The 72089-nt window shown below is 43.6% G+C and overlaps 2 protein-coding genes across 2 annotated transcripts in view; one reads left to right on the top strand and one right to left on the bottom strand.

Annotated features, from left to right (window-relative positions):
• Window positions 1-8401, top strand: part of LOC139760142 (uncharacterized) — a 12224-nt gene extending 3823 nt beyond the window's left edge. Inside the window, exons 3-6 of the mRNA XM_071683035.1 lie at window positions 1199-1308; window positions 3467-3604; window positions 4331-4422; window positions 6376-8401. Coding sequence (XP_071539136.1) covers window positions 1199-1308; window positions 3467-3604; window positions 4331-4422; window positions 6376-7594 — 1559 coding nt within the window. The 3' untranslated portion in view covers window positions 7595-8401. The remainder of the gene's footprint in view (window positions 1-1198; window positions 1309-3466; window positions 3605-4330; window positions 4423-6375) is intronic.
• A 23485-nt stretch (window positions 8402-31886) lies between these two features.
• On the bottom strand, window positions 31887-58937 carry LOC139760145 (uncharacterized). Its single transcript, XM_071683037.1, has 6 exons — window positions 58757-58937; window positions 45398-45617; window positions 43913-44086; window positions 43580-43726; window positions 41476-41673; window positions 31887-40250 (listed from the first exon to the last, which is right to left on the bottom strand). The coding sequence occupies exons 2-6, from the start codon at window positions 45611-45613 to the stop codon at window positions 40071-40073; spliced, it is 915 nt and encodes a 304-aa protein (XP_071539138.1). The 5' UTR covers window positions 45614-45617; window positions 58757-58937; the 3' UTR covers window positions 31887-40070.
• Window positions 58938-72089: the final 13152 nt, after the last annotated feature.

Here is a 72089-nt window from a genome sequence, read left to right on the forward strand (position 1 = left end):
AGCTTAAAAAGACGTGGAGAAAAATGTAAGGTTAAGAAACTAGCCAAGTTTAAGTTCTGGTATCTTTTTTGATAACGCTGAAGGTTATGGAAACCTAACCTAAATAAGAATAGGTGTTAAGGATATCTAATTGTGATTAACCATCACTTAAAAATAATGACGGATTAACTGTACTTTAAAACTTCGTCATAACATCCACCTTTCTGTGTGTATTTCAGACAATACAAACGTAATATTCCACATGCGTTTGATGCTGTCTCGCCCATCGTACCGTCACACACTGCTCGGCTTCGTTAAAATGTTATTTTCTTAGATTACCTTTGTTCGCAGTCACTCTCACAGACTCCGTTAAACTGTTATTTCCTTAACCTAGCTTAGATTACCTTTGTTCGCAGTCACTTTCACAGACTCCGTTAAACTGTTATTTCCTTAACCTAGCTTAGATTACCTTTGTTCGCAGTCACTTTCACTGACTCCGTTAAACTGTTATTTCCTTAACCTAGTTTAAATTACCTTTGTTCGCAGTCACTTTCACTTACTCCGTTAAACTGTTATTTCTTTAACCTAGCTAAGATTACCTTTGTTCGTAATCATTCTCACAGACTTCGTTAAACTGTTATTTCCTTAACCTAGCTTAGATTACCTTTGTTCGCAGTCACTTTCACTTACTCCGTTAAACTGTTATTTCCTTAACCTAGCTAAGATTAACTTTGTTCGTAATCATTCTCACAGACTTCGTTAAACTGATATTTCCTTAACCTAACTTAAATTACCTTTGTTCGCAGTCACTCTCAAGGCTATTAACCAGATAAACTCAAATCTGTCGTTGGTTATTCTATCATTATGCTCTCGTCAACCTTACGTTCTCAAAAGTCTTAAAAAAAATCTTTTGTCTTCCTCTTCTTAACTTATTTTTGGCAGCTTATGAAAAATAAAACCATACATGAACCCTCAAATATAACCGCAACACACCCTACCTTTCTCAGATTTTTTTCCTGTAGACATTAAGACGTCGTCGTCCCTGCTATGAAAACTGAAATAATTCTATATTTGATACTTAACTGCATTAGAGTCTTTACTAGAGTCAAGAGACCGACGAAGCAAAAACCGAAGGTTTAGACAAAGAATGCAACACATACAGATATAATAACATCGCTATGTGTGGGACCTGAGCGTTAGCGTTGTCCTTGTGTCACAGACCACAAGATGGCTCCGGAAGCCCGTACACTGCTGGCGCTGCAAAGGGCGTTGGGTCAACTGGACCCCAGACTCCTGCCGATGGACCCACTTGATCTACCAACCCAACAAGTGAGCAAACTTTAACTTCCTGGATTTCTTTTCGAATGAAGGTTTCGGGAAACTATATTTTCCATTCGCACATGCACTACACATCTCTACCATCTCTCTGTAATGGAGCATTTGGCCCTATCCTGCTACATTCCCCCACAAAAACACACGGCACAACCCTCCACAACAGTGACAAAAAGTGAGTGGCTAATTTCAAAGCAGCTGCTATGCCAGAGTAACAAAGGCCTCATTTCTCAAAATCCTTACATTCGACGATGGAGCTCCTAATGAACAGTTTTTTTTTCTCCAACTTTCTTCCAGCACGACCTCCCAGTACCTTCATCCTCAACATGAAGGTCCTTTCATACCCAGACGACCTCACAATCGCATCACAACATCCTGACACCAGAGAACACAACAACCATGCAGCACAACATAACACAATGGAACAATGACTCATCCATATCAGAATGTCAGCATCTCCACAGAAGTCTTCAATTACTCTTTTTAACCCAAGGCACGAATCCAACACACACCCTCCAGTCACCTTGAATGGTCAATCGCTCCTACTGAACAAAAAACAGCCATTCTCAGCGTCACATAACGATACACTCATAACATTCACTCCCTCACACCAGAAACACCAACACAAAAACAACACGACGCCCTCAGAACACTGTAACTGACAACCAGCTTTGGAGAAGACAGAGAATCAATTAATCCGTTTCATTCTAATCTAACCCCTCAACTGTCGGGTCTCCCAACATCTCAAAAGCAACTAAAATAAACTTACAGACCACACAAAATAGAGCACTCTAAACGATCACTTGCTACCTAGCAACCACAACACAGCGCATACACAGTGAAGCAAAGACCCGGCACACAGCTCTATACAACAGCACTAAGACCCCCTCTCCCTTCTGAGACTTTTAGTGTATTCATCACTACTTGGCTTTATATTTATCAGTAACTGGCCTTGTATTCATCAGTACTCGGCTTTGTATTCGCCAGTAATTGTATTTCTATTGTATTCACCATACTAGCCTTTGTATTCATGTGTTCACTGTTACTCCTTTGTATTCTTCAATACTTGGCCGAGTATTCACATGTACTTGGATTTGCATTTACTAACATTTGGCCTTGTATTCATGAGCACCTGACCTTGTATTCACGAGCGTTTGGTTGTGTATCCACCAGCACTTGGCTTTGTATTCACTAGCATTTGACTTTGTATACACCAGCACTTGGCCTTGTACTCATCCGCACTTGACCTTGTCTACACCAGCACTTGGCCTTGTATTCACCTGTACTTGTCCTTCACCAGCACTTTGATCTCGTATTCGGAAGCACTTTCCTCCTACGATACTCTTCCACGTCTCTGCTGTTAGTCTTATGGTTAACTTCATGTTTTACTTCAGTTGACACAGACGGGATGGTGCTCAAACCATTATGTCTTATATAACCGCTGGACAGTGGTAAATCTCCTCATTATACCTTCGAAACACATACTTCGCTCACAATGCACACCCGCAATCTTGTCTTGAGCAAACTTTCTTCACTGAATTTCCCAAGCCACCACCATCGTCTACCTGTGTTTGTGGTCTCACTCACTTCCCCCTTACATCACCCAAAACTGAGGTCCTTCCACCTCTTGATAATCACCTGAATTGATTTCACGTTACACTCACTTGTTCTCAACCCTTCTACTTTCATTTCAAAACGTCAGCATTTTTCGATCCTGTATAAAAGATTCTTGTTTCGAAACTGATTTTCAAAGAGTTTGACTTTCATTCTTCTACTTTCACTCAGTTATTTAAGAGCCACAGATCGTCTCAACCCGTCGTGCGAACTCAATGACGTAGATGGAATTTGGCGAAGACCTGTACATTGAACGATATTCAAACATGCTCGCAATCTTGTATGTTACACCTTGAACGATGTTTAGGTTACGTTGGTGGTGGAAAAGTGGTGTGTGTGTGTGTGTGTGTGTGTGTGTGTGTGTGTGTATGGGGAGAGAGAGAGAGAGAGAGAGAGAGAGAGAGAGAGAGAGAGAGAGAGAGAGAGAGAGAGAGAGAGAGAGAGAGAGAGAGTATGTGAACTACCAGCAGGTAGCATACCTACTCGACCAGCCGGTAGCCTGTGTCCTCACAGTAACACTCTTCCTACTCTGTACCAACAGCAACTTCTCGAAGCCGACAACCAGACGGCAATGCCAGGCCACCCGACGCTGCTGGAGGTGTGTACAGAAATGTACATGGGAGCAGAATACGACCTGCCCTACCACACGAAAGCCTTCCTCGCTGAGTGTCAGAACAAGGTACTGGCCTGTACGCATTTGTGAGTCATGTTTCAACATCAGTGTGTTCATTTACGACCTGTTCTCACCTAACTTCTGACGTTGCTTCTTGCACACAAACGCACGACGTCCTGGAGAGGATCAGTCTGGAAGAATCATTGTCACTGAAGCACATCACTGATGGCCGGTTACTCTTTCTCTCCTCGTCGTGTTTCTCTAATGCTAACTCTGGCAGGGGAGAGCACACACACACACACACACACGCCAATCGAGTCTGGGGCACTGTGGCATAGAGCATGGCACATATGTAAGCAAGACATGAAGAGTTACATAGAAAGAGGAATTTCCACTAAGCATATTACATGTTCGGACATATAGTGCCATACAGACTTGGGGGAAATGCGAAAGAAATGATAAAACTTTTTTTTTTTTTAGGTTGATAACCATATGTTATGATGTGGCTAAGACCCCTCATTTCTGTGGCAACAAGAGCAAGTGATAGTTTAACTTGGGGGAGAGAGAGAGAGAGAGAGAGAGAGAGAGAGAGAGAGAGAGAGAGAGAGAGAGAGAGAGAGAGAGAATGAATGGAATACGTCACTGCAGATCTGAATACTTCTTGGCTAGTGTCCTTTTACTGGTGTGTGTGTGTGTGTGTGTGTGTGTGTGTGTGTGATTTACTATTTGGTTTACGTGATATCTTGATCTGTGTTGTAACCTGATTCTTTACGTGTTTACCCCCGGGCGCAGGTGCCGCTGAGGGAGCTTGTGACCATTACCATTGACGCCACCCATGACAGCACCACCGACTTGGACGACCTCCTGGAAGCCATCGTCTTGAGGTGAGGTCCTCTGTGTGCGTACGGTACGCGGGCTCATGCCACTGGAAGGCTGACGTGGGGTGAGGTGAGTAGAGAGAGAGAGAGAGAGAGAGAGTCCTCACCAGTGAACACCGTCGACGTGGTTTAGCCACATCGTCTCCCCACACACGTCTTGTTTGATGAATAAGACTCTCTGTTCTTAGCTGCCACTCGCATTACGTAATTCCCTCCGTTCGTGGTTCATCTGGGACGGACGAATACGACCCACATGTGAGGCTATTCCTTTTAAACGTTCCCATCGTTGTTCCATTTTATGTGTCTTCCTTCTCCTGGCACTACTAGGTTGAATAGCCTTTGTATTTCCCTGATTGGAAAGAGAGGAAGGGGACGTTTTAGGGAACCGTCTACGAATCCCATTTTTCATCTGCCTAAAGCTGTCGTGCTCTTCTCGTGAAATCCACCCACGGTTATATTCCCACAGACACTGCCTGCTCTTGGTTTCATCTTGGTTCGAGGAAGAAAGTTCTAATCTCATCATCATAACACAGTGTCCAGATGCGTTGTCGAATAAATGAATATTATCAAATCACCAATGGCGACAATTTTTCAGGTTGAATCTTTAGACTGGTTCTGATCCTCTATATCTCTCCTTAAGGTGGCGTACGTGGCTCACTCTTCCATCTTTTCCAGCAGAAGATTATTATTCGCCTACATGACCTCACACACAAGCTGCAGTGGAATGTTGTTGATTTCCTTTGTTTCATTAGACTTATCCAGACCCACTGGCCAATCGTGGGCCTTGTCAGCTCCCAATCCTACGAGAGCTCTACACTTCACTGCCTCTGATACACCAACCTCTCGCTTTCATGCGTTTGTGATACGATGGTATAAGGTTTTTCGAATCGTATTGGATCGTATAAGGTTTTTCGAATCGTATTGGATCGTATAAGGTTTTTCGAATCGTATTGGATCGTATAAGTCTTCCTTCGTTTGCCCTTAAAGTTGCCATAGATTACAGAGAGATGTCTCGCTTGTGTTTACATCTTCTTAACAGACCTTCAAACTAACCACTTTTTCGCGGGTAGTTTCCCCGAAGTGATCAGATTTATGCTTTACCCAGAGACTCCCGTCCTACAAAGGCTGTAGAGGGACAACCGAACATGAGTAAGATTATTCATTATGATTCACTATTGATGCTGGGACCTTAGGCACACACTCCTGTATGGATATCGGTGGCAGCGAAGACTGAATAAGTCCATACGATTCTTCTATCCATTAGCGACGCCAGACACAGGCTAAAGTCCCCATCTCTCTATCGAAACCATGTTTTCCTACAGGCATACAATCCTGAATCAGAGATTTCTGTACATTTTGGGTGTTTACCAAACATCTATATGTCCGCCCCATACGATTCTTCACCATCCAGTTTCATAATTAGTTTTACTTTTACCATCAGCTGTTTTCACATACAACTTAAGGAGCTTATCGGCAAATGATCCTGTATCGTCCTTGGTAAATCATTTATAAACATTCAGATTACTGATTTAACACATTTTCTGCCTTGTTTAACTCCTTCCAGATAACACCTTTTTTCCCCCTCCTCTTTCACTCACCCAAGATCTGTCCTAATCGGGATCCTTCATACATCTTGTAATACATTTGGTGACGTATTGAGGCTTAGATCATCGATCCTTATATGTGTAGGGACAATAAACGTCGTTTTCTTCAATTCTAATGGTTGGTTATCTTGAGGTAAAGCCTTTGAAATGATACAGTGATCTGGTTGATCAAACTGGCCTCACTTGTTTGGTTCTAGTTTCAAACTGTATTATACACTTATGTCTCAGATTTCTTGTATATCATCAATCGTAGACGTGTGTTGATGATGAACTATTGAGTACGTCTGCAAGAGTTGTTCTTTCCACGTAAGATATGAGGTATGAAGGGGAGTGTGACGATCCGTTCCCTTTACAGATACGAGAGTGTGCCGGTAACAGTAGCAGTGGCATCCCAGAGTATAGGTTACATGACCAAGAGATACAGCAACGTGAAGATTGTCTGGGTCACAACCAGCACTCCGGCCGCAGTTCGGTGGACACGTCTTCTGAAGGGGGTCACCACCAAGTATGTGTTGGTAGGTCGTCGTCTGGCCACGTTCTCTCCCTTCTCGGACATAGAGAGGCTAGTGAGGGCCTTGCGTCAAGTGCCCTTCGCCTCTTACGTCACAGGAGCCGTCAGGAACGAGACGGGACAATGGAGAATGGAGTGTTACCAGACTCGCCTGGAGCTGTACGGCCTGACGCTGCGGGAGGGATACACGAACTCCGCTCTCGAGTGTATGTACTGCGACGCTGTCGGTGGGCCCTTCCTGACCACCACAAAGTTAATCACATCGACCCCTCTGGATGAGAGTCTTCCCGACGATGTCGTCTTCAATGACTGGTTCTTACGTGTGCAGGTTAACGATGGGCTGGGTCTTGCCTGCCCTGATGTCCTCTTCTTTGTCTCTGATAATCAACACCAGCCGTGGGAGAGCCGCAAGCCCTGGGAAGCTCTGGCGTCTAAGTGGGGAGTGACAGACGTTCATCTTCCAGGACATGTGAACCACCACTTCACCTGTGCGGACGTTGACCTGAGGTGTGGCCAAATAGGCGAGCACTTCGCCGTGCCCCCTTGCTGCTTGGCCCAGTTGGGTCGCGCCTTACGTGACGTAGTGCGCATTCTGGAGAGCAAGGGCGTCAAAGTGCACGTGACAGGTCACACAGTTGTGAGTGCGGTGAAGGGCGGGTTGCAGCCATGGGAAGTGGACGCTCATATTGCAGCGCGCAACTCCGTCTTCCTGCAACATGCCTTGACAGTGCTCCGCAAGCGGGGCTTCGTGGTGCACAACACTGGCTATAAAGGCACCTACCTCGTACACGTCTTCACCTACACCATCGTCCTCCACGTCGTTCCCATCGACCTGGAGGCACAGCTGCCTCTCCTGCAGAGGGATACGCCAACCAGCTTGTACATTGGGAATGCCTGGCTTCTCAGCCCTCCCAACCCTGGCTTATACGCACGAGGCCTTCACGGGTACGGCAGCCTGCAGCACAGCCAGCGAGGGAGGTCATGGCCTCTGTGCCCCAACCCCAACCACCATGCCTGCCTGGACCACCTCCCCCTGGACGGCTCCCTGGTGAGGCTGCGTTGATGACTGACGTCCTCACGAGTGTGGGAGGGACGAGACGTGCCACAGCCTAGCACGGGGTGACGGGTTATGCAGGTTAAGGTTAAGATTGGACACCTGGCGATACACATGCGTCGTATGTCGTCACACGTATAGCTACCGTACCATCCATCCACAGAGTCAAAATGCCGGGTAATGCTTTCCCAACGCCTAGTTGACGTGAAGTACAGTCGTCAGAAAACGACTGTAGCAGCAGCATTAATGATAACGACAGACTTAAGATGAAGCAACGAAAATAAGAGGTGTTACTAGACTCCAACTGGAGTGAAAAGTCACCTTTGGCAACCAAGAACTTTTCATTCCAAAGGAGTCTACGTTTTCCTGATACTGGAGGGAGCTGAGCCTCGGGCTGCAGAAGCCTTTAGAAACAATTAGACTCTCCCACAGACAATGGTCTTGTGGTAATTGTATATAAACAGAAATAGGAAACTCAAGTTCGCCTTCAGGATGAGAGGTAATTAGAGACACAATCACTGAACGGTGGAGAATTCCATGGCAAGTGATGGACAGGAGAAGTTGCGTCCATCTCTTTTGGCGCAATTCTCCATAACTCCATCTTCAACTTCACGTCAAATACTGACCACACAGTAATTTACATTAATTAAAAGATAGATTGAATATGCAAATTATCTTTAATTGACAGTCTCCTGACGACGAAGTCTGAGACTTCGTAAGATTGACTTAAATAAAGATGTTTACCAAACATCCTTTCATTCTACACTCATTTTGATTCTTCTACTTATACATGATGTGATTATTACACAAAAGTGCACTTGGGAATTTATCGTGTTTCATTTTCCCCGTGGACTCGTAGAAATATATATATATATATATATATATATATATATATATATATATATATATATATATATATATATATATATATATATATATATATATATATATATATATATATATATATACTGATAGGATATGAACAGAAAACTATAGTGAAGCACGACAAATATGTAAACAGATGGCACCATATGCGAATAAATGAACAGATTAGATAATCATAGATAACGAGTCTGAAAGGTATTAGATTACGGCTACTGTGGGATCAGGATCACATGATGCTACTGACAGGTAAGTTGAGCATCGGAGTCAGACGTGTGTCTTACTACTGATTCATTCGTTTCTCAAACCCCCATCCAATGTATCCTGTTACCTCCACCCACTGTATCACTTTGTCTCCACCTACTGTATCACGATGTCTCCACCCACTGTATCACGATGTCTCCACCCACTGTATCACGATGTCTCCACCCACTGTATCACGATGTCTCCACCCACTGTATCACGATGTCTCCACCCACTGTGTCCTGTAACCTCCACCCACTGCTGTTGTACCCACCTACTGTGTCCTGTTGCCTCCATACATTGTGTCCTGTTACCTCCACCCACTACTGTTGTACCCGCCTACTGTTTCCTGTTGCCTCCACCCACTGTGTCCTGTTGTATCCACTTAGTGTGTCCCGTTGCCTCCACCCACTGTGTCCAGCATTACCCACCTACTGCCTTCTGTTGCCGCCAGCCAATGTATCCTCTTGCACCCACTTATTGAACCATGTTGCCCCCTACTTACTGTGCGTGATGCCCACCTATCCTATTCCCCCCCACGCACCACTGCGTGCCACTACCTCCGCCCACTGTGGCCCCGTTACCCACCCACATCCAGCTGTATCCCAGTGAGGCACCATATTTAGATGGTCTCCTGGTCGGTGTCCTCCAGCCGTCGTCGTCAGCAGCACCACGATTAGATAACTGAGGACGGAACTGTTATCTGTATTGTCTTCCTCAACGCCTTTGGCCTTGCCCAGGGCGCGCCCCCCCGCCCCGCCAGACCCCGCCGATGGTCTAGACGGAGCAAGGAGGCAATAGTACCCTGCTACATACCTCAGTGTCAGGTCTTTACTATCTAAATCGAATCCTAGTTGAGTGTGATGAATAACTTTATTTTCTTTCGTGAACTTGGATGGAGTCATGTTAGAGTAAGTGTGTACTTAAGCTATATATATATATATATATATATATATATATATATATATATATATATATATATATATATATATATATATACCTTATTAGTTAAGGATAACTCGATGACTTGAGAAATTGTGGTGCGCGTAAAACGTGTTTTGAATAACCGTGTTTAAAAATGTGCCAAACAACAGACGGTAATCACTGTTGGTGATTATTGAGACGGTAATCACGGCTGGTAATTACAGACGGTAATCACGGTTGGTGATTATTGAGACGGTAATTACTGTTGGTGATTACTGAGATGGTGTCTCCCACGGTTGGTAATTACTGAGACGGTAATCACGATTGGTGATTACTGAGACGGTAACCACGGCTGGTGATTCCTGAGACGGTAATCACGGCTGGTAATTACAGAGACGGTAATCACTTGGTAATTACTGAGACGGTAATCACTGTTAATGATTACTGAGACAGTTTCTCCCACGTTTGGTCATTACTGAGACGGTGTCGCCCACAGTGGTGATTACTGAGACGGTGCTCCCACTGTGGTGATTACAAACACAGTGTTCCCACAGTGGCAACACTCCTTCAAGTGAACAACTTAACTACACGAGAGTCTTTTTGGTCATTTTTCCTACATATGTGAAGACGATTCATCAGGTTTATGAAACGTGTTCTCAACCAGTTAAGGTCAGTGATCCATAAGGGCGTACACAACTGGAGGGCGTGGAAGAGATAAGGACAACCACTTGACGAATGATTACATGATGACCTCACAAGGCCTCTATTGTTATGTCTTTCTCGGACTCCTTTGTTAAGTTTTTCTCATCCAAACAGATGTGTCTCTCTCATCCAAATGTGAGTCTTTCTCATCCAAACAGATGTGTCTTTCTCATCTAAATAGACGTGTCTTTCTCATCCAAACAGATGTGTCTTTCTCATCCAACAGATGTGTCTATCTCATCCAAATGTGAGTCTTTCTCATCCAAACAGATGTGTCTTTCTCATCCAAACAGATGTGTCTTTCTCATCCAAACAGATGTGTCTTTCGCATCCAAACTGATGTGTCTTTTCCATCCAAATATGTGTCTTTTCCATCCAAATATGTGTCTTTCTCATCCAAACAGATGTCTTTCTCATCCAACAGATGTGTCTCACGTATCCACACAACGTATGCAAACAGAGGTGTGTCTCCCATCCACACACATGCGTGTTTCCTATCCAAACAGATGTGTCTCTCTCATCTCATCCATTCAGATGTCTCTTTCTTATCCATTCGGATGTCTCTCATAACCATTCAGATGTCTCTCTCTCATCCATTCAGACGTCTCTCTCTCATCCATTCGGATGTGTGTCTCTCTCTCATCCATTCATACATGTCTCTCATAACCATTCAGATGTCTCTCTCTCATCCATTCAGATGCGTCTCTCTCTCATCCATTCGGATGTGTGTCTCTCTCTCATCCATTCATACATGTCTCTCATAACCATTCAGATGTCTCTCTCTCATCCATTCAGATGCGTCTCTCTCTCATCCATTTGGATGTGTCTCTTTCATCCATTCATACATGTCTCTCATAACCATTCAGATGTGTTTCTCTCATCCATTCAGATGTGTCTCATCCAAACGGATGCTCTCCTCTCATCCCAAGAGGTGTTGGTCAGTAAAGTGCACCACGTCACCCAGTGACCAGCAGAAGACGTGTGTTGTGAGTACACCGGACTCATGACGCCCTTGGCTTGATCTCTCCTGGAGGAGAACAGCTTATGTCATTGGAGTTCGCGTACACCAAGACATCAGCTGCCACTCGTTACTGTATTGTAGTCAGGAGGTTATAACAATACGGGATACGAAACGGACGTTCGTGCTGCTCTCAATGGCCAAGTGTATCGTAATTTCTCGTTAATTAATACATCGTGGGCAAGTGTATCGTATGTTCTCGTTAATCAATACGTTGTAGCTAAATACATCGTGGGCAAGTGTATTGTATGTTCTCGTTAATCATTACGTTGAAGCTAAGTGTGTCGTATGTTCTCGTTAATCAATACGTTGTGGCTAAGTGTATCGTAATTTCTCGTTAATCAATACATCGTGGGCAAGTGTATCGTATGCTCTCGCTAATCAATACGTTGTAGCTAAGTGTATCGTATGTTCTCGTTAATCAATACGTTGTAGCTAAGTGTATCGTATGTTCTCGTTAATCAATACGTTGTAGCTAAGTGTATCGTATGTTCTCGTTAACCAATACGTTGTGGCTGTGTATCGTATGTTCCCGTTAATCAATACGTTGTGGCCAAGTGTATTGCATGTTGTCGTTAATCAGTCCGTTGTGGCCAAGTGTATCGTATGTTCTCGCTAATCAAAACGTTGTGGGCAAGTGTATCGTATGTCCTCGTTGTAGACAAATGCAACGTATGTTGTCATAAGCCAGTCCACTGGGCACTGTGGACAACGTCTGACACAATGTCAACTGTTAAAAACTGATGAGTTGGTTTACCGTAATGTCATACGGAAACTGGGGTGATGTTTGGTGTGGTAATATGCCACGTTAACACACGCCTGGTCACGGACCAGCTCAGCCCTGACTGTTGTTACAGACGTACAGATGCTGCGAGGCCAGGCGGGAGGCACATGGTGGTGACCTTGGCCATAACAAGGTGTGCAGCGCTTGGTTCCCAGCGCGACCAACCATCCTCACCTTGAGGGGGCGGCCTTCTCCCTAGCCACGTCTCCCACGGACTGCAGGAGTCTGGGAGGGAGGGAGGCTACTGAGTGGGGGCTGACCTCACCATCCCACCCACCACATCTCTCATGTATTACAGTGGGATGAGGTGGGAGGAGAGGGAGGAAGACAGCTTACTGTGGGGGAGATGGCCGTCTCCCACATCACATCTCTCACGTCCACACTCAAGTATCCCGATATGTACTACGAAAAAACCCAGCCTTCCCAACTCAGACGTAATCTCCAACTCACCCGACATACACACATCCGACACCACACTCCCCAGACACACTAGAGACACAGTATCCCGTCTACGCTGTGGACGTAACCCTTCACCACAACACTACGAACACACTCTCGACACATCCCAAGATGTTTTATGCCTCCGAGGCAACTTCCAATAGAAAGACTCCAATCACTTATTACGATGTTGCCCTACACTCCGCACACAGACGAACACATCACAACACTTTATGATCTAGGGTGCGATCGGTGGACGAGGCCAGCTTCCTGGGCGCTGTAGGAGCCCCAGAGAGATAGAGGGTACTCCTGGGACAGGATAGTCAAATATAGATTGAGAAAAGGATATGAAATCAAAGAGGCGATAGAGGACAGAGGCTGGTTAAACCCAAACACCGTCCTATTCAGTGACGCCACAGCATACAAGAGTTGACGAGAGGTGAGGGAAGCACCACCGGGTTTGGTGCAGTGAGTGTCGACATGACCCAGCACGAGGTACCAGGAAGGCGTAAGCCACTGCCAAGTTCCGGAGTACTTAACGTACACTTCACTCTCAGCACTGCTCACGTGACCGGTATGTAAAATACACTTAACCACAAGATCTACCGTTGTACTGTCTGATCGTACTGCAAATGTACCCACCATTCTTGCAATTACCACGTCAGGATCAGGTACATAGTAATCATCACTCCCTCTGTGTCATGTCAAGATTACTTGATCGTAATCAAACGTTGGTAAACATAAAGAGATGGAACCGCTGTTGTGTTGTTTGCGTCCGTAAGGCGGACATAGGAGTAGGGGGATAGGAAGGCGTGCGGTCACATACTGTACTGTTGGCACGGAGCCTAGCACCCACTGGCTTACCTGGCAGAGGAGACCTTCAGATTTCAAGGTTGGCATTCATACTCACAGCCTGGCCAACGTCGCCTCCGTCCATCTCAAACACTTGGTCGTCCACCCTTGGTCAGTCGATCTGATCAACCCGCAGAATAGCTCGTCTTCGTCAGTAGTCCTCCTTCACCGCCACCGTGCGTCGTCCCCAGGACCACACCAACCATCGTCCCCAAGACCACTACACCAATCGTCCTCCAGCACCAGCTGCCGTTCCTCATCATTCCCGTCGTCCTCCAGCACCCGCTGCCGTTCCTCATCATTCCCTTCGTCCTCCAGCACCAGCTGCCGTTCCTCATCATTCCCTTCGTCCTCCAGCATCCGCTGCCGTTCCTCATCATTCCCCGTGTCCTCCAGCACCAGCTGCCGATCCTCATCATTCCCTTCGTCCTCCAGCACCCGCTGCCGTTCCTCATCATTCTCTTCGTCCTCCAGCATCAGCTGCCGTTCCTCATCATTCCCTTCGTCCTCCAGCACCAGCTGCCGTTCCCCATCATTCCCCGTGTCCTCCAGCACCCGCTGCCGTTCCTCATCATTCCCTTCGTCCTCCAGCACCAGCTGCCGTTCCTCATCATTCCCCTCGTCCTCCAGCACCCGCTGCCGTTCCTCATCATTCCCTTCGTCCTCCAGCACCAGCTGCCGTTCCCCATCATTCCCCGTGTCCTCCAGCACCAGCTGCCGTTCCTCATCATTCCCTTCGTCCTCCAGCACCCGCTGCCGTTCCTCATCATTCCCTTCGTCCTCCAGCACCCGCTGCCGTTCCTCATCATTCCCTTCGTCCTCCAGCACCCGCTGCCGTTCCTCATCATTCCCTTCGTCCTCCAGCACCCGTGCCGTTCTTCATCATTCCCTTCGTCCTCCAGCACCCGTGCCGTTCTTCATCATTCCCTTCGTCCTCCAGCACCAGCTGCCGTTCCTCATCATTCCCTTCGTCCTCCAGCACCCGCTGCCGTTCCTCATCATTCCCTTCGTCCTCCAGCACCAGCTGCCGTTCCCCATCATTCCCCGTGTCCTCCAGCACCAGCTGCCGTTCCTCATCATTCCCTTCGTCCTCCAGCACCAGCTGCCGTTACTCATCATTCCCTTCGTCCTCCAGCACCCGCTGCCGTTCCCCATCATTCCCCTCGTCCTCCAGCACCCGCTGCCGTTCCTCATCATTCCCTTCGTCCTCCAGCACCCGCTGCCGTTCCTCATCATTCCCTTCGTCCTCCAGCACCAGCTGCCGTTACTCATCATTCCCTTCGTCCTCCAGCACCCGCTGCCGTTCCTCATCATTCCCTTCGTCCTCCAGCACCAGCTGCCGTTACTCATCATTCCCTTCGTCCTCCAGCACCCGCTCGCTGCCGTTCCCCATCATTCCCCTCGTCCTCCAGCACCAGCTGCTGTTCCTCATCATTCCCCTCGTCCTCCAGCACCCGCTGCCGTTCCTCATCATTCCCCGCGTTCATCCCGGGCATCATGATCTTCACCACGAAGCATCATTCCTCGCCTACCATGACCCTTCCTCACTGGTCCTCGTCTTCCCTTCCACTCGTCTACGTCGAGGCGTCGCCTCCCGTCCATCAGCCCCACTCGCCATCCTCCCCACCTAACTGTCCTTCTCTCCATTACCTGTCAGGCTCTGTATGCGTCTGCCTGACAGCCAAATATTGTGGTTAACAGTCCGCTTAAATGTCAAGTTATAGTGTCTCCCGGGAAACGCGGGAGAACGGATACGCAACATTTCCTACTTTGGGTTCAGTCCAACACATTTTCTTCGTTTGTGATATGTCTCAACTTTGCTCATATTTTCGTAGGAAAATTAAAAGAAAAAAGAAACACGAAAATTAAGATCAAATCACATTGGCTTTCACTATAAAGGATATCAAGAGGATATGTTAAAAACAAAAATACCATGTATATGTTAAAATATTTAGCAGTAAACTTGGAAATACGAAGTAATAAATATTCGAATTATGGATACACCATGAACATGCCCTCGGCCTAATATTCGGCTCTAATGCCACGATATTCATGTTGTCTGTTGAACTGCCTGCCACCACAAGAGGCAACATACGTTTCCTATTGGCCTAGTGAGGTCAGAATGCACTAGCATGAGGCGAGATTCTGAAATGTTAACGGGTGAATTACGCTCAGGGAACTCTCTCTCTCTCTCTCTCTCTCTCTCTCTCTCTCTCTCTCTCTCTCTCTCTCTCTCTCTCTCTACCGCATCAAAGCCAACAGGGTGGAATACCGTAATCACATCCCATGTCACCTCTCTCTCTCTCTCTCTCTCTCTCTCTCTCTCTCTCTCTCTCTCTCTCTCTCTCTCTCTCTCTCTCTCTCTGGGGACTTCTCCACCAAAAGCTTTCGGATTCTAAATCTAAAGTTGTCCACTCCTCAAGTGTCGATCACCTCCCACTTCATCGAGTGCTAATCCCATCAACTCGTGTATCAGTTCCCTCGACCCTGGGGTAGAACCATCTAACATTCAAACATTCCATTGCGTAAGTCGTCACACTTCCCCGCCCCTCTCCTGTGGGTCGAAGGCCAAGAGTCGCGCCAACACGTCTGAAGTTTGAATGCAGACAAGTGTAAACATATCCACTTTGGAGACAAGAATATACGTTACGACTACAAACTATTCGGGAACTCTCTAACTAGAGTAAATGAAGAAAAGGACCTTGGAGTTGTCATTAGCAACAATCTGGTGTACGCTAAACAGAAGCAAGCAATAAGTAAAAAAAGAGAAAAAAAAAGGCAGCCAAATGTTAGGTTTCATATCCAGGTACATAGATTCCAAGACACCAGAAACAATTCTCACACTTTATGATTCTCTAGTAAGACCACATCTTGAATATGCAGTTCAGTTTTGGTCCCCAAACTGAAAAAGACGACAAAAAATGATCCCATCCCTTTGAAATCTGGCAAACAGAGAGCTAAAACGATTGGATCTCTTCTCCCGTAAAAAAAAAAAAAAAGAAAAAAAAAACGTAGACTTCGCAAAGACTTAATTCAAGTGTTCAAAGTTCTGAATCAGTTCGATAAAGTAAATCACGAACATCTTTTCAAAACACGAGAAAATACGGTTACCAGGACAAATGGAATAAAACTCAAAGCTAAAAGATGTAGTACGGACGTGAGCACTGGAATAAGTTACCGTCAGACGTTGTGAATACTAAGACTATAAACACCTTCCAAAGTCGTTTAGGCAATCTTTTTTTTTATAAATTCAGGCATACGCTGAGAAAAACGCCTGAAATAAACTTATAAACGACAGCTGTAACGGGGACACTGAAAAACTAATGTGCAGCAACGGGGAGTTGGTAATAGATTATAAAACTGCTGAGCGGAATTACATTTTCCTTTCGTTTTTTTTTTTTTTTTTTTTACCTGTCTACAACCCAGTCGTGAGCCAATCAGGTCTCCTGTTGTCTGTCTTTCTCATGTAAACCTCGATACATCTTCAGCCTCGTCTGAACGACACATGTCGTGTCCGACACCTCGGCCTTGATGCCTCCAACCAGGTTGATCTTCGTAGCCAAGATTCTACTAAAGTTTCCTGTGAGACAGATGGGATTCGAACCTATTCTAAAAGCCTTTTAATCCAGGTACTGAAGTCGTGGAATGCATACCAGTTACCCTGCGTTACCTGGCGTTGTAGTTCCCTTGCAGAGAGAGTTACCTTGTGTGTGGCAGTACACACGTAGTGATAGCACAGTAGGCTGTGTGCAGCCTTCTCATTCTGTGGAGATAATGTACCACAAGTTTATCTCAACTCCAGCACCTGTGTGGTGCCCCCCACGCGCGAGCACGTTAAGGTGTGACATGAACGCAACATCTACATTTCTAAACGAGTCTGATGATGTCAGCGGTGGTCAGTTCCCCCCGAGAAAGCCAGAGATAACCAGATATAGAATGACGTACGTCAAGAAACTTGTTGGGAAAGATATAAAGAACTGGTTTTTATAACGTAAGAAGAGTCGATGAAGTAATAAACTGAATAATGAATTTGTGAATAATAGACAGAATAAAGATACTCAAAAAGGTTGAATACATTGGAGAAAGTTTAAAAGCTGGGGCCCTGCTGGGGCCCACGAGTGTAGAACTCCCTGTACGGTAAGAATACGTAATGAAAACGGACATCTTCGTTAACACAATGCATTTGGTTAAGAACGAAATATAGAATGCATTACGAAGCTTACAACTGATCTCGCTTGGAGCAACCATGCCCTAAACCAGTTCTACCAGGCGTCCGAGAACGTCAAGTGAGATTATGCAAACCACCTTAGGGTGATCTTTCAAAGAGTTCCTTAGAGCAGACAGACGTGGAAGGAATGACAGAGCCAAAGGCAACCACAGTACGTAGATCTGACTGTAAGTTCGCACGAACACCACACCCATGAAACGAAGTGGATCATCTTTCTTGTTACTCTCATCCAAACATTTTAACAAAGGTAAGAGATATTGTTTACCCCGTGAGGTCTCCAGTATTGATTGGCGATTTCTTTTACGCTTGTGACTAGATATTGTGTCTTTGTTGAGTGTATAGCTTATCTAAGAACACCAATGACACATCCCATTTTCCACAAACACCTACCCAACTGAGCTGATAGGTCTTATCTTCGTTTAATCAGACACTCAAAGGCTACGCCTATCACCTGTTACAACCTTCAGTAACACCTCAGCTGTCACGTCCCAGTCGAGATAACTATGGACACCCATCCACGCACGACACCTGGGGAAGCACAGACTCCTGACGAAGGCACACAAAAAAGGATTTCAAACAGCAACAGACCACTAGCTCCTTACGAAAGGTGTGTGTGATAATGAGAGAGACGAGAAGCTCATTGATGGTTAGTGTGGTAAGATCAGAAAGACATACATATGTTTCAAGGAGACAAACCTGTAAACTTTTCATGTAGATTTGAATAATGTCGTCGGGTATCTGAAGCGAGAATGATTTAAGTCATGGATCTGAAACACAATAGCGATCAAGTTTCTTCTTAAAACGTATCTATGGTGCCGCTTCGCCTTATCCTAGGTAAAACATTTGCCCACTACGAGTGAAAACAGACGAATCTACTCTTATGTAGCTTGATGGATCGAGATTATCGAAGCCCTTGATAATTATGAATTCTGTACCAGCATGAGATCACCTCTTAACCTTCTCTTTTCTACGTAAAGTCAAGTATTTTTGTCGCCTCTCAAAAGCTTTGTTTATCAGTTCGGACATCATCTTGGTGGTTCATCTCTGTATTCTCTTCACTTTGTCCATCTTCTTCCTCAAGCAGGATGACCAAAACTGAACACATTATTCAAGGTGGAGACTCACCACTGAACTATACATGGGAAGGACAGATAACAGGAGACTGGTGTTGTACCATGAGGTTATCTGTTCGAGGACAGGAAATAAACATATCGAGTTCCAATTCCTATATGAGATGATGGAGAATTTAAGACAGAGAGACGACTGAAAAACAGAAGGCAACTCCCAGCTCAAAAATTGGTGGGAAAAGCGAAGACTCGCCATGTAGTAGAGAGAGAAAACATACTGATTCAAGAACAGAAAAAATGTGAAAGGGACGAGACTCAAATACGAAACTATCTTACTCTAATAGAAAGAAATATCAATGAGCGTTTATCCCTCTCCTCCAGGCTTAGTCATCAATCATTATCATCAACGCAGTATTTGTTTAACCTTGGAAACACCTGGTGTTTATTCCAGCATACCACAACTCAGCGGCCGGAAGGAAAACATTTGCTTCCACTGGCTCATACATCTTCTCACGTTTATTTCACGAGTTATTTCTACAAGTCGAATCTTTATCTTATGTAATGAAGCAAGCATTTATGTCACCTCAATTATGTAGAATTTTGAAAATTTCGAACACTCTCAATCATGTAGAATTTTGAAAATTTCGAACACAACTCCTTGGGAGAATGTTTTATTTACTTATCTACTTTTAGAAAGAATAATTTGAGGCCTATGAGGATTATTTTTTTTCAATGGCAGAATTAATTTTGTTGCTATTTTCTGCATTTGCTCTAAGTCTTCAGTCCTTCGATCGAATTTCGTGATCGGAACTGATCCGCGTCTTCCAAATGATCACTAGCCAGTGCGCTGCAATATCTATCACCTTTCGTTTTATTGTTTATATTTCCATCTATGAACCTTGACACTGTTTACCTAATTGTACACAGTTAAGCTTTTACTTTGCGTGCTTCACGTCATTACCAATAGCTTCCTCAAGATCTTTTTCTTCTCTAACTATCCTAGTCATTTCTCTATCCTAGTCATGACTCGCTGAGTATTTCTTGCTTGTATACAAGTATATGGTTTTCTCATCACTAGATTAGATATCGTGTCTCATACCACCTTATCATTTTGTCTGAATGACTTCGAACACTTTAGGCAAAACTTCCTTTAATTGTACCATAATTCCCCACTTCGTTTCATCAACAAATTTTGAAGGACACCTGGTGAGTCCCCTGATATGGACGAAAAGTATGGGTCCCAGGACAGAGCCTTGTGGTATACCACACACGCCACACTGAGCCAGCCGGACTCTTGCTCATGTAATACCAATTGTTTCTTGGCTCCGGGTCAGTCCGCTGCTATCCACACACAGTGTCTATATGCCGTGGGTACTAGCTCTTAACGAACAATATCTTATGTGGTGCTTTTGACGAAAGATGATTGGAATTATACGTCCTTAATATCGGAGAGTATTTTTTGAATGTTTATGTGACTAAGGAATTTTGTCATATTCTCCAAAAGCGATTTTTGATTGCAAAAAACACGTTGATAATCGCTTTTATCACCTAAAAAAAATCTGACGATTTTAACCCTATATATTCATTCCAACAATTTACCCGAAACTGAAGTTTTGTGTGATCATTTCATCTTTCCATTTTAGTAAAACCGTTGCTGCATTCGCAAGCTGCCACGCATCGCCATCCTGTATCTATCCGTTTATCTTAGTGATCAGTACTGGTATACTGTCAGTTTATTTCTGGTGATGTCATTGCCACCACCTGACTCACCCGGATTTAGGGTCTAAATATTTAGGCCCTCTGTGGGCTGGGATATCATGAATGTTTACGTTATCGTTTTCTTGTCCCCGGATGTACGTTTTTTGTTTCTGAAATACTTGGGGAATTCACAAGTTATCACTGAAGTAAAAGATAATTTTCTTTTTCTCAGATATGCATTTTTTTCTTTCTGATATACTTGAAGAATCTATAAGTCAACACTATATCAAAATATAATTTTCTTGTCCTCGGATTATTTTTTTCCTCTGGAATACTTGAGGAATTTACAACAATCAACACTGAATCAAAATATAAGTTTATTAAGGAAGCCAATTCTATTCTATCACGCTGGATAAAGAACTTGTCATACTCTAACTTTTATTTACTTGATCCTTACAGTCTCAAATCATTCTTATATTTTTATTTCCTGTGAGTATAATTTATTTGCAATTTCTTCTTTACTTGAGCCTGAATTTCTTTCCAAAATCTCTGTAATGGTGTATACTTATAATGGTCTTGTGCAGTGACACTAATTTAGAATTTCCCTGTGCAATTCCTCTGTGTATAAATAATCCAGTTCTGCAGTCATCCAGCTTGGCTTGAAGCTTATCTTTCTCTCCACATATTTTCTTCCTCTCTGGGAAGCCTGTGGGAGTGGAGAAGTTCCCCATGGAACACAAGTGGGTGTGGTAAGGTTTCTCGTGGGACATAAGTGGGCGTGGAGACGTTCCCCGTGGGAGTGGCTCCCGCGGGACACAGGTAGGCGTGGTTTCCCGTGGGGCAAAAGTGGGCGTGGAGAGGTTCATTTCGGGAAAGGAGTGTGTGAGAATGTACAACACCTGAGGGCAGATGAGTGTGTGACAGAATATAACACCTGAGGGTAGAGGAGTGTGTGAGTGTACAACACCGAGGGTAGAGGAGTGTGTGAGTGTACATCACGTGAGGACAGAGGACTGTGTGAGAGTGTACAACACCTGAGGGTAGAGGAGTATGTGAGAGTGCACAACACCTGAGGGCAGAGAAGAGTGTAAGTGTGCAACACCTGGGGCCACAGCCACACATCCCTGTGAGGTATCAACTGTGAAAAGCAAGTTACATTTAACCTCGACTTCGCTTTGGCTCAGCTTCCTCGAGCGGTGCCAGGAGAGGGACCTGTTTACAGCTTGAGCAGGAAATCGCCCATGAAATATATTACTGATGGTTCAACAACATTCTATTTTCGTCTGGTACACACACGAGACCCCAGCTAAGCATTAGGTCAGTGTGAGGATGGTGTGGGCCCGCCTCAACACCCACACGACCGGCATCTTGATGTAATATGTTTATTTGCAATGAAATACCTTCCCTCATCGCCTCAATTAGCAAATATAGTGATGGAGAGGAGCCTCGAGATGATCTTTTAATGCATGTGACATTGGCTTACTTCTACATGTTACACTTGACACACTGGTTCTGCTTTATATATATATATATATATATATATATATATATATATATATATATATATATATATATATATATACGAATAGAGTGCAAACGAACGCGCACCTTCAAAGAACATACAAACCTCCAACAGCCAGGATCGAACCCGGGACCCCTGTGCCTCAGGCAGGAATGCTACCGATAGGATATGGGCCTGGCTAATAGGAAGTAACTATTAACTAGTACCTAGTATTCGAATAGTTATTTCCTATTAGCCAGGCCCATAGCCTAGCGGTAGCATTCCCGCCTGTGGCACAGGGGTCCCGGGTTCGATCCTGGCTGTTGGAGGTTTGTATGTGATATATATATATATATATATATATATATATATATATATATATATATATATATATATATATATATCAGTGACCATGCGCTGGGAAACTTGCAGACACGCAGGAAGCAGACGAGGCCTAGCGACCCAACGTTACCAGAGATCATGATTGTGTGAGTACATAAACACTCCATCATGGAGACACAATTCCACCTCCCTTAAGATCACGCCAGTCATTATCTTCCCCCTCGATATGACTCCCCGACCTCAACTCCCTCCCAGCCGTCATCTCACGGCAGCGTCACGAAGCAGCGCAGTAAGGCATGGCTGCTCGCGTCACCGGGCACCCAAACATGTCAGGGATACGTCACATCGGCCATCTTGGATACATCTGTGCGAGAGGATTGATGGGCAGCAGTGACGTCATCCACGGACAGCTGAGACACGTGCCCTGCACCGAGCGTACTGACTCGCGAAGGGGAAACAATAGATCCCACGACCTCACGACAGTTTCTACAACCACAGAAGAGTCTACAATATCGCATCGCACGATTGTTGTGATCCCTGCTTTACTACCTAAGCTCTCTGTCTCGTAGGGAATCCAATTCTAATTCAGACTCTATGACTCAGCTAGTCCCCAGTAAGCTGGTTCAGGAGGTTATATCACAGACAAATACTCCTAGTTGGACTATAAACACCTTCCCTCTTATGGAGGTGATCTCACTGAGATGGGATAAGATCAGGGAGCAAGAGCATAACAGATTATGCAAACGGTGTAGCTAGATCTGCTATAATTCATGAGGATCGATTTCATAGAGGGAAATAGAATCTGAGGTGGGGAAGATGTGATTCTCATACGTCGAAGTTAGATGTCAATGTCATGAGGTTTAAACTGGATTGGGATGATTTTCGGAACGTTCGAGGGTAAAAAGGCTATTTGCCTGATATGATTTGGAATGTCGATTAGTATGTCTGTGTCGTAAAGGCAACCTTGGCAAATATAAAGAGGAGGGTTCAAGATAGATGAAGGTACAGAAGAAATTCAACTCAATCTTAATGGTCAAAGTTGGGAAGTAAGGAACTCCTAATTTTGTATTCAAAACTCTTGACCCAAAGATTAAGTGTACGAACGCTCGACCTAAACTCACAGGGCCATGTAGTCCTTCCACAATACTTAGACTCAAATGACTCCAGTTTTATGTCGGGGACGATCATGCAACCAGCCAGTTCCTGCCTGGAGCCTTGGGCCTAAAGTAAATACCCCGGACATGTAGTCTCCCAGAAACTATACACACCCACACTGCGCCACCACCGCAAACGCACTGAACACATCAGGGTTTGATGCCTCGATCTATCCATCCCTCCCAACCCCCACTTCCGACCCCTGACACGAATCACACCCGACCCTGCAACTCCACAGGCCCAATACACACACACACACACACACACACACACTGCAAGCATCGCAGATGAAATATCCCTTGCCTACAAAATGGACTGCAAACCTCTCCCAGCTCGCATGCAACAATCAGGGGCGTCAAGTACATCAAGACTCGTTTGCACAAGCCCAGCAGGTGACAGCTGTCCAGGCCACACCCACTCCACGGCACTGTCAGATCCTTCCACTACAGGGGGAAGCCATGAACTAACTTCATCATCAGCTGACATAAAACTTGATCCCTCACGACTCCGGGCCAACCATCCAACCAACCAAACCTGATCCCTCACGACTCCGGGCCAACCATCCAACCAACCAAACCTGATCCCTCACGACTCCGGGCCAACCAACCAACCAACCAAACCTGATCCCTCACGACTCCGGGCCAACCATCCAACCAACCAAACCTGATCCCTCACGACTCCGGGCCAACCATCCAACCAACCAAACACCCCAGGTCTTCGCAAGGATCACTAGTATTATGTGGTCTCTGCCATGATGACGATGTGTTGACTTGATCGGCCCATGGTCTAGCAGCTTCATTTTCCCTGGGAATGGTCGAGGAAACCCCACTTAAACTTTCAGTTCTGCTGCAGCCCAGATGAATTAGATTAAGGCAGAGTCATCGCCACCCAATGATGTACAAACAATGATGTACAAAAATGTACACAAAGGCTAACTTGTATTAGAAGGGAAGGCACGGATCACCCTAGAAACATTCTTTTTTTTTTCCCCTGAGCAGCCATCATTCTCAAGGTGGCGTCCGAAATCCTGGCCATGTCTGAGAGGGCATTAGGTATCTTGGTCATTTACTGTAAGGGTTTCTTTCATGCGTAGATATACAGTAGAATGTTGGTGAGGCTCCATGAATGGGCTGGGTGGTCAGCCGGGGAGGGGGACACAGTGCACATGTCCCGGGACTTAATCAGTAGAGATATCACTCAGTAGTTGACCCCCACCGACAGGAGGCAAACACCGACTGCGTCATACATGGTCATCCAATCCCCGGTAATATTAACCCAGGCGCGACCCACAAAGTCCCTGATGAGTCGGGTACTTAACCAGGGCGTCGTGTCTCGTCGAGATGCACTCATACACGCACCGACCTGACCCACACAGACGAGATCCCTCCGCCCACACACTTTATTTCATCGTTCTGAAATTGATTGTTAGTCTTCCTATCTCTTCTCCAAGCTAATAATTTCACGTCATTTCGACATGAATCTCTACCTGTCATTTCCTTACCCACTCCTACAATGCATCTGGATTTTCCTGCAGTATGCTGAACCTTAATACGAGTTTAATGGCCATCTAATTTATCATCGTCAGCTAAATTACAAATAGAACGAGTGATTTCACGAAGTTATTTATGTATCAGAGGCCTGACGATTGAGCTCCGTGGAACACCACATATAAAAGACAGATACATACACGAACGGCAATGTTACATTACAAGCAGACGCAACCAGTTCAAATAGAACGAGTGATTTCGCGAAGTTATTTATGTATCAGAGGCCTGACGATTAAGTTCTGTGGAACACCACACATAAAAGACAGATACACGAACGGCAATGTTACATTATAAGCAGACGCAACCAGTTCACGCAAGTCACACGCTGACACAAACATAGGAAGCACGGCACATCCACAGACTGAAATCTGAACACCTGATCTAGTTCCTCGAGACGCTGGGAACATATTACTAGGAAATGCATCAGTTTCATCTCCAATGTGACTGAACGAGACAGTTTGGTTCGTGAGGTGAAAGATACTCTTAAAGAGATTTATTCGTTCTCAAAACCTAAAGTGAAATGGTTGGGAAACACTGATTGGAGTATCATGAGGTGTTCCGATTTTCAGCGACTTACAATGTTCTCTTTTGGTTACGAACTTTGCCTCGTCCGCGATTAAGTTTTGTCCACGTACACAGACGCCTCCAGTTGCATTATCGTCTATGGAAAACGAGATTCGTGTATAGCATAGCGATCCTGAATAGAACTGTCAACTGCTCGTTGACCCTTGTACGCTGAACATCATCGTTCAAAGGGCTGGTTTACAGCAGCATCGCTTCAAAAGAAATGGGATTCTCTGTTACCAGGAGAGACCCACAGAACATCCTTGAACCTCTTTGTCAAGGTTGTATACCGCTGGCCAAGAGGGCTGTATTGGTAGTGGGTTTACGAGGTTGTGAGGCGAGGGTAACACTGGAACACTGAGATGTCCTATGGCCCAGCAGATGGCAATGCTGGGCTGATTTTACGATACAGATGGGTGAAGTAAGATTCCTCATACGAGACAAGCGGGTGCGGTGAGGCTCCCGTAATAATAAGCTTCCTACAGGTGGGTGTGGCAAGGTTCACCTCTACATACAAACATGGGTGTAGCCAGGCTTCCCCGGGATACGGGTGGTGCAAAAAAAGGTTTCCTCTTGTGACATATATGGAAGTCGGCGAGATTCCTTGTTGAACACGTCAGTTCTATTTCTACACTACCCCAGTACAGCAAAGGTAAAAAAAAAGTGCCACTAACATGAAACGTTTACAAGTATTTTTCTATTCGAAATATCTGTAGGCTTTTCTACTCTTACTACACTGATGTACGAGTTCCTGACATCTTCCCTAGCTTCGTTGAGGTCTGTCCTTAGAGCAACTGAGAGAAACACAAGTCAAGGGCCGCGTGTTCAGGTCTGAGGAGCTGTGGCACAATCAACCAACCCAGGAGGGCTGTGGCCGAGATGATACCTGAAGAACAGAGAGACGAGAAGGTAACGTCAGGGTGAACGGGGGTAGTCGATGAGAGGCGATAACGAGGAGAGATGTTCACAGATTCCCACGGACTTTGGCCCCAAGGTGAGTTCACTGAAGTCCCCCCACAGACATTCCCACGGAACTCCAGTCTCTCGGTAAAAGTACTGGCGATAGTCGCGATAGTGACTCATGAGACTGAAGCGATAGCCAGAGAGATTACTGGACAGACGGAGGCCAAGGAGACGAAGGTAATCGCAACAGCTGATATACTGATAATTGGACAAATATTGACTTGAGACTGTGGCGAGATACTGTGTAAATGGTAGCCTAGTCTCATGACTCTCTAGACCAACTAATAACCTTTTAGAACACCTTCAGGAGTCCACAGAACACCTTCAGTTCACAGAACACCTTCAGGAGTAAACAGAACATCTTCAGTTCACAGAACACCTTCAAGAGTCCACAGAACACCTTCAGGAGTAAACAGAACATCTTCAGTTCACAGAACACCTTCAAGAGTCCACAGAACACCTTCAGGAGTAAACAGAACACCTTCAATTCACAGAACACCTTCAGGAGTAAACAGAACATCTTCAGTTCACAGAACACCTTCAGGAGTAAACAGAACACCTTCAGTTCACAGAACACCTTCAGGAGTAAACAGAACATCTTCAGTTCACAGAACACCTTCAGGAGTAAACTGAACACCTTCAGGGGTCCACAGAACACCTTCGGGAGTCCACAGAACACCTTCAGGAGTTCACAGAACACCTTCAGAAGTCCACACTGTCGACCACAGGCTCGCCTATCGACCACAGATGACTCCGTTCTTCATTAGTGGAAACATCATGTAAATTGTGGACCCCATTTACGGTCCTGGACACGACCTCTCACAACACACAACCCCAAAGAGGAGGGTATAAACACGTGACGGAGGAGAGGATATGCAAGAAGGAGGACACGCGATATCATGAGTAAGCCCCAGTTATCAGGGTGCCTGATAACCTTGTCCTTGTGGCCAGCAGCACGACCTTGGCCACTGACATGGGTGTTGTTCGCAAGTCCAAGGACACTTGGCCAGCGAGGCCAGCCTCATGATAATGCTAGCGGTATGATACGAGGTGTAGAGTGTACTGCATACAGACCTAGCTAGCAAAGTTACTCTTGGGGGTCCAACGGTTCATTTTGTTTAGTATGTTTGAGGTAACAATAGCGGAAAAAAAAGATGTGATGAAGTTCTCTTTTTTAACAAACTATTGGCTTTACTATTTCCCTTACAGAGTTGACAGACATTGTAATTGTCCCTTAGTATGACATGTTTACCAAATGGCGTCCTAGCTTCGTCTCTTCGATGTATATCAACTAACTTATATTTCTCTCTTGTGTCTCCCCTGATGATGTGATTATTACACGAAAGTGCACTTGGGAACTTTTCGCGTTTAATTTTCCCCGTGGACTCATAGGAATATAATCGTGTGTATGTGTGTGTGTGTGTGTGGGGGGGGGGGGGGGGGGCGAGTTGGCTTTGAAAAGTACGTCTTCTTACTGTCATATGTGAGGGAATGCGCAAGGACTTTGGACTCAGAAGGGATGGCATCTTTCACACAGTAATGTTATAGCCAACTTCACTTTGGATGGACTATGTGGTATATATATGTATAGGGACTGTAACTGCTGTTTTTGTAAGAAGTTATACCATATAACCACAAAGGTTTCATCTGCCTCAGTGTGGGAGTACTGCACGCATACCCAGGTTGGCTTTTCGTCCACTTCTCGCTCGCAAACGAACGGAAATCAAAAGCAGTTTCCCTTCTCCGCTCCTGCTTGAATCTCTTTCCAATCATTCCTCTCCATAGGACGTGATTTTGTTCCCCCGTTTCTGCTACACATTTATCATATCGGCCAGTGCTCTCCTGAGCCATCTGTCTGTGTGTCCCTCCCCTTCCTCTGCCACTAAGGCCTGGAGCCGCAGCACGAACCCGGATGCTGCTTCCCATAGTTTGTGTGTAGCGACCAGACATACGAGGATTGACCGTTATGATAACAAACCTTCCTTCAGCAGTTAGGTCATGATATTTCCCCTCTTCCACTGTCTATCCTTCTGTCTTTGACCTTTCTACCTTTAAGAATCTCTCTTGTACGTCTTTTCTCACATTGATGATCACACATTCCATCCAAGATAGCCAAGCCTGGAGTCGCCTTTTACCCATTCTTTATCAGTTACCAGGAGGGGAAACACAGACAATTAAAAGAAACTAAAGAAATCTATGCATTTTATTCCAAAATACATCCCGTTACCTGCATCTTACTGCAGTATACAGGATGTGTTACACTAAATGGGTGGTATACAGGATGTGTTACAATAGATGACAGTATACAGGATGTGTTACAATAGATGACAGTATACAGGATGTGTTACACTGGATGATAGTATACAGGATGTGTTACAATAGATGACAGTATACAGGATGTGTTACACTGGATGATAGTATACAGGATGTGTTACACTAGATGACAGTATACAGGATGTGTTACACTAGATGACAGTATACAGGATGTGCTACACTAGATGACAGTATACAGGATGTGTTACACTAGATGATAGTATACAGGATGTGTTACACTAGATGACAGTATACAGGATGTGTTACACTAGATGACAGTATACAGGATGTGTTACAATAGATGACAGTATACAGGATGTGTTACAATAGATGACAGTATACAGGATGTGTTACACTAAATGGGAGTATACAGGATCTTATACTAGGTGACAGTATACAGGATATGCTATACTAGATGACAGTATACAAAATGTGTTACACTAGACGACAGTATACACTGTGTTATACTAGATGACAGTATACAGGATGTGTTATACTAGACGACAGTGTACACTGTGTTATACTAGATGACAGCATACAGGATGTGTTATACCAAATGACAGTATACACTATGTGCTATATCAGATGACAGTATACATGATGTGTTATACAAGATGACAGTATACACTGTGTTATACTAGATGACATTATACAGGATGTGTTATACCAAATGACAGTATACACTATGTGTTATATCAGATGACAGTATACATGGTGTGTTATACAAGATGACAGTATACACTGTGTTATACTAGATGACAGTATACAGGATGTGTTATACTAGACGACAGTATACACTGTGTTATACTAGATGACAGTATACACTGTGTTATACTAGATGACAGTATACAGGATGTGTTATACCAGATGACAGTATACAGGATGTGTTATACCAGATGACAGTATACATGATATGTTATACCAGATGACAGTATACACTGTGTTTTATTAGATGACAGTACATAGGATGTGTTATACCAGATTACAGTATACATGATGTGTTATACTAGATGACAGTATACAGGATGTGTTAGATGACAGTATACAGGATGTGTTAGATGGCAGTATACAGGATGTGTTATACCAGATGACAGTATACAGGGAGTGTTACTAGACACTAGATGAGTTTACACAATGTGTTACACTACACGTCAGTATACAGGTAGTCATACAATAGTTGAAACTATACAAGAAGTATTACAACAGAAAATACAACTTTGCGAGATATGAAAAACTCCTGAGACTTTTTAAGTTTATTTGCTGCTATGTGGGAATACAGGTACAATGAGCAAGAACATCTTGGTGTACAAGACATATATAGAAACACTGTACTGATTTTGAATATTTTGTACTTTAATAATACCCTACTTGCCTTTCCTTATGTTACATATGGGCTAAATGCTATTAGCTGTGAGCTTTTTTCAAGTGGACTGAACATATAAGTTTAGTGCATATGTGAACGAGTCACTGTGGGGGGTGCAAACATGAATGCAGTCTGGATGTTGTCAATATAAACAAAAGACGTGACTGTGTTTGAAACTCGAATGGTATGATACATATTCAGGTCATACAAGAAATGGAATAAAAAGACTAGAGATGACTTGACTGGGATATTTTTTTCTGATCTTTGGCTCGACAAGGAGTAAAGAATTCGGTCATATATATATATATATATATATATATATATATATATATATATATAATATATATTTATTATATACATATATATATATATATATCTTTCTTTCATACTATTCGCCATTTCCCACCTCAGCGAGGTAGCGTTAAGAACAGAGGACTGGGCTCTGAGGAAACATCCTCACCCGGCCCCCTTCTCTGTTCCTTCCTTTGGAAAATTAAAAAAAAATGAGAGAATACATAAATATATTAATATATATATATACTATTTAATAGTATATAAATATATATATATATATATATATAATAATAAAAAAATATATATATTTATATATATATATATATATATATATATATATATATATATATATATAAAATAGTATATATAATATATATATATATATATATATATATATATATATAATTATATATATATACCCGATTATTTCTCCCGCCCTTAATAGGTAGCGCCAAGAACTGACGAACAACAGTGTGATTTCCAACACCCAATGCACTGAAACTAAGCCTTCCATGTACACTTTAGCCTCTCCGGAGACTATTCGGTGGTTTACTTTATCTTCATGTGCCCTAGCTCTGTACGGCGCCCCCCTGTATATCACATGGATCCAATCTTTATCCTGTCCCATGCAAGCCTCTCACCCTCTTGAATATTCAGCCCCATTCCACATACCCCAAAGCCTCTTTCAATCCAAGTTAATGATGATTGTGTCTCGTGCCAACAAAGTGACAAATCTGTACGGGATCTAGCTTCTGGTGTGTCTGGGTTCCTTACCCCTCTCGCTTCGGTACCTGAGACGCAATCAAGGTGGTCACACAAAGAGTTTCAGAAGATGGTCATCCTGTACATCTGACAGACAGACCAACGTGAGATGAGGTACGAGTTCACCGGAGCCACGCCTCACCAAGTCCAGTCCTTCCTACTCTACGGCGTAAATTCAATACGCAGCCATCCAGACAACCCATTCTCACAGCTCCTAGACTGGATGGAAAACGTATCAACAGGCCTCGTATTATTGAGACGTCTATGGGTTAACTGGTGACCCTGCTTCGGCCTGGAGGGATTTCTGCTCTGCAAAACGTTCGCCAAGTCCCACTTCGACCCTCCCGGAATGCCCCTCCGTGGGGCAGTGAAGTTTGCTTCAGAGTTCTGAGTTCGTCAGGAGAGGACGCGCTACACTCACACACACACACACACCTTATCTTCACCAGCAGGTAAAGGTTGTCCCCGCCATACTATGCTCCTGCTGAGGCTGTACGAGTTCGTGTACGACACCAAGTCACGCAGTGTGGCTGAGTTCCAGAACTGCTGCGGGTGCCACCCGACCTCCTCACCCACGCCTCTCACGTCTTCTCCGCCAACACTTGTTGAATGTTCGAGTCAATCAGACTTATTGATGACCGTTCGTGCGCGTATTTGTGTGTGTGTGTGTGTGTGTGTATATATATATATATATATATATATATATATATATATATATATATATATATTGGAAAGGATCACAATTTTGCGCGTGATCAAGTATATTCATACGAGTCCACGGGGAAAATGAAACACGATAAGTTCCCAAAGTGCACTTTCGTGTAATAATCACATCATCAGGGGAGACACAAGAGAGATATATAAATCTTTTGATATACATCGAAGAGACGAAGCTGGGAAGCCACTTGGTAAATGGCGTCCTAGCTACGTCTCTTCGATGTATATCAACTGACTTATATTTCACTCTTGTGTCTCCCCTGATGATGTGATTATATTACACGAAAGTGCACTTGAGAACTTGTCGTGTTTCACTTTCCCCGTGGACTCATAGGAATATACTTGATCACGCGCAAAATTGTGATCCTTTCCAATATATATATATATATATATATATATATATATATATATATATATATATATATATATATATATATATATATATCGGTGTCCCAGAAGCTCTTCCTATATTATTCCGGCAGCGCTCAGGAAATTGGCCACGTCCAGGGAGGGACAACACATCAAAAAGCTGGGTGCTGGTGCCGGCTTGACACTGTCTGAGTGAGCATAAGACGACTGTGTCGCAAGTATGTGGAGGTCGTCAGTGTGGACGCTAAATCCTTGAGGTGGGTATGCCCAAGCGGGGGTGTGTAAGTCTGGAGAGATACGTGGTGTCCGGGACACAGGCGAGAGAGAGAGATTATCATCATTATCATTCATCGAGAGTAGAGACGAGGGGGATGTCAGCAACAACACAGCACTCTGAAGCTCTCACTATCTTCGGGTGTTTTTGGCGCGTCTCAGCCCACCACGGAGGCCAGCACAGGAGGTGAGGGAGTGAGATGATCCTACCGCAGCTTGATACTGTTACGAGTCTGCGGCACTTCTGGCCATATATCTTGAGGTGAAAATAAGAGATTTACCGACTCGTTACTACTACTAATCAGACAACAGGTACGCCCGCAGGTCAACTTACGATTCCCTAGTTGGCCAAAGTCATTTTGGGTCCGCGGCGTGACTACTGTAAGGCTCGTTCTTGGATGAGCCTATCTCATACACAAGAGCAGGGAGAGGGTGCTTGCTAGTGCTACCATTGCCAAGGGGTGTTTGTGGCTGGGCTGCCACGACTCGGGACGCCAGTGATACCAGCAATACCACGAGTGCCAGTGGTACCACGGGCCACGGATGCTGGTACAGAGGGTACCAGTAGGTCTCTCAAACGCGACCGTGAATCTAGATCCAACAATGGACATGAATGATCCAAGTGACGAACGAGGTACATGAGGCAGAGGTGTCTACAGAAGACGTAAAACGACCTCAGAAAAGGGCAACATAAGGGCTGTCCAGGCGGGCCCGAAAGCCCAAGGGCTGTCTAGGTGATCAGCCGGCCCCCCCAAAGGAGCCCAAGGGCTGTCCATATGGTCAGGCTGGCCCGGGAACCGAAGGACATGGGTCTCAGGCGGTCCTCCAGGCTAACAGAAGACTCCCTGTGGCTGGCTGTCCCTTCCCTCCAGATACGATACCCACCTCCTCATCAACATGGCCACTTCCTGTCGAACAGCAACGACCCAGAGATACGCCATCAGCTACTGCCCTTCCCTCAAAACCTACACTCGTATACGTCCTGTCCCTCGCTCCTTGAGAGGAAGAAGTGAACGAGCATTCCCAGGCAATAAGTCGATTGAAACCTCAATACGCTGGCTCAGCGATGCCTGTGAGGCGCATCATCACAACCCAGCTGCTCTGCGAGAAGTCTAGGTGTCGTCCGCGTCGACCAGGTTTGACCACATCTAAACCGTCGACATATTATCATGTGTCATCAACGGGGAGTTCCTATCCCTGTTTATGGAATATATCGGTACCGCTCAGCGATCGATATATATATATATATATATATATATATATATATATATATATATATATATATATATATATATATATATATATATATTCCTATGAGTCCACGGGGAAAATGAAACACGAAAAGTTCCCAAGTGCACTTTCGTGTAATAATTACATCATCCGGGGAGACACAAGAGAGAAATATAAGTCAGTTGATATACATCGAAGAGACGAAGCTAGGACGCCATTTGGTAAACATGTCAATATATATATATATATATATATATATATATATATATATATATATATATATATATATATAGTTAGTATGAAAACAAACGCAATGGAGCTAAGCCTCACTTCTTTATCATTACCACAACACAAAAGTCTTCTTCAGAAAGTACACGACAAAGGGAGATGCAGGACTACATGTACAAACAAGGAATCAACACAGCCACTTGGTCGGGTAAGAACACTAGTGAGGCTGTAAGGTGTACAGCAAGTGGCCAGGGTAGCAACAGAGAGAACGTGTGGTGTATACGATTCTGGTCAAGCCGTCTCTATTATAGGCAGCCTGGACAATGGATGACCAAGATGTGATCGTAGACCATAAAGCTGACTAAAGAAAAGATAAAATAACCAGAGCCCACGTAATACATGCGGATAACTGAAGTGGGACGAAGCCAAAATAGAACACGAAGGTGAATAAACACACGAGGATTGCGCATGAAGCCACTCACACCAATATGGGAATTTCCAGTAATAAAAGAGCTGGTTCTATCAACTGGTCAGGAGAGGCAGCAGGACTGCAGTTGAAAAAGTAGACATAAGAGGCGGGGAGATTTATAAACAAGCCAGGCGGGCCAATTACAGAATACGGAGATGCTCCCAACCGGGTGACCGATGCTTGTCTGTCTGTACCGTCGTGCGTCTTCCCTTGTCTGGGACTTTAGAAAGGCTTTTATGTAGAGGAAACGTTAAAGAAGGTAATCTCAGCTTTAACCCGTTTCTTTCAATACCTCCCTGTTTTCACAATCCTCAATATGGATAATATATACATGTCCATATACTAAATTTTATGATACGCATGTTGCCAGACTTGAACACACCCAGCCTCCATTCGGGTAGACACTTAGTTTACCAAATGGCGTCCTAGCAATGTCTCTTCGTTGTATATCAAGTGACTGTTATATATTTTCCGTGTATCTTCCTTGATGATGAGATCATTTCACGAAATTGCACTAGGGAACTGATAGGGTTTCTTTTCCCCATGGGCAATTGTGATCTTTTCCATATATATATATATATATATATATATATATATATATATATATATATATATATATATATATATATATATTTTTTTTTTTTTCATACTATTCGCTATTTCCCGCGATAGCGAGGTAGCGTTAAGAACAGAGGACTGGGCCTTTGAGGGAATATCCTCACCTGGCCCTCTTCTCTGTTCCTTCTTTTGGAAAATTAAAAAAAAAAATACATATATAACCAACCACTAACCCCCACGGGGAAAGAAGACACTGGCCTTTACCTTCCGCTTCAACAACCAATACTCATAAATACTTCCTCTCTCAATAAACACGATAATGACAAGATATATCACACTGAAATAACTCTGACAAGCAGTTAACACAAGCCCTCTAAACCGAGTCTTAATACCCTAACAAATGTAAGCGTATCTTAAGACTACGCTCCCCAGGCATGTAAGGGTTACACTTTCTCGTCGGCCTTTGAACAACATTCATCTCTTCAACATTACACACACCATTTCAACATATCACGAGACCTCTTGCCCAATATGCAACTTCCACAATGGTAGGCACTGAACGCTGCTGACCCCTTCCTTAGTCGCCCTGTGTGTTCAACCAACAGTGACTTACACATCAGCACACTGTAGGAACTGTGGTTCCGGCCTGAGCGCAGCACGAACCCCACAAAGGAGGTATCCTGGGGCAGGGGAATAACCTACTGTTGGAAATATGGAAGACTTAAGACATAATACCAACGTTTTCCCTGCGTGTCGGAGACGTCAACAAAGGAAGCGGTAACTGCGGCTAATTCTCCTCCTCAATTCTATCAGATATTTAATAATTCTCTTCCCCAATTCTATCAGATATTTAATAATTCTCTTCCCCAATTCTATCAGATATTTAACAAGTCTCTTCCCCAATTCTATCAGACATTTAATAATTCTCCTCCCCAATTCTATTGGATATTTAATAATTCTCCTCCCCAATTCTATCAGATATTTAATAATTCTTCTCCCCAATTCTATCAGATATTTAATAATTCTCCTCCCCAATTCTATTGGATATTTAATAATTCTCTTCCCCAATTCTATCAGACATTTAATAATTCTCCTCCCCAATTCTATTGGATATCTAATAATTCTCCTCCCCAATTCTATCAGATATCTAATAATTCTCCTCCCCAATTCTATCAGATATTTAATAATTCTCCTCCCCAATTCTATTGGATATTTAATAATTCTCCTCCCCAATTCTATCAGATATTTAATAATTCTCCTCCCCAATTCTATTGGATATTTAATAATTCTCCTCCCCAATTCTATCAGATATTTAATAATTCTCCTCCCCAATTCTATCGGATATTTAGAACAGGGAACAGGAGCGAAGAGAGGATTTTCCTATGTGGACTGAGTATTCTGTTCTGGTGTTCCTCACTATGGCGGGTAAAGGCGAATTGATATGATTCATATATTGGCGGGTAAAGGCGAATTGGTATGATTCATATATTATCTTATCTTCATGTAACCGTAAGACCTCTTCTCCAGGGACATCTGTAGCTCCAAGGCTGCGCTACCATCAGTAGAAGGGAAAGGACGGATTCCTCTGATGTGGGAAGTTTTTCGACGATTGTACTCCCATGGTACAGCACGAACTAAGGTGGCTCCTCAAACACGGTGTAACACAAGGCGGAGTCTGGTAACACCCAAATAATATATATATATATATATATATATATATATATATATATATATATATATATATATATATATAGTAAATCATACAGTATTAAATAATGTACAGTAAAGTGATATAATGTCTCTGGCGCCGAATTGATTGGCATGACGCATCGAGGAGCGCTAGGCTGCTCCCGGGACCACATCGAACATCGACTAGGCTGCTCCCGGCTCGCCTTTTCCGTCCATATTTGCAACGTTTCCCGCCGCAGATCTTAACGTCCCCTCCATCAAACACTGTCTTTCTACTTCCTCATTAGATCTCCTCTCTGGAATGTTGAATAATCAAAACAGCTTTTCAACTTCACTATCAACTGATTAGAATTTTCTACCGTTTCCGCTCCAGCAGCAGCATCTGCATCTACGGCAATTCAAAAATCCTCACTGCTTCTTTTGTGGGCCTTGTGTCCCCTAACTCCCGTGTCCACCTAGCTCAAAACTTCCACACCTCCTATAATTTTCCTTCAATACTTTTATACGTTTCCCTCATCTTCCTTCAAACATGTAAAGCTCTTCAACCGGTTATATATTTCTTATGAGGCGTTGCTATATTAATACACCGAAATCCTCTATGCAAGGGATTTCGAGGTAACACCAGAAGGACTGGTCTGGCTCTTCCAGGAATGATCCTGGTCAAGGCTTTCTCCTTCTCTCTCAAAAACGATCTGGAACAACCAATAATACAACTAAGACGAGATGATCGCCACAACCACGCCTATAACTTGATTTCCCCCCTCCCACCTTCCGAGTCCTCTTATAGCAAATGCACTATTTCTGTCCCCGAAATAGACTTCCCATCACAATCTAATCTGTTCTTTTAAACTAGACACGTCCTTTTCCCTTATACTACTCTCGAACCTCCAGCTTCGGAACTATGGGAGGACTGAGTGGTCTTCCGTGTGCACCGAACCAATGCTGCTGCACTCGCCAGCCAGAATGCCTCCAGCTGTGCTAATCACATAGCGGAGAGTCGTCATGGTGGGGATGGAAACTTATGTTCCTTCTTTTAATTTTTCAAAACTTCATCCCTTCAGTCGTGGTTTCAACACTCTTGCTCCGATGCTCTTTGCATCAGGAACAAAACGAATTGGGCCTCGACTCTCTTCCCTTCTCCCGAATCTCAACCCTTCATCCCTTCTGTTGGAATCACGACACAACTTTTGTTTGTAGATTCAAATGCGCTTTTGCAAGAATACAGTGCTCTACCTTCACATTTTATTCAACCGACATACCTTTCAGGTCCTAAAGCATATATCTTCAACAACTTTTGTCATTCAACCTTCGCTCCTCTTTTCCAAGTTGATCAACCTATAGCTAACCCCTCCAGCTGATAAAGTCACTCTTTACGGCACTTTATTTTCCTCTAACCCAAGTATGCACGACTCCATGCTTACTCCTCTGGGCCTCCTCCTACTGAATCTATACCGCCTCCTATATCTGCCTTACGTAAGATTGTCGAAGTTTTCCCTTAGCTTCAAGGCATCAAGGACCGAATGACATTCCTACTTGCAATCTAAAGGCGTGTGCTCCTGAATTAGCCTCGCCTGCTCCGTCTTCCTAATTCCTAAACTTTACCTTAATTGTTTAAAACACAGTATCAAGTCAACCTTAAAAAAGGTGATTATTTTGACATTTCTAACTCTCGCCCCATACCTCCCACTTCTACTGTCTTCAAAGTATTCGAAACCCTTTCTCTTAAGCACTCAGAATCCCATTCCTTTCTTTCAGATCATATATACTGCTGTTACAGTCTAAGGCCGACTGTTGATCTTGCTTACTCTGTGACCCATCTCTGGTCCTCCTCCCCTTAGGGATTTTGGATAGTCTTTCGTTAAGATTCTCAGCACCAACTAAAGCATCTGACAGGGTAAAGCATAAGCCTTTGTCTACTATACATACCCATCTCGTCCTGTTTTCCCCTGTCGTTTAACGTACAGTTTCCTTCCCAATTGTTCCATCACATTAATCGATGATGAAACAACTTCTCCATCTTATCCTATCAACAATAGTGTCCCTCAGGGTTTAGTCGTATCGCCTATGCTCTTTTTTTTTCCTCTCCACAAACGACCTTTCTCTTCAGCATCTAACCCTACTTGTTATTACGTCGACGCCACCACTATACATAGCTAACCTTCCATCATCTCATTCCTCCTATACTCTCTCTGGCAAAGACCATATTTTCTCTCTTCATTCAGACCCGCGCAGCATCTTTAATAAGGGAAGCGATAACCATGTTGATTTCTAAAATACACAAGCAACTTTTATCCGCATCTCTTGCTAAATCTAACTCGTTTCCTACCATCAAGTTTCAAAGAATCACAATTCAACCTTAATACAACATAAACACGAGAGGCATAAACGTATCCATCACCCAACCCTGGACACCCCACATAACGAACATCACTAAATCTGCTTCCTAAAACCTAAGAGTGTATCTTCAGCAGCCACGGTATTCTTCATGTCACCTGCTGTTCCATATCAACACGAATCTAATTCACATTAGTATGGCGTACTGCTCGTCCCGCTGCGTCCTTCAGAATGTTGCTTCCCTCTCTCTATTCTACAGGTATCGATTCAACCACTACTCTCGTGAGGTGTCTGCATGTCTCCCATCCACTACGACCAGAGCCACAGGCATGCGAGAGACAGCTGTTGCATCCTATAGTTCCTGTGAGGAGACCAGCCATACGATGATCGGCCGTTATGACATCTATCCTCGTCCAGAGAGGCTGTTCAACTCTCTCCCATCTTTCGTCTTTCCCTCATTTTCACGAGTTGGATCAATTTCAACCCTGCATTACATAAGTTCCTTACCTTACCTTCCTACCATATATATATATATATATATATATATATATATATATATATATATATATATATATATATATATATATATATACCCTTGGCACGACAACTTTTAAATAAACATAAGCAATCATCAAGAGACATTATATAAGTTTTTAATGACACCAGACACCACTCCTCCCACACTACCACCAAGAACCTATCATCATGTATTGACGTATTTACATATGAGCAAACTGAACGAAAAATTACGGCTTTGGCACTTGTGAAAACTTCATAGTATTTTCCTCTCACTTAATGTCCTACTTCACATGGACACAGATGACAGGAAACGTTAACAAAGGAACAAAACTAACGAGACAAAAGATAAGGACCCAGCTAATGTACTGGGACATGGCGATAGCGCCAGAGGACAATGTGTATGATAACGGGAGACAGCCCAGCCCAGCCCAGCCGGGCGGGTGGGTGGGTGGTGAGGGGCTAAGAGGGTGAGAGGGTGTGGGCGTCGTGCGCCAGGCGGGTGTGATCAGGCAGTGCCCGGGCCAGGAGCCCCACACCCACCTGGGTCACACTGGTGCACCGCAGGTCGACGTACACCAAGGTGGAGCAGCAGGCGCTCCACGATAAGGCCTCCTCCTTCAGCGGCTCAGCGTCGCTTATCTGTTGAGGATATACCAGTGGTCACCCCTGTGTTGTATACCAGTGGTCACCCCTGTGTTGTATACCAGTGGTCACCCCTGTGTTGTATACCAGTGGTCACCCCTGTGTTGTATACCAGTGGTCACCCCTGTGTTGTATACCAGTGGTCACCCCTGTGTTGTATACCAGTGGTCACCCCTGTGTTGTATACCAGTGGTCACCCCTGTGTTGTATACCAGTGGTTACCCCTGTGTTGTATACCAGTGGTCACCCCTATGTTGTATACCAGTGGTCACCCCTGTGTTGTATACCAGTGGTCACCCCTGTGTTGTATACCAGTGGTTACCCCTGTGTTGTATACCAGTGGTCACCCCTGTGTTGTATTCCAGTGGTCACCCCTGTGTTGTATACCAGTGGTCACCCCTGTTCTTCTATACACCAATGGTCACCCCTGTTCTTCTATACACCAATGGTCACCCCAGTTCTTCTATACACCAATGGTCACCCCTGTTCTTCTATACATCAATGGTCACCCCTGTTCTTCCAGATACCAAAACCACACGAGAATTCAAGTGTTTACAATACTAAAAAAATAATTGCACAAACTCACCTTAGGAGTGGATTCGTGGCATCACCTACGGGGAGGGGCGCGAGCTTTGAGGGTTGGAGGACGTGCTTTTACTTGGGGGGGAGACTGAATGATCATCTCTGGGGAGCAGTGAGTGACCTTACTTGAGGGGAAGAGTGAGTGATCATATCTGGGGGAAGCGTGAGGGATCTTTCCTGGGGAAGGTGTGAGTGATCTTACTTGGGGGAAGAATGACTAATCTTCCATGGAGGAAGAGCGAGTGGCCTTACTTTGGGGAAAGGAGTGAGTGATCTTACTTGGGGGAAGTCAGCGATCTTACGTGGGGGAGCAAAGGTGACGTCATGTGTCGGATGAGGAGGAGGGATGAGGAGACACCTGAACTACCAGGGGAGGGAAGATTGCCTCCTCTGTGGATTGATGAGTAATGGGCCTCACCTGGGGAGATGGGGGTGTTGTGGGGGTATGGTTCAGTACTAGATAATGGGTTTCACCTGGAGATGGGAGTGTTGTGGGGGGATGGTTTAGTATCAGGTAATGGGTCCCATCTGGGGAGATGGGGGTGTTGTGGGGGTATGGTTTAGTATCAGGTAATGGGTCTCACCTGGGGAGACGGGGGTGTTGTGGAGGAATGGTTCAGTACCAGGTAATGGGCCTCACCTGGGGAGACGGGGGGTCGTTGAGCGCCCTCATCTTGGAGGCCAGGGACCTGAAGGCAGCGCCCCAGCAGCTGCGTAAGTTGAAGGTCATCTTGTGGGAGGACGTCGAGGTGAGGGAGTCGTGGCGGGCTGTAGGCGCCGTCACCAGGCCCCACACGCCCTCGTCACTCACGGACTGCGACCATCGCACGTCCACCTCCTGCGTCAACAACACTTAAGTCACTCATCGACGTCATGCAATCAGTGGCCATGGTGGGTGCATGATGCCCTCCAAGTATTACCCACATTACAAGTCTTTAAAGTTCATTACAGCAGAGGGTCATGCACATTTATCAATTTATATCATCCCTCCCCCCTAACACACACACACACACACACACACACACACACACACACACACACACACACACACATTTCACAATTCGTGTATTCTTACGTCGATGAATGGAAACTGACGTACACCAAACCCCACACGCGAGAAAGACGAAGAACTCACCATCTAGCTGAGAAAGAATTATGCCAGAAACGGATACAGGAAAATGGCCTCATACCCAGCAGTGTGGAGTGCCCTCACGCCACGGGCATCTGCAGGTGCATCCAGACCAGTAAATGGGGGGAGAGTTTGAGAGAGAGAGAGAGAGAGAGAGAGAGAGAGAGAGAGAGAGAGAGAGAGAGAGAGAGAGAGAGAGAGAGAGAGTGTACAAGCAAGTCGCTGGTATTATGGATGTGGGCCACGTCGCTTTTCTTGGTCTAGGTGAAGTGAGGAAAATACGTAATACAGTTGGAACTAAGAGGGAAGATGAGCGGAAGATGTGTGGTGGGTGGGGGGACACATTGTCGAGGACAGCGACTTAGTAAGATACAAACTTTCTACAATGGTCTGGTCACGTACCACGCATGACACTGGTCACGAGGGTGTCTGGTCACGCAGGTGTATGTATGCATGTACAAGGGAGAGAAGCAGACAGCGACAGAAGTGTGGACAGAAGCTGTGAGTGAGTTTACTTAAAAAGTCATCTCAAATAAGGACTCCAGAAGTATGATCTTCGATCATGTAACAAATTTCTCGTTTCTATATAGACGTTGAAGGTATGAGAGGAGCCATTAGTCGCAATTTACATACATGTCAAGTGACACTTTAAGAAATCACTTAGAACAGTGTGGACACACAATGGTAAATACAAACAGCCAATATACAAATGCCCAAACTGACACTGACATAATTAAATCCCAGTACATGTCACCACACGAGCTAACAAAGTTATCAATAAATAATAAAGACTATTAATGAATATGAAGAGTTTTGGCTCTTGTGTAAACAATGAATCTAATACTCACCCACAACCACAATGCTTTGTCATGTACTCCATCACTCTCAAACCATAGCTTGTGGCCATAGTGGGGACAACAGATTTCATCGCCGTGATTTACATTAGATCAGCGTCCACCTCACTGTCATATATACATCCAGGCTAGAAATCGTCAGAGAGCAGTCAGATACGACAGTTAGGGAGGGATATGGAGTTAACCTTTTCTATGTGAGGACGAGTTTCACATCAGACTCACGTCACACACACCATAAGATCAAAGCAAGACCCAACGACATGAGGATAGAAAGATGTGTTCATACCGCACAGCCTCAACACTGAGAAGGTCATTCCATTTACTGCATTCTTATTTACATACGGCACCTCATCACTATTTCTGGTCGTCCCCTCACACTGCACCTGCAACTCTTTAAGTCACAGGTCTTAGTAACTCTGAAGGGGATCACTACGAAACCAGGTTTACTTCGGCAGGAACAATGAAAGGTTCGTCATACACAGGGGCCGTCAAGCCAGCGCCCCCCAGTATGTCACGCACCAATGTCCTCGATTCCTCTCCCTGCCAAGGCCTTCGGTGTCCCCACCTATCGCGTCATGAAATGTGGTCCCCATCCTCACCTACCACAAGAAGCCATCGACGTCCTCCTCTACCACATATAAAGGATCGATCCTGCCTTTACGTACTACGCATCACTAGTCGTCCACCACAACCCAACGAAACCACGTACCAGTGGGTCTAAACGCCCCCTCACCTACCTACCACACAGGAGGTGTTCATACCTGGAGGTTGGGGCAGTGAGTGCCAGTAACAGCCAGGAGCAGATCGTGGCCACAGTAATGTAAAGTCAACACTCGCAGCTGCACCATCCTGGACAGGGCGTCGGCCGTCAACCGCAGCTGGCGTCTGCTGAGTCTCCACACCGGATCCTGAGACACAAACACCAAAGTGAACACAGCTGTCCAGTTCGTCAATAGGAGAGGTGTTGGGAGCCTACATTTCCAGTGATCAGGTAAGTTTTCATTACGAGTTGGCGGGAAGGAGTTTGGTGAGCGTATAAAAAGACGGTAACACTTACAAACACGCACGTCACTTTGTCAGACGTCAGCACTCACCTGGATGTTGAGTTTCTGGAGTCCAGTGAGACGCAGCAGCAAGTCGATAAAGGAGTCGCGGTAGAACGTCCTGACATGGACCAGCCTCAAGGTGGAGGTGGTGGAGGAGAAGAGAAGCTCCAAGAGTCGCAGCGAGACTGTGTCGTACACCCGCCAGTCATGTAGAACCCGCTCCTGCAACACGATGAAGCGTTTATCCCGAAAACATCAATTTCCCCAGCACCCACATCATCATGTACTAGACCTAACTTCTGCTCAGGAGATCAAGAATGCAAGAACGCGCAACTGCTACACTAATAACTTCATCGCTGCTGTCATGTCTTAGGCCCGTGCAAGAAACTGAACACATGTAACTTGTGTAAGAAATACTATATCCTCAAAATATTCACGGTGGATTCTGGCTGGCCGAAACGAATTTTGAAAGCGCCAACGCCAACTCAGGAAGTGACTAGTAGGTGGCAATTATAGATACCGAGAAAGCATATGGGAAATAAATGACATACTATGAACGGAGGATCGACTAATTGATTCCCGGTAAAGGCAGGTATGCGTCAGGGACGTGTGATGTCACCACAGCTATCAAAAACGTTCATATACGGGGCGGTGAGAGAGGTTTAATGAGAGGATCATGAAGCAAAGGGTAGGATTGCAGTATGTTAGGGGTGAGGGAGGTAGGGGAAAGTGATTAGCTGTTATTCTGCAGATAACACGACTCTGGTGGCTGACTCTAATGAGATACAGAGTTCTGGGGGCAATTTAAAACGACAAAACTGAGAGAAAATTTGAAGTAAAGTAATGAAACGCAGCAGGGTGAAGGAATGAAATAAGATGATCTGAAAGCGGGTTTAATTGGTAGGATTTGGAGGCACAACAGTGCTTCGGGTTCGTGGGAGTAGATGAGGTAACTGGTGGAACTACGGTAGCTGAAGTGGAATCATTGGATGGGAGAGGAATGGGGACAGCGGTTGAGGTCCTGGGTGCATTACAGAGCTTGTGGAAGGAGAAGTCAGTTTCTATAAGGGCGCAAGATGGGTACGTTTAAAGATACAGTCCTCCCGACGGTGATGTGTGGATCTGAGGCTTCGACTTTTGGAGCCAAAACAAAGGAAGAAGGTGGATGTCTTGCTATTGAAATGCCTGAAGACACGAGTGACTGCAGGTCTACTCCGACCTCCTGCCTCATTTGGCTTGTCCATTTCTCTCTGTCTTCTGACTGTATTCTTTGCTTTTCTCCCTCTCTACATTTCACCTAAGCTTTGAGAAATGTTCCTAATGAATTCCACTACGTCCTCTAAGACTCTTAGCTTGCCCAAGTATCTACTAGCTAGACGACTCCACGTCCAACGCAACCATAACAAGTCGTCTCCTTACGTCTTGATTACAGCCACCAGTGTGTGTGTGTGTATGTGTGTGTGCGTGTGTGTGTGTGTGTGTGTCCATTAGAATACGTGAGAAGCAAAATCATGGCGTCGCGTCCACACTAACCTGAAGGTCCTGCCGAATGTTGTGGGGAATGTGTGTGTGAACGATGTGGGTGAGAGCAGCCTTGTTGACCTGCCAGGTCCTCTGCCTCACGGCCTCCGTCAGTAGCCGGAGCACCTTCGTCAGCGTCAGGCTCACTAGCCTGGGGACGTCCTTACCCTCGCCTTGCCTCCTGCTGCCCCTCGTCTGCCCGACGCCTCGGTCATTGCTGCTTACCATCCTCCTGTCAAACACACAAACACACACAGTTCTCGTAAACAAATACGAGTATAAATCATTATCTCATTCGCCACATCTTCAAGCCATCTCACCAATCTATTTGTCAGATTAAAGAAAGGCGAGTTTCTTTCATATCTGAAGTATCCGGACGTTCCAAAGACATACTCACTCTTTACTAACACCCACACAATCACAAACATATGTGGGTTCCCATGGTGTATTAGCGTTGCTGACCACGATTCACGCACGGGCTCGCCCTAATTCGATTCGTGGGTGCCACAAGCAACCCACAACCAATCTCAACCACTGATAAGGGCTGGTCGATAAATGGGTACCCGTGTTAGGCTGACGTGTGTCCTTGAGTATATATATATATATATATATATATATATATATATATATATATTTTTTTTTTTTTTTTTTTTTTTTTTTTTTTTTATACTTTGTCGCTGTCTCCCGCGTTTGCGAGGTAGCGCAAGGAAACAGACGAAAGAAATGGCCCAACCCCCCCCCCCCCCCATACACATGTACATACACACGTCCACACACGCAAATATACATATCTACACAGCTTTCCATGGTTTACCCCAGACGCTCCACATGCCTTGATTCAATCCACTGACAGCACGTCAACCCCTGTATACCACATGGCTCCAATTCACTCTATTCCTTGCCCTCCTTTCACCCTCCTGCATGTTCAGGCCCCGATCACACAAAATCTTTTTCACTCCATCTTTCCACCTCCAATTTGGTCTCCCTCTTCTCCTCGTTCCCTCCACCTCCGACACATATATCCTCTTGGTCAATCTTTCCTCACTCATTCTCTCCATGTGCCCAAACCATTTCAAAACACCCTCTTCTGCTCTCTCAACCACGCTCTTTTTATTTCCACACATCTCTCTTACCCTTACGTTACTTACTCGATCAAACCACCTCACACCACACATTGTCCTCAAACATCTCATTTCCAGCACATCCATCCTCCTGCGCACATCTCTATCCATAGCCCACGCCTCGCAACCATACAACATTGTTGGAACCACTATTCCTTCAAACATACCCATTTTTGCTTTCCGAGATAATGTTCTCGACTTCCACACATTTTTCAAGGCTCCCAAAATTTTCGCCCCCTCCCCCACCCTATGATCCACTTCCGCTTCCATGGTTCCATCCGCTGCCAGATCCACTCCCAGATATCTAAAACACTTCACTTCCTCCAGTTTTTCTCCATTCAAACTCACCTCCCAATTGACTTGACCCTCACCCCTACTGTACCTAATAACCTTGCTCTTATTCCCATTTACTCTTAACTTTCTTCTTCCACACACTTTACCAAACTCAGTCACCAGCTTCTGCAGTTTCTCACATGAATCAGCCACCAGTGCTGTATCATCAGCGAACAACAACTGACTCACTTCCCAAGCTCTCTCATCCCCAACAGACTTCATACTTGCCCCTCTTTCCAGGACTCTTGCATATATATATATATATATATACATATATATATATATATATATATATATATATATATATATATATATATATATATATATATTCTTTTTTTTTTTCATACTATTCGCCATCTCCCGCATTTGCGAGGTAGCGTTAAGAACAGAGGACTGGGCCTTAGAGGGAAAATCCTCACCTGGCCCCCTTCTCTGTTCCTTCTTTTGGAGAAAAAAAAAAAAAAAAAAAATATATATATATATATATATATATATATATATATATATATATTATATATATATATATATATATATATATATATATATATATATATATATATATATATATATATTTTTTTTTTTTTTTTTTTTTTTCATACTATTCGCTATTTCCCGCGATAGCGAGGTAGCGTTAAGAACAGAGGACTGGGCCTTTGAGGGAATACCCTCACCTGGCCCCCTTCTCTGTTCCAAGAAACAGATGAAGCAAGACCCATCCCCTCATATACACACATGTACATACACGTACATATACATATATACACAGACATATACATATATACACATGTACATATTCATACTTGCTTACCTTCATCCATTCCGGGCGCCACCCCGCCCCACAGGAAACAGCATCGCCACCCCCTGTGTCATCGAGGTAGCGCCAGGAAAACGGACAAAAAAGGCCCCATTCGTTCACACTCAGTCTTCAGCTGTTATGTGTAATGCACAAGGCACAAGGTTGAAAGTCGGAGCAACAAGTGTAAAACTCTCTCCTCGTAACACACAAATGGTCATCACACACACACACACAATATACAATTAGTTAACTATTGACTATCATGACCTCCCGCTTCTATAATACCTCAATTGTGTATTTCTAGCCAAATGGCTGCCTACATCCAATAAACCAATGCCAATGTATCTATTTTCACTTGTAAGTATACATACAAACATACACATACACAAATATACTAAAATACACCTGAAACTCACGTTATGGCTCTGGAGGTCTTGTAAACCGGAAAAATAAAAATTTCCATTGGCATTTTGCTGTATTATAATAACATGCTGAACACACGGCCGTACACAAGGAAGACTCAGATATTCCTATATTTCGTCTCAGTACCCATTATGAACCCCCGTGCTATTTCGTGAACGTTCACCATTACAAACGACCAACATTGCTGACTATCAACATTACATACCATCACCAATCTGACCCAGCCAACATTACATGGGAAAGGTTTGGGTGGCTCTGCAGCAGTCTGCTGGGCACGTCTCCTCCCTGGCTCTGGCCAGTAGACGGGCCCTCACTGTGTTCCTTTGTTGGAACTGTCACTCGGCATGTTCCCGCTGCAGTTAAATGGTTCATGTGTGGAGGGAAAAGTCACGTCTGTCCTCCCATATTTCCGTTACATCACTGACCTCAAACCTGCCTAGCTCTATAGGGAAACCTAACAGAAGTGTGGACAAGAGGCAATAAATAGAACATCAACTTGATCATGCAGGACTTCCGCGCTCCACGTCCACTGACCGAGGGGGGGAATGACGTACTTCCTCTCCACCGCCCAACCGCTGCCCCCACACCCAAACCGTCCTGCCTGCCTGCCACACGAGAAGGCATCACACCCGCCAACTGTTGGCGCTCAACACTCAAGGAAGCAGACTGGATGCTATACCCGCCACACTGCAGTCATTTGTGTGTACTGCAGTCACTTATGTGTACTAGGAAACACAATACCGTGTGTGTGTGTCTTTAAGCTGGGATATACAACAGGTTTTATCAGTAAAATTGTACGATTTTAGGGCCTTTAAAAGGGCTTCTTGCTGCGTCAAGGATGTGTCATAATCATTAACGGGAAAATTATGGATTCCTCGAGTGTCGGAGGTGCAAAGTCACCTCATTAAGGTGGAGTCCAGTAAAACCAGTAAGGTTTCTATGTGTGTGTGTGTGTGTGTGTGTGTGTGTGTGTGTGTGTGTGTGTGTGTGTGTGTGTGTGTGTGTGTGTGTGCCGCTTCCCGCCTCAGCAAGGTAGCATCAGGAACCAACAAACAATGGCCTCATTCGCTCACATCCACACTCTAGCTACCATGTATATTGCATCAAACCCCACAGCCAAGCCCCACGTATAATGCCGTGGTTTCCCCTAGCTGCTCCATATTCTGTGTTCAACCTAATGATAATATATATATATATATATATATATATATATATATATATATATATATATATATATATATATATATATCAAACACTTTATCTGATCGCCGCTTTCTGCATCAGCGAGGTAGCGCCAGGAAGCATACGGAGAAAGACCCATCCACTTATATACACACACAGGTGCATACACGCCTATACACTACCATATACATATATATCCATGCATGTACATATTCATACTCGCTCACCTTCATCCATTCTCGACGCCAACTCGCCCCATAGGAAACAGAATCGCCGCCCCTGCGTCAACGATGTAGCGCCACGAAAAAGAAAAGAAAAAAAAAAGGCCACATTCGTTCACACTCATTCTATAGCTGTTACGTGTAATGGCCTCGAAACCACAACTCTCTATCCACATCCAGGCCGCACAGACCTTTCCATGGTTTACCCCAGACGTTTCACATGCCCTGGTTCAGTTCACTGACAGCAGGTGGACCCCGGTATACCACAACGTTCCAATTTGCTCTATTCCTTGCACGCCTCTCACCCTCTCGCATGTTCAGGCCCCAATCGCTTAAAATCTTTTTCACTCCATCCTCCACCTCCAATTTGGTCTCCAGCTTCTCCTTGTTCCCTCCATCTCTAACACATGTATCCCCTTTGTCAACCTTTCCTCACTCATTCTCTTCATATGTCCAAACCATTTCAACACACCCTCCTCTGCTTTCTCAACCACACTCTATTCATTTCCACACATCTCTCTTATCACCCTTTCATTACTTACTCGATCAAACCACCTCACACCAAATACTGTCCTCAAACATTTTATTTCCAACACATCCGCCCTCCTTCGTTCAAACATACCCATTTTCGCTCTCTAAGATAACCTTCTCTCTTTCCACACATTCTTCATCTCTCCCAGAACCTTCGCCCCCTCTCCCACCCTATGACTTACTTCCAAGTCCACTCCCAGATATCTAAAACACTTCACTTCCTCCAATTTTTCTGCATTCAAACTTACATCCAAACTAACATGTCCTTCAGCCCTACTGAACCTAATAACCTTGCTTTTATTCACATTTACTCTCAACTTTCACACATTTTCCCAAACTCAGTCACCTACTTCTGCAGTTTCTCACTCGAATATATATATATATATATATATATATATATATATATATATATATATACATATATATTTCTTCTTTCTTTCAAACTATTCGCCATTTCCCGCATTAGCGAGGTAGCGTTAAGAACAGAGGACTGGGCCTTTGAGGGAATACCCTCACCTGGCCCAATTCTCTGTTCCTTCTTTTGGAAAATTAAAAAAAAAAAAAACGAGAGGGGAGGATTTCCAGCCCCCCGCTCCCTCCCCTTTTAGTCGCCTTCTACGACACGCAGGAAATACGTTGGAAGTATTCTTTCTCCCCTATCCCCAGGGATATATATATATATATATATATATATATATATATATATATATATATATATATATATATATATATATATATATATGTATATATATATATATATATATATATATATATATATATATATATATATATATATCATACAAACCTCCAATAGTCAGGATCGAACCCAGGACCCCTGTGCAACAGGCGGGAGAGCTACCGCTAGGCTATGATCGCCCCTAATAGGGAAATGACTTCGAATACTATGTATATAGTATAAAATACTATGTATTCGAATACCCTTCGTCTCACGTTGGTGAGCAACGGGGTCTACACCTGTCATTTCCCATCGGGTTCACACAGCCAGCAGATAGCATTTTACCGAACCTAACTGTACAACGCGGAGGTATATGAATACGAACAAAGTGCATATGAACGCGCACTTTCATAGAACATACAAACCTCCAACAGCCAGTGTCAAATCCGGGACCCCTGTGCAACAGGCAGGAGTTTACTGCTAGGCTATTAGGGGCGATCAAAACCTAGCGGTAGCGCTCCCGCCTGTTGCACAGGGGTCCCGGGTTCGATCCTGGCTGTTGGAGGTTTGTATGACCTTTGAAAGTGCGCGTTCATATGCACTTAGTTCGTGTATATATATATATATATATATATATATATATATATATATATATATATATATATATATATATATATATATATATATATATATATATATACTTAGTTCGTGTATATATATATATATATATATATATATATGTATATATGTATATATGTATATATATATATATATATATATATATATATATATATATATATATATATATATATATATATCAAACAATCGCTTTTCCGAACTAAGCAAGGTAGCGTCAGGAACGAAAGAACGATGGCCTTAAATTGCACACATTCACTTCCTACCTGCTAATTAAAATGCACCAAAACCAGAGTTTACAATCCTCACAGCATATATATATATATATATATATATATATATATATATATATATATATATATATATATATATATATATATATATTATACTGTGTCACTGTCTCCCGCGTTAGCGAGGTAGCAAGGAAATAGACGAAAGAATGGCCCAACCCACCCAGACCCACATGTATATACACACGCGTCCACAAACGCACATATACATACCTATACATTTCAACGTGTATATATATATATATATATATATATATATATATATATATATATATATATATATATATATACATACATGTACATAATTTATACTTGCTGCCCTCATTCATTCCGTCGTCACCCCGTCACACATGAAATGACACCCCTCTCCCCCCGCACGCGAGCGGGGTAGCGCTACGAAAAGACAACAAAGGCCACATTCGTTCACACTCAGTCTCTACCTGTCATGTATAATGCACCGAAACCACAGCTCCCTTTCCACATCCAGGTCCCACAAAACTTTCCATGGTTTACCTCAGACGCTTCTCATGCCCTGGTTCAATCCACTGACAGCACGTCGACTCCGGTATACCACATCGATCCAATTCACTCTACTCCTTACACGCCTTTCACCCTCTTGCATATTCAGGCCCCGATCGCTCAAAATCTTTTTCACTCCATCCTTCCACCTCCAATTTGGTCTCCCACTTCTCATTCCCTCCATCTCTGACATATATCCTCAGTCAGCCTTTCCTCACTCATTCTCTCCATGTGACCAAACAATTTCAATATACCCTCTTCTGCTCTCTCAACCACACTCTTTTCATTGCCAAACATCTCTCTTACCCTTTCATTACTTACCCGATCCAACCATCTCACACCACATATTGTCCTCAAACATCTCATTTCCAACACATCCACCCTCCTCCGCACAACACTATATCTCACGCCTCGCAACCACATAACATTTCTGGAACCACTATTCCTTCAAACATACCCATTTTTGCTTTCCGAAATAATGTTCCGACTTCCACACATTCTTAAACGCTCCTAGAACTTTCGCCCCTCCCCCACCCTATGACTCACTTCGGCTTCCATGGTTCCATCCGCTGCCAAATCCACTCCCAGATATCTAAAACACTTCACTTCCTCCATTCAAACTTACCTCCCAACTGACTTGTCCATCAACCCTACTGAATCTAATAACCTTGCTCTTTTATAAGCCCTGGAGATAGGGGAAAAAGAATACTGCCCACGTATTCCCTGCGTGTCGTAAAAGGCGACTAAAATGGGTGGGAAAGGAGGGCTGGAAATCCTTCCCTCCAGTTTTTACTTTTCCAAAAGAAGGAACAGAGAAAAGAGCCAGGTGAGGATTTTCCCTCAAAGTCTCAGTCCTTTACTCTTGACGCTACACTGCTAATGCGAGAAATAGCGACGGGAATGGATGAAGGCAGCAAGTATGAATATGTACATGTGTATATATGCATATGACTGTGTATGTATGTATACGTTGAAATGTATATTTATGTATATGTATGTGTATGGGCGTCTGTGTGTAAACATGTGTATGTGGGCGAGCTGGGCGATTCCTAGTCTGTTTCCTTGCGTTACCTCGCTGACGCAGAAGATGGCGATTAAGTATAACAGATATATATATATATATATATATATATATATATATATATGAAACAATGATCCTACCAATACAGTTCCACCTCATCATACTCGGCACTGTTTTATGCAACAGGACTAGACTGTATCTATCCACCAACTCCCAGGTGCAAATAAAAAACTTACCCCAGCCTCACACTCCAGCAACCTTAAGTGACAGCTATCTCCACCCTCAACGAATAGAACACCAACCAAACACATATACGTTGAAGTAACACATAAAACAACTGACCTCCCAACTCCTCCATCTTTGACTCTAAACCTACGGATATACACACATCAGAAACCACACGCCCAAGACAAACACGAGTCACATTCTTCTGTTTACATTCTGGATATTATTCATCACTACAACACTATAAACACCAATCCAGCATATCCCAAGACCGTACGCGACCATGATGCAACTACCATAAACATGGGACCGAGCACTTACCACTCAATTGACCCGCACTTTCTGCAGAGACGCACACACATCACAACACATTAGGAACTATGGTCCACACCGGCGGACATGGCCAGCTTCCTTGGTGTTGCACGAGCCTCATGAGGATAGAATAAGATTTGGGGCAGGAAGGTAAGGTAAAGTGAATGTGTGTCAATAGATAAACAGATAAATGTTACCGGACTCAGCCTGCCTGAGGTTACATCGAGAGTTGTCACCTGTGGTGAGGGTGTATCACTGGGAGTAACATTCTCGTCAAAGAACTCACTCTAAAGGCGTCCACATTTCCCTGCAACTAGCATTAATGGAGCCTTGGGCTGCGGGAGAGACTATTCAAAGGTCCCGGGTAATACCAGTCCTTTTTTTTTTTTTTAAATCTTTAAGAATGAAATCCTGGAGTAATTATGGTGAGGTGTTTTTCCCGTTTCAGACCCTACCGTTTACAAAAAAGGGAGGCTGGAGGTTGGAGTCTGACATGCCGAAATCGTTTCGCCCTATTGTGGTCATGGACAAAAGGCTTCGATTCCTAGTAAAGTCAAGAAAAAAAGAAAAAAGTCTACTTTTGTAAAAACAAAAGCACACTAGACTACAGAGTAAATTTTGAGATGAAAAAGCCTACATGCGAGACTCTTAAGGAAAAAAAAATGCATGCCATAGGGCTAAGGAGGTAATTTGCCAGTTATCAAAAGACGTTTTAGCTGACACATTATCGTGATAGATACTTCTGTGCAGGAATATGAGTACCACAAGGGAGAATGCAAAGCCCAACTCTACATGATCATTGATCAACAATATTCTCTCACCGGCATCCGTGTCCCCAGAAACCTTAAATAACCAGGGTTTGCCGACGACGGTGCAGTGTGGCATTCGCCCACAAACGCAACATACGCGTCCTTGTATGTCTCCCAAGTCTCCAATACCAGGCCTTGCAGCGGGGTTTCAAATTTCCATTTGCTAAGATTATTAGGAACTTATCAAAAATAAAAATGCCTGATTTCAAAAACGTCAAATATCCTATATATCCAAAAACGTCGGTCGGTTTTTTTTTGCGTTTTAACTTTGACGACTCCGTGCATCCTTCCTTCATGTGTTCCTTCCTGATAATTCCTTCTCCTCAGCGCCCTTCGCTACAGGTCTACGAGCTCTGCCCTGATGGTCTTGGTCTACATGACCAAGGAAGCGCAAACTATTTCCTGTGTCACCACCTCCCACCCATTCCTTGAATATTTCTAATCATTTCTCTCCCCCTTCAGCTGGAGTATTTCTGAATCACCTTACATTTAAAGGACGCAATATTACACCTAGAAAGAACCCCTGCATGGCAAGCATGTGTACCCGACATATCTGGCAACTACAAACAACACCATTCAAAATAAAGACGAACTCAGCTAGGCTTCTGTAGGAGTTACAATGGCCATGCCTCAATGTAACAGTCTTTCGACCCGACCAACTGCATTGTGGTCATCTCCAAGTTCAAGGTCTGGTCGAGCAACATACTGTACCGGAAATGTTGACATCGACTTATCAGCCGATATCAGTATTCACCGTAACATTCAAGGCACTCTTATCATAAACAGTACATCATCATTAACTGTAAATGTATCAATTATTTCTCCTCTGATGATATAAAAGCAAGATCAGCTACCGACATAATTTACAGATATGCACACAAAGTCTGAGAATCAATTTCAAATTTTAATATATATATATATATATATATATATATATATATATATATATATATATATATATAAAATCAAAAGAATTGTAATAGAAAATAAAACTACCTGTTTTTGTAGTTTTCGGAAGATCAACGATTTCGACAATATCTGTATTAATCACAAAGATAAATAAGGTGACAGGGAATTTTTCCTTCAATCTAATCGTACTGGTCTGTTGCGTCAATGTCTGGACTTCCACAGCTACGAATATGCTGACAAAAAACGATAATCGTCCTTGTCTCGCTCGTCCTTACCTCTCTAGCTGTGCGGTCGACGGTAATGATTCACAGGAAACTGTTAACACATCCACTCAACAGGTTCGAACAGGGGTAGAAAATACTGAAGGAGAGGGATGCAATCCCCTATCAAAATAGGATTCTCATTGGGTAATATGTTCGAGTTGTTGATTACTACATTGTCGGCCAATTTTGTTCCAGAACGGGCTCTTTTCTGAGGATTGAATTCTAATCGTTGTTAATAATGTCTAAAAAGGTGAAGAACTATATAATCGTCGAGAAATAAAACTTCGCCCTGTTTATTAGGGACTGGTACCTCATCTTTCTTTCTTTCAAACTATTCGCCATTTCCCGCATTAGCGAGGTAGCGTTAAGAAGAGGACTGGGCCTTTGAGGGAATACCTCATACCTCCTAAAAAAAAGGAAAGCAGCCAAGTTTCGCCCATGGGTTCATGTTATGAAATATTTGAATCATTACCACAGCCAAAACATGTACAGGGTCGGCTGGCAGATGCCAGCAATCATTATCTCAGTAATATAGTGTAAACATCATTCTAACCAGGTTAACTGCAACCATTTCCTCGCACTTGCTCAAAATATATCTGGCATTTGTCCTTCGTGGAAGCCGTGCCACTTGCTTGCGGCACCTGATCGTCTGACCAGATATGGACGTCTCTGCAGTGGATATAACCTACCACGGATTTGGTGGCACTTGTTTTCTTTAGGATATTTAACTGATCCGTGGATGGGTTCAGTACGAATGAATTCAAGGGAGAGATATATATAGCACCGATATATCACCATCACTTTACACGTACTATAAGAATGATTCAAAAACGTTTTTGAAAAAATTAATATTCATAATAATAATAATAAACATACATGATGAAATGCTTTATATCATCGACATAACACAGACGAGTCAGTGTTGTGATGACATATGCACCACATAAAAAGCTTCACTCAACCTAACCTCTTTGGCTGCAGCTGTGTCTGCAATGAAGTGTTTGTAAGCAAAATAAATCTGTACGTTGCCTTAGTAGCTGAAGTACTCACACGTCTTCTGTATATCGTACAATAATAGTGCACAGTGCTCATGAAAACACAGAATGCTTCGAAAACCTACAGAAAAAAGTCACTGAAGCACATAAATACAGGACCCCACCCACACTCAACACACACACAAGTGCGTGAGCACTCATACGCATATACACAAACACGTATATGTGTGTGTGTGTGTGTGTGTAATGAATCCGATAAAAAAGAATAGTTATTCCTCTATGAATAAATGTATGTTGAAGGGTTCAATGCTTGTCAATAGCTAAAGGACATTAACCCAAAATCATTAACACGTCAAAATTCCTAAACATCTCCTAAATGTTTATACATAAGTGATATTGAAATCTCTAAAAGTTCACCTTCCAACATACAACAAATTACCCGAATACAAGGACACACAAAAGCACGCATGAACAAACACGGGCATGCGCACACATAAGTACACACACAGACATCTTTAAAACGTGCATATCAACACGCACACAAGATAGTCCTCGGTCCCTTTCAACCCCCTAACAAGAGGCACTCAACACACAACTCCTCCAGACTCTCTCCAAACAGCACCTGAAACTCATCCGACTATACGTGAATAAGCTACAGCACCCTACCCGCCACTATCACCTCCCGACACCTGAAATCCCTCGTCCCCAAAGTCAGGGTTCGGTAACACAACCACATCGAGGCTATCCAAGTTCGTGCACAACACCACAAGTAGTGGTGTATCGTCAATCTAAATGAATTCCGTCAACCTCAACATGTTTTAAAGCCCCTGTTTATAATGAGTATTTTCTCATATTTTTCAGCCCTTAGCTGCAGTCAGTTCGGTAAACGGTAAATAACAATAATAATATTATCATTATTATAATTATTATTATCATAATTATTATTATCATTATCATTATCATCGAAGGAAACAACCCGCTCTCTCTTGCAAGCATAAACGCAAACTCATAAAAACACAAACACATACACATGAACACACAAAAACAAGCACGTACATAAAACACATACAGATGCAAATATGTAAAAACATAAGCCCACATATACATACATACATCTTCATACTCATACCTACATAGGCATACATGGTATACACTCACAAATGTAACAAAAAATTTTACAATTCCTTACTCTGAGGTACTTCAACACTGGTTCAAATCATGCAAAGAGTTTTCAAAAGAGAAATACCCTGAAAGGGCCTCGTTGCTCAATAACTACGGTAGTCACCGAGTTAAAGGTACCCATGTTCACGTCCCATAGACTATGGTAACTAGGTTACTACGGTACCCATGTTCACGTCCCATAGACTATGGTAACTAGGTTACAACACACACACACACACACACACACACACACACACACACCATTTCGGCCTCATTTCCGTGGTGATCAGTAGTGATAATGTTAATAAAAAGGTATTATTACCGTGTCGAACATACAGGTCCTGGTTAGGTTAGGTCTGGATCATTTGGAAAATAATTCCTGATGGCTATGATGGGAAAGATTCTGACCTTAACTTATAACGCAATTCGCTACTTTTCGGTAATTTCCCCAGGGAAAAAAACCGGTTCCCACTGGGGGTTTCCCCCATTATGGTTGGCTACAGTGGGGAATCATCTCAAAAGGATGTGATTTGCGGTAATGGTGAAGGTCAGAATCGTTAAAAAACACATCAAAAACTAACAGTAAAACATAAGGTTCAACTTCCAAACGAATGGGGTGTCCAAAACGAAAATTTCACCACTAACAATATAAATAATATTCTTATTATCATCATTGTTATTATTCACAATGACCACTCCTCTTCCATCCACTGACGATGACACAATCTCACTGAGGTAACTTCTCACTCAATGTGTAACACTTGTCGGTAAAGTCTGGTTTATATATATATATATATATATATATATATATATATATATATATATATATATATAGACGGTATATGCAACATTCTTAAGACAATAAACACGTGTAAAACTCCCTCTCTTTTCGAGGGAGAAAAACGAAATCAAACTATTAACAAAACGTAAACCATGTTAAATCTGTACCTGATACAAGGACACCGTACTTCTATCCAACATACTAGGGCATGGTTCTTTATCCGGTTTGCAACTTTTGCTATAAACAACAATGTTTTCACTCGAATTTAAAGTTTTCTGTCAAACCCCAAGCGAGAGTCAGAACCGCGCGTACAATCACTTCTGATGCTGGATGGCTACTGAGCGACAGCTTGGAGCGGGTGGCCTGTGGGCACCCGACATATGGGCTGTTGCCATATATCACCAACGGAGTTACCAATTCCACACCTAAATATCGTCTCTATATTGGCATTATTTCCTCTAAAAAGTACTGTTGTCTTGATCTCCATCGTATTACATCACATGCGTACGAATAAAAGTGGAATCTAAGGCTCAACTGTGTTTTCTCAGATGGTATTATTCGTGCGCCTATTATAGTGAAGTCATGACTCACTTCGCCCCCCCACACCCTCCAAAGAAAAACGATTTGGAACCTAATTTGTTTTCCTGTTTGAGCAGTTTTCCTGTTTCCCTCGCATTATTTCGTTGAGTTGATAAGACAGTTTACTAACTCTTTGGTTGATAAGACAGTTTACTAACAATTTGAATGATCAACCCAAAGAGAAATTACGAATTTTCACTCTTAATAATCCTCGCCAATTAGCTGTTTAGAGACTATATACGATAATAGGACGCTTGTGGGCAAAGTGACGTAATAGTTCTGTGAATTATAGAGACGTAATAGGTCTGTGACTTATAGATGATCATCGTAAAAAATATGTATAACTCATTCATTAGGGTCTCCCTCCCTAAACGCTTTTAAATGCAAGATCATCATTCCACTGGAAGTATTACTAGTGGGTATTCTGCAGTATTGCCATAGATTTCAGCTACTGACTAACCTTAATTGACAGCACGGGTGATTGAGTGCCCTAATTAGGACCACCTCATTTATGTTATATATATCTTTTCTTTCAAACTATTCGCCTTTTCCCGCATTAGCAAGGTAGCGTTAAGAACAGAAGACTGGGCCTCTGAGGGAATATCCTCACCTGGCCCCCCTCTCCGTTCCTTCTATATATATATATATATATATATATATATATATATATATATATATATATATATATATATATATATACATATATATATATATATATATATATATATATATATACATATATATATATATATATATATATATATATATATATATACACATATATATATTACACCCTAGCCTAATTCAGATACCCAAGTTATCGGCCGTCCCTTAAGAAAAGATGAACAGCTGGGTTGACTGTGAACCGACTCCCGCGACCATCAATCGAACCTTAGGGGGCCCGTATATGCTTCACTGTCAGGAACGCTGATCCTTACACCACGGAGTGCTTAAACGAATTCAACCGATTTCCAAAGAGCTTTTCCGTCTTTCAACAATAATATGCTTCAAAGTTTATACCACAATATTGAGGTCCATTTTCTCGGAGCCCTTGAAGCTCTGTCCAGCCGACTTCCAGTGGAAACAAGGTAAAGGTGGTCATAGCCACTCGAGTTCTCTTGTCTTCCACTGCAATTCCTAGCGAACTGGTACCTGAAAGGCTACCAGAAGATTTAAAAACGTTTGCTAATGAATATCATCATTACATCTCTGCACCTAAGGCTTAGGATAAGTCTCTACAGACAGCAAAACAAGGCTTTGTTCTCCATTGACCCACAAGAAAGGCTAGTGGGATAAACCCCATTTGGAAAGGATGCTCTTAACCGTGCTAGACGAAGCCTCGTCCATGCCCCACCAGCTCGCATGGGGAAGGCCAGCTAATAATATGAGCGACACGAGCCGTTCTAAGCGGGCTCTTCCCACTTGTTGTCACAAAGTCTTCATTCTTACTCTCCTCTTTCCGCCGATCGATCCTTTCGCCTTGCTATCCTTACCTACATTGAACGCCAGTGTATCCTTGACAAGTAACCGGCCGAAATGTATGGCCGATCTACTTTTAAACAGCGAGAGTTCAGGTAGGCTGTAATGGCGGGCAGAATGAGACTTAGGAATGACATCATTTCAACGAGTCTTGCTCTTGGTAAACTGGCCGGTGGGAAATGTACCCCAGCGACCCTCATGCCTGGTGGACATTGTAGGCAGCCGCGTGGTGTTGACTACGGCGTAACATCATGTGTCTGGAGGAGGGCTAGGCAGCTGGTGTGGGACTACAATTGCATAGATTGCCGAAGGATACGTGGTTGATTGGTTAAGAGAGAGAGGAGTTCACGCCACACGTGGATCCTCGCCAGTTTGGCGACCACCTCCACCAATCATTACCCCTTGAGATTGTGGGTGTCATTGCACCAGCCCTAGCTACATCAGCTGCTTCGAGAGCACAGCTTTTTTTTTTGGACTATAGTTTTTTCGCCATATTAATCACACTGTGGATATGGCAGGACTGGAGTCGAACTGGGTTGCAGCGGAGGGGAAAATCACGTTGCCCTACAGCCGTAGATCATGACGTTCGTGTGTACCCAACACTCAACCAAGACCCATTTATACTGACACCTGCTCACGTCAAGACACACGTCACTTACATCTGTCGCCTGCATAAACAGCTGCGTTTCGTGTCTCTCCTGGAACAGATTCAGTTGGTATCAGTCGGTGAGCCTTTACACACAGGCAGATGATACCAAACTTGAACTAGAAAGTTCGAAAAACTTGATACCAACTGATTTTCATAGTAGAAGAAAGACAATTCCTAAGCTAAGATTCCAACCCGGATCAATTGCTACAGCCATCTTAAATTCAATAAAATTACAGTGCTTGTATTCGGGGATAGAAATGAACATCATAACATCCATTGATCATAGCACTGATCCCACCTCTTTTTGGAATACCCAAGCGGCGTTAGGCATAGACTCACAACACAAACGCTCATTGTAACGACGCAACGGCTGCTACTCAGGATGACTCCTTCGCCATATTTTCCTCCACGACAATTACTCCAGCCATAGCAACGTCCTCTTCCAGCGCCTGAAAACGACTGAGACTGAATAATCAGTTGGGGGGCGCGCGGGCAAGTCAGCCACACTGGCTGGCCTCCTCCAGCAACCCGGACATAGTCATAAGCCCAGGCGTCGCCGCCCCAGCCAGCCGAATGTGACACAGTGCGGCGTAGCGTGAGCCAACATCCTCTCTCGTGTAGCACCATAAGCTGCTACTTCCTCTCCTCACTGTCAATATAACCAACTGTATCATTGATTAATACAACTTGTTTGTCGCATTATGACTTCAACTGTACTTTATTTTCTAAGAGCAGTTTAGTTATTAAGGTTAAGCTGCTCAACGTTTTATATCATTTGCATTTGTTAGCAATCACCAGTTTACGTGTTTGATTGCAATCACCAGGTTTCATTTAAGACTTAATGTCAAACAAAATCTCTTTTTGTGTATAATCATAAGCAAACTGACTCGAATCCTCTTTTCTTTCAGGGTCCTATTCTGTTCACACAATCGTAACAGATACCACCACTGGACGTTTGCTTCTGTCCGCTACATTTATCACAGTTGTTCAAGTCTGTCCGTGGCAGTCCGGTAGGCCAGGCGGAACACCTGCCCCCAGCACATATATTACCCATGTGTTCATAGCTTGCTGACAACAGGAGACCCACTGACTTATCATTCACTTGATGACAATCTAGTCGCATTTAATATTTCAGCTATGAGGAGCAGGTGTTGGAGCAGCTGTTGTTCAGCTATGATGAGCAGGTGTTGGAGCAGCTGTTGTTCAGCTATGATCAGGTGTTGGAGCAGCTGTTGTTCAGCTATGACTAGCAAATGTTATAGCAGTTGTTCATCCGCGTCAGCAGGTGTTTGAGCAGCCATTGTTCATCCATGACCAGCAGATGTTGAAGCAGCTGTTGTCCACCCATGAGCAGTAGGTGTTGGAGCAGCTGTTGTTCATCCATGATCAGCGGGTGCTGGAACAGTTGTTTTTCCCACATGATCAGCAGGTGTTGGAGCAGCTGTTGTTCACCCATGATCAGCGGGTGCTGGAACAGTTGTTGTTCCCATATGATCAGCAGGCGTTGGAGCAGCTGTTGTGCACCCATGATCAGCAGGTGCTGGAACAGAAGTTGTGCCCACATGATCAGCAGGTGTTGGAGCAATTGTTGTTCGCCCGTGACCAGCAGGTGTTAGAGCAGCAATTATCTAGAACAAAGGCCTCTCGCACGACGTCTAGATAACTTTCTCCTGGACATGAGTAGTTCAAACGTTTATAAATTTGCTTCATTCTTTCAAAGCTTGCCACGTCCCCGGAAATGAAACTAACCTTGCCTAGCGCTTTGTTCTGATGGGAAATGACCAGTGGAGACACCGTTGCTCACCAACGTGAGACCAAGGGTATTCAATTACATAGTATTCGAATATATATATATATATATATATATATATATATATATATATATATATATATATATATATATATTTTTTTTTTTTTTTTTCTTTTTTTTTCGCTGTCTCCCGCGTTTGCGAGGTAGCGCAAGGAAACAGACGAAAGAAATGGCCCAACCCACCCCCATACACATGTATATACATACGTCCACACACGCAAATATACATACCTACACAGCTTTCTATGGTTTACCCCAGACGCTTCACATGCCTTGATTCAATCCACTGACAGCACGTCAACCCCGATATACCACATCGCTCCAATTCACTCTATTCCTTGCCCTCCTTTCACCCTCCTGCATGTTCAGGCCCCGATCACACAAAATCTTTTTCACTCCATCTTTCCACCTCCAATTTGGTCTCCCTCTTCTCCTCGTTCCCTCCACCTCCGACACATATATCCTCTTGGTCAATCTTTCCTCACTCATTCTCTCCATGTGACCAAACCATTTCAAAACACCCTCTTCTGCTCTCTCAACCACGCTCTTTTTATTTCCACACATCTCTCTTACCCTTACGTTACTTACTCGATCAAACCACCTCACACCACACATTGTCCTCAAACATCTCATTTCCAGCACATCCATCCTCCTGCGCACAACTCTATCCATAGTCCACGCCTCGCAACCAGACAACATTGTTGGAACCACTATTCCTTCAAACATACCCATTTTTGCTTTCCGAGATAATGTTCTCGACTTCCACACATTCTTCAAGGCTCCCAGAATTTTCGCCCCCTCCCCCACCCTATGATCCACTTCCGCTTCCATGTTTCCATCCGCTGCCAGATCCACTCCCAGATATCTAAAACACTTCACTTCCTCCAGTTTTTCTCCATTCAAACTCACCTCCTAATTGACTTGACCCTCAACCCTACTGTACCTAATAACCTTGCTCTTATTCACATTTACTCTTAACTTTCTTCTTTCACACACTTTACCAAACTCAGTCACCAGCTTCTGCAGTTTCTCACATGAATCAGCCACCAGCGCTGTATCATCAGCGAACAACAACTGACTCACTTCCCAAGCTCTCTCATCCCCAACAGACTTCATACTTGCCCCTCTTTCCAAAACTCTTGCATTTACCTCCCTAACAACCCCATCCATAAACAAATTAAACAACCATGGAGACATCACACACCCCTGCCGCAAACCTACATTCACTGAGAACCAATCACTTTCCTCTCTTCCTACACGTACACATGCCTTACATCCTCGATAAAAACTTTTCACTGCTTCTAACAACTTGCCTCACACACCATATATTCTTAATACCTTCCACAGAGCATCTCTATCAACTCTATCATATGCCTTCTCCAGATCCATAAATGCTACATACAAATCCATTTGCTTTTCTAAGTATTTCTCACATACATTCTTCAAAGCAAACACCTGATCCACACATCCTCTACCACTTCTGAAACCACACTGCTCTTCCCCAATCTGATGCTCTGTACATGCCTTCACCCTCTCAATCAATACCCTCCCATATAATTTCCCAGGAATACTCAACAAACTTATACCTCTGTAATTTGAGCACTCACTCTTATCCCCTTTGCCTTTGTACAATGGCACTATGCACGCATTCCGCCAATCCTCAGGCACCTCACCATGAGTCATACATACATTAAATAACCTTACCAACCAGTCAACAATACAGTCACCCCCTTTTTTAATAAATTCCACTGCAATACCATCCAAACCTGCTGCCTTGCCGGCTTTCATCTTCCGCAAAGCTTTTACTACCTCTTCTCTGTTTACCAAATCATTTTCCCTAACCCTCGCACTTTGCACACCACCTCGACCAAAACACCCTATATCTGCCACTCTATCATCAAACACATTCAACAAACCTTCAAAATACTCACTCCATCTCCTTCTCACATCACCACTACTTGTTATCACCTCCCCATTTGCGCCCTTCACTGAAGTTCCCATTTGCTCCCTTGTCTTACGCACTTTATTTACCTCCTTCCAGAACATCTTTTTATTCTCCCTAAATATATATATATATATATATATATATATATATATATATATATATATATATATATATATATATATATATATATAATATATATATATATATGCGTGTGTGGGCGTTTATGTATATACATGTATATGTGGGTGGGTTAGGCCATTCTTTAGTCTGTTTCCTTTTTTTTTTTTTCCAAAAGAAGGAACAGAGAAGGGGGCCAGGTGAGGGTATTCCCTCAAAGGCCCAGTCCTCTGTTCTTAACGCTACCTCGCTATCGCGGGAAATGGCGAATAGTATAAAATATATATATATATATATATATATATATATATATATATATATATATATATATATATATATATATATATATATATATATATCAGCTAAAGAATGTATTTTTAGGTTGTAAATACAAGGCTGGGCCGAAAACCGCTTTGTTTTCCAAGTTGGAGCGTTTCTCACGCTAACCACTCAGTACCGTTCGGCTAAGAAATCCGGTCAAGTACATCACAAAATGTGATGTCATGTAGTACATCCAAGGACGGTCGAATACTGGACACCATTTTCATAAGTAATACGAGAGCAGCACATTCCATCTCACTAAGGAGTGTGGTGATTACAATCATGGACGCTCTTCGAGCTAAGATAACAGGTAATTCTTTCTTTTACCGAAATTATGAACCATCCTAGTTAGGTGGGCCAACCTTCTTGTTTTGCATGAGTGTGAATATTCATCCGCTATTTTACCGTCAATGTGCACAGATGTTGTAAGAAATGGGAAACATTCTCCTCATGAAAATATTGGTCGACGTAGGCGAGGAACATATTTTGTCTCCCATCCATCTAGTGGGGCGACTTTAGATATTACATGGTTCAGTTACATGTGTCACTGGTACTCTAGGGATGTTACATGTGTCCCTGTTACTGTTGTGTTGATACAATTGTGATAATATATGTGTTTCTGTTACTGTTGTGATGGTACGTGTGTCCCTGTTATTGCTGTGATGATACATGTGTTTCTGCTACTGTTGTGATGATACGTGTGTCCCTGTTATTGCTGTGATGATACATGTGTACCTATTACTGTTGTGGTGATACATGTGTCCCTGTTATTGTCGTGATGATACATGTGTTTCTGTTACTGGTGTGATGATACGTGTGTCCCTGTTATTGTTGTGATGATACATGTGTTTCTGTTACTGTTGTGATGATACGTGTGTCCCTGTTATTGTCGTGATGATACATGTGTTTCTGTTACTGTTGTGATGATACGTGTGTCCCTGTTATTGTCGTGATGATACGTGTGTGCCTGTTATTGTCGTGATGATACATGTGTTTCTGTTACTGGTGTGATGATACGTGTGTCCCTGTTATTGTCGTGATGATACATGTGTTTCTGTTACTGGTGTGATGATACGTGTGTCCCTGTTATTGTCGTGATGATACATGTGTTTCTGTTACTGGTGTGATGATACGTGTGTCCCTGTTATTGTTGTGATGATACATGTGTTTCTGTTACTGTTGTGATGATACGTGTGTCCCTGTTATTGTCGTGATGATACATGTGTTTCTGTTACTGTTGTGATGATACATGTGTCCCTGTTATTGTCGTGATGATACATGTGTTTCTGTTACTGGTGTGATGATACGTGTGTCCCTGTTATTGTTGTGATGATACATGTGTTTCTGTTACTGTTGTGATGATACGTGTGTCCCTGTTATTGTTGTGATGATACATGTGTTTCTGTTACTGTTGTGATGATACGTGTGTCCCTGTTATTGCTGTGATGATACATGTGTTTCTGTTACTGTTGTGATGATACGTGTGTCCCTGTTATTGTTGTGATGATACATGTGTTTCTGTTACTGTTGTGATGATGCGTGTGTCCCTGTTATTGTTGTGATGATACATGTGTTTCTGTTATTGTTGTGATGATACGTGTGTCCCTCTTACTGTTGTGATGATACATGTGTACCCGTTACTGTTGTGATGATACATTTGCTCCTCTTACTGTTGTGATGATACATGTGTACCTGTTACTGTCGTGATGATACGTGTGTGCCTCTTACTGTTGTGGTGATACATGTGTACCTGTTACTGTTGTTATAATACGTGTGTCCCTGTTACCGTTGTGATGATGCATGTGTACCTATTACTGTTGTGGTGATACATGTGTACCTGTTACTGTTGTGATGATACATGTGTACCTGTTACTGTTGTGATGATACAGTTGTGTTGATGATACATGTGTCACACACCTCGCCACTCTAGCTAACCTCACTCTAGACGTATACATGTTAACATCCGGCCAGATGAGACGTTTATATCAATGGCAAATGAAATGAATTTACACACACACACACACACACACACACGCGCGCGCGCGCGCGCGCGTTACGTAGTGGTTAGCGTTACAGGCCATGAGTCAGCACGAGCCAGCCTAGGGTCGGACTCGCATGGGTTCGAATCCTTGGCGTGGTAGTCGACCCAAACCTTACCCAGGAATTCATCCCTAGCTTAAGCTGGTGTGTGTGTGTGTGTGTGTGTGTGTGTGTGTGTGTGTGCAATACACAGGGTATAGATACGAGATTTACATACAAGGTTAAGAGACGAAGCGACACAAGTGAAAAAACTCTCTCCCTGTAAGACACAAATAGTAATCACATGCGATAATACATACATGCATACGAACAGACCTGCATGTAAACATATGCAATACATATTCCCTACACCAGAACACATGGTCAATCTAATTCTACTCAAACACACCTGTGTCTCACCCACCTGATCTTCCTTCCTATCCAGCACACAACAGGGCACCACTTGGTATGATGCAGAAAAGTTAACACATCTCTCTCATCCTCGGTCCATCATCTTACACCACATATCGAGAGGTTCTCCGATACATTGGAACTTACCCAACCATCGCCTGCAACTCACCAAACAGTTCGGGAAGAGGCTACTCAGCATCACCCCCACCACCGTCACCTCCTGCCAACTTGAGGCCCCTCGTCCATGAGTAGCAGTAGTCTGGCATTGCAACATCATCGATTCCACCTGGGCTCGTTCAGATCGCCACAATATCAACCCCAGACCTCCACAATAACAACCCCATCCAAGTAGATGTTTTATATCTCGCTATGGGAGCAGAGACGCCAAGGACAATTGAATACCCTAATCATGGCCATGTCAAAGATCTGTAGTGTCCAGAGTGTAGTGAGGACGCGTTCTTTCTGACTTGCAATGTTGGGTGGGAGGCCCAGTGGCTCCCAGGATGCAGTGTTTGGCAAAGGCGAAGTGATGGCGCGTTTGTCAGGATTGGCGCGCGAATTCAGATTTATCTACGGCGTAATGAAGACGAGTTTGGTGATGTCTCCTTCCACTGTGAATATGATGGCGAGTGATACGGCGGAGGGAGACATACAGCATTTACTCACTAGTGTTGGTGATTCTTTTAGTAATAGAAATGGTCGTAGTAAGTAACAGTAACAGTGGTGGTGGTAGTAGTAATAGTAGTAGTAGTAGTAGTAGTAGTAGTAGTAGTAGTACTAGTAGTAGCAGTAGTACTAGTAGTAGTAGTAGTAGTAGTAGTAGTAGTAGTAGTAGTAGTAGTAGCAGTAGTAGTAGTAGTAGTAGTAGTAGCAGCAGCAGCAGTAGCAGCAGCAGTAGCACTAGTAGTTGTAGTAGTAGTAGAAGTAGTAGTAGTAGTAGTAGTAGTAGTAGTAGTAGTAGTAGTAGTAGTAGTAGTCGTCGTCGTAGTAGTAGTAGTAGTAGTTGTTGTTGTTGTTGTTGTAGAAGAAGATTTCATGAGTTTTTCTTATTCCATGGTCAGTAAGACCAGGAACCCAACATAATGAAAATCGCGTGGCTGTTATTGGGTTCTGAGAATCTCATTTTCGTTAACTTCCCCCCAAGAGCTTTCGACCTGATCAGGCATAACATAACAGTCAACAAACCCAGTAAGCTTAAGCTTCGGACAAGAGCTTTATTCCATGGCACACAGACTTTCCTCAAAGAGCGAGGTCAGGATGTACGCGCTCGAAGGGGAAATCATCTCCACCTTCCAGTTCCTCAGACCTGAAGTCGCACAGAGAACAAAGATGGGAACCCTGTGTTTCCCCATCATTATAGACAATGCCCTGACGGATACAAAAAGGTGGTGGCGGAGGGGATGGATGTCAAATCATTCAGAACAGAGTTAAGAGGAAGTGAGGTGCAGAAAATAGCGGGTTTATCAGTTGTAAAGTTAACCATAGGTTGATCAGGGTAGATCAGAGGAGGGAAGATTAAAACACTTTTCGTCAGTTATTATGGATGAGAAAGATTTTATCAGCACACTTCTGATAAAGGCGTACTGGATGCTCTGGAAAACAACTGTGCGATGACTCAAACTTATGAAAATGGACTGAGAGATTCTGGAGAAGGAAAGGGTTTTATGGCCCCCATACGTTCTGTCCCTGGGGCGACGGGCTTCAAGCCATGATCAAGGGGATAGAGCTTTAATGGAAAGGACATAAGACTCCATCCCAGCCTAGCTGAGCTCTGATACATGGTCAGCACAGCTGGAGGCATCACGGCCGGCAAAGTAGTCCTGGTCTCAAGGAAAGGTTATACGAAAGCTGCACAAACACGACCACTAAAACCCTTTCAAACTGTGAGAGTTGACATTTCGTATGGAGGCTAGGAGGTTGACGTGTCCAGTTGGAAGAAGTAAGGATAAGAACGTGGGCGGAAGACCCTCAGGGGACGGAACAGTATATGTATAGAGGGAAGGTTCAAAATTATAAAAAGAAGTCGATTGTCTTTCCGGTGTGATTGTGGCGATCAAAACACTCGTGTTGGATTTTTGACTGTTTGTTGCAGAAGGTTCCGGAGGCAAAAGAAAGGCTCTCGACTCCTCTGGGATCATCCATAATGGAGCGAACTCAATTTTTGTGGCATGCATCGAGATCCCTCCCATTGAGGACTCTGATGCCATGAATGTGAAGAAAGCAATGCTTCCTGGCAGTTCAATCAGTCGAAGAATTATACACAATTGGAAGAACTGAGAAGAATATAAGTTAGAGATAAATGAAACTACAGTACCCTGACCACGAAGAAGCTGGATCTTAAATCCTACCAATATCTACTTGTCTATTTAGGAAAAGTATCTTATCAGTGATCACTGCTTAATTATCCTGCAGCCAAGAGCCCGATGTGAATATATACATTGTTATACTAATGAGTGAGAGAGGGTCTATCGTTTGCAGTTCGAATCCATCTGAGTATCTGCTGCAGAGGATGCGTGTCCATTTACCTCTGACGTACCACCTGGAGCGGAGTTGCCAGGTGTAGCTGCTTCTTTTCGCCATTCCTCACCAATAAAGACTTATCAAACTTCTACGAGAAAAAACGTTCTAGGAATTCCATTCATAAGGCTACTCTCATGAATCATAAGGTTGTCTCTATATCCATCTTCCCCTCAAGTAAGCTGGCACATCGAAAATAACACAACTCTTCAACATTAACTTCAGTATTGGTTGACAATTGTGAATCATGCCTACACCTCCCTAGAATTTGATGACGTGAAGGGAGCCAACGACCCTAAATGACATGCTTACACCTCCCTAGAATTTGATGTTGTGAGGGAGCCATCTACCCTAAATGACATGCTTACACCTCCCTAGAATTTGATTACGCGAAGGGAGCCAACGACCCCAAATGACATGCTTACACCTCCCTAGAATTTGATGTTGTGAGGAAGCCAACGACCCTAATTTACATACCATTCAGTAAAGACTGACATCCCGTCCTTAAGACAGCTCTCCTCTCAAATAATCCACCTTGCTATACACGGGAGTGGCGAGGAATAATTGAGAGGAGGAAGGGAAGAGAGAGGCAAAACACTCGATCATACTCTACGTATGGGTGACTTGTGTAAGACACCTTCCTACGTTGCTGTGGAGATCTGCTAAATGAAATAAATAATTCGTACAGATCGACCTTTTGGTTGCACTTAATAAAATTCTGATACACATTATGATAAACGTCGAATCTTCAGTTCTCTGAGTTATAAAAAAAAGAAAAAAAAAAGATAGTTGGAGAAGAGGCTCCGAAACCTTATCTTCCTGCCTATGTCACAGGCACACCTGGATTAGGATTATGTCACAATCTCCCGAGAGACTTATGGATATGACTTACCCTCAAGCAGGATATCCTCAATAGATGCATAAATTACGACAAAGTCTTTGCTTGTCACTCACATTTGGTGCCTCGGTGTTTCTTTAAATCACTCACAGTGTCAGAGGGGAATGATAACCAGTGTATCTGTAACATTCTGTAGTTTCCATATGAAAAAGAAGATTGTTTTAAAACTAGATGAACGTATCATTAAGTATAAAGCTTCCCCAATAAACCTCACCAAACCCATTACTCTTCCCTAGGGAAGAACGAACGGGCAAGCAACACCGATCAGCACCTGACAATGGTTCTAGAATAACTCCCCTCCTGGAACACCCCCATCCCATCCACCCACACACTAGCTTCCAACAGACAATTCCCTTAAAAAAAGAAATAGAAAAATAAAAAAGGTCCCTTTAAACACCACTCCTGAATAACTCACTCCTCACAACAACTACTACTCCAGGACGACCACCCGGCCAACTCTCCTTTTCCCGCCTTGTTATGTTTTTCGTCACTCCTGACAAACACACCTCTGTGTGTGTGTGTGTGTGTGGGTGGGTGGGGGGTATACTGACCTGCTTTAGCAAGTCTTGGTTGGCTACGCACCAAATCGGGGCTAAACCTCAATGGTTGCTCTTTATCTTGTCTTTACCTACAGATTCATCCAACTCCTTTCACTTCTATTTTTCCTAATGGACAAGCTCATGGAATGCATCAAGTACCTTTTGACAGCTAAGGATGGCTGTAGGCCACTTGCCGCGCCCAGGATTCGAACTCGG

Source organism: Panulirus ornatus, chromosome 35 (assembly GCF_036320965.1).
Source record: "Panulirus ornatus isolate Po-2019 chromosome 35, ASM3632096v1, whole genome shotgun sequence".
NCBI classification, from domain to species: domain Eukaryota; kingdom Metazoa; phylum Arthropoda; class Malacostraca; order Decapoda; family Palinuridae; genus Panulirus; species Panulirus ornatus.

What these genes read in the sequence shown, in the direction of transcription:
- LOC139760145 (XM_071683037.1), bottom strand. Translation starts at nt 45,613, where the DNA reads ATGGTAAGCAGCAATGACCGAGGCGTCGGGCAGACGAGGGGCAGCAGG. An exon ending in TCCAGAAACTCAACATCCAG is followed by an intron (nt 43,727 to 43,912) that starts GTGAGTGCTGAC and finishes TTTGTGTCTCAG; the next exon opens with GATCCGGTGTGGAGACTCAG. An exon ending in CTCACTGCCCCAACCTCCAG is followed by an intron (nt 41,674 to 43,579) that starts GTATGAACACCT and finishes TTGTTGACGCAG; the next exon opens with GAGGTGGACGTGCGATGGTC.